At 40.4% G+C, this 72089-nt stretch overlaps 1 long non-coding RNA gene across 1 annotated transcript; it reads left to right on the forward strand.

Annotated features, from left to right (window-relative positions):
• Positions 1 to 3209: 3209 nt before the first annotated feature.
• Positions 3210 to 20254, forward strand: LOC137659566 (uncharacterized). Its single transcript, XR_011047579.1, has 3 exons — positions 3210 to 3296; positions 6134 to 6369; positions 19808 to 20254. It is a non-coding gene; the product is annotated as an uncharacterized lncRNA (long non-coding RNA).
• The last annotated feature ends 51835 nt before the right edge of the window (positions 20255 to 72089 follow it).

Raw genomic sequence — 72089 nt, forward strand, 5'->3', positions numbered from 1 at the left:
TATATATATATATATATATATATATATATATATATATATATATATGCATATATATGTATGTATGTATATACACACACACACACACACACACACATATATATATATATATATATATATATATATATATACATATATATATATATATATATATATATATATATATATATATATATATATATATATATATATATATATATATATATATATATATAGTGATACCACTTCCATTTAAGAAGCAAAATTCACATGTGGCTTAAAATTGGGAATTTCAGAATAGTGCAAGTTTTGGACAGGAAAGCATCCATACTTCATGTCTAAAATATTTGTTTAATGGTAACGCTATTTTTTAATACTAAAATTCATTTTTTACATATTCCTGAAAGCACTTCCTGTCCCGTACTCAGTCATTCTCTATCCTGGGTAACTATTTCGTTACTTTCCTTCAAGAAAACCAGAGAAAGCTATTTATTGCAGTCTCCCATATAAAGTAATCACACCATTTTCTGATATTTTCTGAGGAGTAAATTGTCAGTTTACTTATATTCCTGAAAAACTATTGTTGCGCGTAATTTCTTTTTACATACTAGTTTATATAATTACAATTCATATGTTACGATTATGGTGAAAAGTGCATGATGTGTCATAGGACATAACTAAATATGGGAAAGTCGTAAACTTTGGCCATAAAAATCCACAGACGAGAATATATTATCTAGCCACGTATTCCTCATGTGTATCCCTTGGTGCATGTAGCGTATGTCATGTGTGTCTGTGTGTGTGTGTGTGTGGTGGGGGGGGGGGGTGATATTTTTCGATTATAAGGAAAGGGCTCAGGGGCTCACCACTGATTAGTAAATAACCCTATAGTATTATGATTAAGTCCTTATGATCCTTAACGATGAGTAAAATTACTGATAAAAGCCCATACTTATACATAGTAAACTCTATTCAATCAATCTCTACCAAAAGAATGAAAAAAAAGAATATTCTGAAGCCCTTTTTCTCATTATTTTAAATTTTCGGAGAAAAAATGCATCTAATTTGTTATTATTATTATTATTATTATTATTATTATTATTATTATTATTATCATTATTATTATTATTATTATTATTATTATCGTCATCATCCTCATCATCATTATTATTATTATTATTATTATTATTATTATTATTATTATTATTATTATTGACCTCTCTCATTAAAACATGAAAATATGGGTTTTTTAGCCTAGAATCTGGAAATTAACGTAAAAAAAAAACTAAAAACGTCTAAAAGAATAATGTTAACCCTTAAAGTGATTTCTATATATTGATAAAATAGTACATATAAAAATAAATTAAAATGATATGTGAATGTCTTCTTTTCCAATTTTCATAAATTAAATTATCTTTCAAATATATTTTTTTTAATGAAAGAAATCAGTCGAGAAACAACAGTTTTACTGGCAAGTCTCAAGGTAATACTGATGTAACTTTCCGCTTATGGAAAAAAAAAAATCACTGAGAATCAGAATTACGTAACCAAGCTGAATTACCTTATGAAACTCACTAATTCCATTAAATGAACCAGTTTCTGGTAACTCTTTTTTATACAAATATTACACACTATTTCTAATAAAAGAATAAACTGGAAAGGTATATATTATATAAGTCTTGACTCAAATCTTTTACTAATTGATATATCATAAAAAAAAAAACAGATCAATATGACATTGAAAGGCGGAAAAATATCATGACCAGTTTTCATATATGATCAACCCATAAGTATCTAAAAAAAAAATAATTGCTATCTTTCAGAATTCTATAATTAGGAGATAAATCATCAATCAGCCCAGAATGAATAAAGGCATAAACTATATCTATCTATCTATCTATCTATCTATCTATCTATCTATCTATCTATCTATATATATATATATATATATATATATATATATATATATATATATATATATATATATATATTTATATTGTCCAAATATATATAGATTTGTGTGTATCAAACCAATCACACTCTACCGTCGAAAGACTGAAAACACCTTTATGTGTCTTCTACATGATTCCACAGATGGATATTATCATCAAGACAGCCATATGAAAATATTTTGAGTAATTATATTTTCTTTCTTTTTGTAACATAAAATAGGAAACACCAAATCATATATTTCCAGGAATTATGGTCGAACCTCTTTGAATGCTTCATTCACCTACAAACTTTGGTGGGAAATCTTGCATATAACGTGTGATCCCAGAGGAAATAGTATATATATATATATATATATATATATATATATATATATATATATATATATATATACACACACACACATATGTATATATATATATATATATATATATATATATGTATATATATATATATATATATATATATATATATATATATATATATATACATATATATACATATATATACACACACACACATATATATATATATATATATATATATATATATATATATATATATATATATATATATATATATATATACACATATACAATATGTATATACCTGTCCCTTGAAGGTAGAAATACTACAAATATCCGTCACTGTCTATGTAAAACGCTAACAATCTATTTCCAAAACCCTTCTGTAATATTACCTGGCAAAGAACACATAGTTGCCAGTCTACTTTGTTGCAGGAAAATTGCATAACCCTTCCCCCTTCTCTCTCTCTCTCTCTCTCTGTCTGTCAACATATATATAGACACACACACACACACATATATATATATATATATATATATATATATATATATATATATATATATATATATATATATATTTATATATATATATATATATATATATATATATATATATATATATATATATATATATATATATATACACCGTGTGTGTGTATGTGTGTGTGATTTGTTTATATATGAACGCATATGAATTTGTGCATTCGTTTTTGGCGCGTCAATGCATTTGTTTGTTTGCATAAAATTCCTAAAAAGTCAGGGAAAATGTCAGAAAAGTAGTTCTTGCTATTTTCTCCCTTTTATCGCAAAACAACCGTAGTTAAGTTGGCATTTAATATAAAATCTTTTGTTATATCTTTATATCATACTATTGAAAAGAAAAACACAATTAAATAATGCATATATAAAAAAAAAAGATCCACATTCCAATATTCCTGCCAAATGTATTGTTCCGCACGCAGGTGTGTTATTACACTACCGGTTGTTGTTGGCGAAGGACACTTCCTTGAATACTTCTCCTTATTTCCAAGACTTTCGGTTATCGTTACAAATATTTTTTCCAAGGTTTGTACCATTTATTTAGACACGATGTCTGATATATTAAAGTGTCTTTTGGGTTATTTTCATATAAAATTTCGATTGATGATAGGTAGTTTGCAGTTTTGGTATGCCTACTCCATTGCCAGTCCTAGGCCAAGACATTTTACAAATGGTAGTAGTACTTGGGTCTAGATCTTATGTAATGCCGAACCCTTCTAGTATGTATTGTGAATACTAGTTTTAATGTTATTTTACTTGGAAACAATTTATAAGCCTATAATTTACCAGATTCTTCAATTCTGTGTGTTTGTCTTAAATGAGATATTATATTTTTATTTAGAATAATAAAACGAGATTGTGACTTAAGGATATTGGGTAAGAGTATAGAACAGTGTAACAAATGTTTTGTAAAAAGCAAGGCAATTATTTAATGTAATTTGTAGTTTTTTCAACTTTTTTATTAGAATTTCAGGTGGAAATCCGTAGTTCTTAAGTTATGATTGCTTGACTCCCATAACTGGAAACATATGGGTTTGTGCTAGGTAGCGTCATCAATTACGTTTGAAACACTATAAAATAACATAGTAGTGTAGTTGTATGGTATTTAAATTATTTTTTTTTTTTCAAAGATTATATTCGCCAGTGATTGTAGTAAGTCCTCATAATAAATGAAAAAGTGACCATAATCTAAACCAAGTAATAGTAATGAAACACTTTCAAAACACCGAAGCTTTTGTTTGCTAGCACTTCTGGTTTCACAGAAAACGTGTATCTTATCACAATCTATGTAGTTGTTTCTAGTTGTGGTCATCGTACTACAAATACCTCCTTAGGGTAAATGTAGCTTGTTAGGTCAGGGAAATATAGGAATATGGTAGCCTAGGGAGGTCGCAGGGTTAGGTACGGATATGGCTCCTAAGTTAGGTTAGGTGGGGAACCTTGGGTTAGGTAGTGTTCTTGTGTCAAAGGCTACACCTTATTTTACTTAGCTTATTTACCTGTATGTTCGGTAATAGTTTACAACACCATGCTCTCCATTTACTCCAAAATAATGCAATCCTGCAGTTTCCATCTTCTTGCGCAGTAATTAGGTGGTTATTTAAATTCTGGGAAAGCAATAATTAGCAAGATATGTTGAGGAAGGGGGAAGGGGTTATAAAAAGAAAATAACTTGGTTTCCTCACTAAACGACTCGGAACTGACACGTCAACCCAGTCAACCAAACAGAATTCTTGAAGCCAGCGTACATAAACAGAAGTCCGTGATGCCAGCGTACATTTGATATACTGTATATTCAAAATATGCTTAGTTAAAAAAGGATTAATTACTCAAAAGTGTCTAAAATATGCAATTTACAAATAGTGACACTTTTGAGTAATCACTCAATTTTTTTATTAAGTATATTTTGAATATACAGTATATCAAATGTACGCTGGCATCACGAACTAATGTTTATATACGCTGGCATCACGAATCCTGTTAAGTTGACTTTGTTGACATGTCAGTTCTAAGTCGTTTGGTGAGGAAACCGAGCTACTTTCTTTTTATAGCCCCTTCCCCCTTCCTCAACATATTTTGCTAATTATTGCTTAACCAGAATTTAAATAACCACCTAATTACTGTGCAAGAAGATGAAAACTGCAGGATTGCATTATTTTGGAGTAAATGGAGAGCATGGTGTTGTAAACTATTACCGTATTTTCCTACACCAAATTAACAGTAATTATTTATTGGTCTTTGTTCTGACGTAGCTCATTTTGCTCAGATAAAACATGATCCCCCTTTTCTTATGTTCTGGCAATCAGAACATGCTTCGCTACTTATGTTAGGCCCGTGGGCAAGTATTTTGTACCTATTTTATCTGTCTTATTCATCACTTAGTTCAATTAAGTGTGCTTTGTCATATTCACTTCTTGCAATTTAACAATATTCAATGTTCCTGTGTTCTGGTAAGGGGAACACATTTTGCTATGTGCGTTAGTCCCGTGAACTCAAGTCAATTTTTTTACCTAGCCAGATTTGCACATACTTGCAGGAGTGCCCTTTTAGATCAGATGAGTTTCCTAATAGCAGGTTGGTCGGAAGTAATTTTGCCCGAATACCATCATTGTTTCAAATAATTACCAAGTAATGTTAATCAAAACTTATTTACTAACCTCAATTCCTCCCACAAATATAGGTTTTGTAAATATATAATGTTAATGAATAAACATAATGTATCATGATGGTAAGTCTCAGTTTAATGCTACTACCCACTGAAGTCAACGACAGGAACTTGTTTTCGGATGCACGCTGCATAAATTTGGAAATTTTCACATATTTTAACAAAAATTGAATACAAGAATCTACTAAAAACGTGGAATTAATAAAACTCGCTATTGGCGAAAATTGTGAGGTTAAAGGAGCATGCTAGTGTCAAGCGGGTGATGGAAGGGAGGAGGAGGGGTATTGTGGGTGTAACTTGACAGTGAAATTGTAAATTCGTTTAATATCTGGTCAAAACTGGATGGAGTGCTTTTTCAATCGGTAACCCTTTGATATGAAAGGCTATGATCAGTGCTTACGCTGGTTTTTGGCTAATTGTAAAGGTATATTTTGTTATAAATTCAAAGAGACAAAAGAATAATAACGATGTGAAGTGAAACAAATGTGAAAAGTTCTGGGTATTATTGCAGTTCTGGCTGAGTTCTGATTTCTATTTTTTTACTTTATAAATTTTTCAGATTATTTTTTGTTGCCATGCTAGTTTCTCTCTTGTTGTTTTGTTTTATGTCTATGCATTTTCGGCAAAAATGCCTGATTATTCTCTTTTTTTTTCTGGTTATGAATACTGAAACATTGATTGGATGGTTTGTTTTCAGATTATCCAATAAACTACGATTCTGGAAATCATCCTTCATTGAACTTCTAAAAGAGTGTGTGGAAGTTGACTGTCATGGATTCTCTTGTTCAGACGTGCATTAGTTGTTGCTTCTCATAATTTGAGGCTATTGGATGTTTTCGTGGTCATGACAATGGCACACTAGAAGTAGTGAATGTTATTCAGAAGAAATTGATTCCTAGCCTCCCCCGTTTGCAACATCTGATTCTATTTAAGGTAAGTGAAGTGGCTAACCAAAAGATTTTTTTTGCATTACAGAGGAGTTTTCCACCCTCCCAAGTGAGATAAGGCTACAGGGGGGCTAAGGAAGTAGGCCCAACTTCTGGGTTAGGTTAAGTGTGTGTGTTTAGGTTACAGTTTGTCTTATGTTATACATTTTCTAAGTTAGGTTATGTGGGTGTGCTTAGGTTAGACAGCTTCTTCTATTTTACACCTTAACTTCTAGGATATGTTATTTGTGTGCTTTGGTTTGACGGCTTCTCTTTTGTTATACATTTTCTCCAGGGTTAGTTGTGTGTGTTTAGGTTAGGCAGCAGCTTTTATTTTACGTTTTCTCCTAGGTTAGGTTAGGTGGGTGTGTTTGGATTAGGTGTCTTAAATTGTTATACATTATATCCTCGGTTAGATTAGGTGGTTGTGTTTAGGTTAGATAGCTTCTTTTATTTTGCACGTTGTCTCTTAGTTTAGATTTGATGGGTGTGTTTAGGTTAGACAACTTCTCTTATTTTTTAAATTTTTTCTGCGGCGAGGTTAGGTGCGTCTGTTTGGGTTAGACAGCTTCTCTTAATTTACCTGTTTTCTAATAGGTTAGGTTAGAAGTGTATGTTTTGGTTAGACAGCTTATTTTATACTTTTTATCTTATGTTAAGTGGGTGTGTTTACATTAGAATTTTTTTCTTATTTTACACATTTTCTCCGGGGCTAGGTTAGGTGGTTTTTTAAAGGTTAGACAACTTCTTTTATTCTATACATTTTTCTCCCTGGTTAGGTTAGGTGGGTGTGTTTAGGTTAGACACCTCTTATTTTACCTGTTTTCTGTATTTTACCACAAAAAAACCCTTATTTCCTACTGAAACCACATTATTGTAGTTATCAATGGGGCCCCAGAATCTCTTAAATTTTATTATTTGTGGCAGAAAAAAGATAAAATTCGTTGAAAACACATCAAGCTAGAAATTTTTTTTTTTTTTACTTATAAGTATTCTGCTGAAACTGTAGTTTTACCAAGAAGTCTTGCTATAAAATTCATAAATCAATTGGGAAGAATTGTGCCAATGCTATTGTCTTATGAATTTAGGACCTTCTAATCTTTGACATATTGACATTTTGAACCAAATAAAACTAACAGAAGCTTTATTCTATGAATCTCATAATTTTTTATGTAACAGCCACATTATAGATTCTATGGACTTACTTATGGCTGATGTATTTGTAGTGTTCTCTTGTGGGGAATATATATAATTATAAGGACCTTTTCTCCACTTACTGGCTACCTCGTGTCTAATAAGTGCTTTAGGAGGAATAAAGTATTTATAATATTTAAGATATGTGTTATGTACATAAGCTTTATTCAAGGTTTACTAAGATTATAGCACCATTGATTATAAAATGAAGTTACGCCATGGGAGAACTCCAGTTGTTAAGGACAAACCACCTGACAGTCACCTTAAGCTTGGTTTGGTAGGCGTGGTTTAGGTGGGATGCATGACAGTATTTTTACTGTTTTCCTCACACAAAGCCCAGGTTTCCCATGACACATCTTAGTTATGTATTTTTCCATCTGGTTTTGATGTGATTTATGCTTGTATGTTATTTGTACATTGTACAATACAGTTTTTATTGTATCTCACTCTTTCTCACGGAGATTCCTCAATAATTGTTCCATCTAAGGGCTTGAGAAAAAAAAGAGAATGATCTACAAAAGAAAGTGATTAGGGCTTTCAACTTAATGATAATGTACGCAGTGTGGCTATGTTGCAAGGAAGAACAACATCCTTATGTTCGGGACTTGGGTGAACAGAAGGGGCTCGTCTCGCTGATCCTCAACAGCAGAAAGGATTCCTACTTCAGGTTTTCACCAGCTTGCCATTCAAGGATGCCTTTCAACATCCTTAAGTATTCCATAATGGTTCTTTTCCATTCTCCTTCCTATTTTCCTGTTCAATCGACATCAAGATTCAGCATGACCTTTTTATATCTAATGTGGCCACACGCAGCATGGTAGTCTATACAGATCAGCTGTTTTCTATCTTCCCACATCAGGAAGTCTCAACTACCTTTGATATGAACAATACTGCTTTGCCAATAATTCAAGTTTTCTACTAGTTTTTAGGTTTGGACTGCAAAAATTAAGACAAAACTTGACAAGACCTATGAGAAGCTCTTAAGGAACTCGAGCCACCTGGAACATCTAACCAGTTTGCTGGCCTCTCAAGCTCTCTTGCTTGAAGCCACGGGAGGGTGAACAGAGAAAGTTTCGACTGTCAAGACTGTCCTCTGCTAGCCTATTTCTGATGAAGGAAGAATGAAACGACATAACTTGGTCCTTGCTCAGGAGTTCGTGTTCAGGATCTAGAACCCAGCCATTTGTAACTCCAAAACCTATGTTACATCTTTACTACATAAAATAACTTACCTCCATGTTCTGGGAAAACCCTATGATTCCTCCTAAAGAAAAGGAAGGATTAAGTGAAAAGATCCTAGAACTAAGTATCTATCTGACTTTGTTGGACAATCAGATGAGGTTTTCCTGCAGATGAGACTAAAGGACAATACTAGATTCGTCCACATGGCTAAACATATTGGATATATCCATCGATAAAGTGTGATGGGTGCAATTCTTGAAGACAGGAGAGTCAGAAAATGCCTAAATCTTCTCTGTCCATTACCTATGGCAGAACACACAAGTCCCTAGACCATGATATCCACTGTATGGTGGTAACTGCTTAACAGATCTCGAAGAAAACCTAGCTCCTACTCAGGGCAAGAAAGGTAGTGGGATATGTCTAGAATGGCAGTTAAGATCGACTGGCCTTTTTTACTATTTCTCATCCCCTTAAGGGTGCAGCAGTCTCTTTATCATTTGCTGGATCAGACAATGAATGCAGATGAGCCATTAGATCGAGCAACTTTAATTAGTAATAAGTTCATTAAAAAGGTATCTCCCCAATATCCCATACAATGGAGAGGATGGACAAAAGTACGCACCCAAGCTCTCATTATGAATATATCCTCCTATGATATAGGCTCTTCCTTGACCGTTTACCATTCCCTGGTAGTGACCTAGCCTAAAATCTGCTTCATATTCATATGCAGGTCATTAGGAGGTTGACAAGAGTGCCACGTTTTCCTCCCATATAGAACGGAAATGCCTTGACATTTCCAGGGGAAATGAACCAGCCAGCTGGTTATAGGAACCTCCTACTAAGAAAAAATGATGATGTTTAATATTTGTCTGTAAACACATTACAAGTATTTAAGTAATTTGTATTTGTTCCTACACAGATACAAACCTTCGCTATTTATTAGGGTGTTACTTTCAGCAATGCTGAAAACCAGCCAAGACAATTTTAGTGAGGGATAATTACCCCATCCGCTAGTTAGCGGGAGGGGGTTGGGGTAGACTAGCTACCCTGCTCACTCACACCTGTCGGTTAAGTAACCACTTTTACTTTTGGCTCGGTAAAGTATAGACGTGCCGTCTCTCTCCCGTTAACAAACTGCCTTGACTTTATTACTTTTTCTTTTTCTTTTGTGTGTATGGTTATGTCGTCCTTGGAGACAGACTCACATCCTTTATGCCCGGCTTGCCGGGGAACTTAGTGTTTGCGGGACAACACCTGTTCCGAGTGTAGGGAGTGGCCTGCCTCCCAGTGGGAGAGGTTTGCGCCTAAGAAGAAGTAGAAGTCTTGACGCGAATCTTCGCTTTCGGGTCTTCCTCGAAATCGAAGAAATCGCGGGCGGGCTTCTGCTCCTCTATGCCAAATCTCTGCCCGAAGCTAATCCTCGACCAGGCCCTTCCGGGGTATGGTTGAGCAGTAGCACAGGGCTTGGGACTCCAGGTCAACCCTGGGGGATAGACGAGGATGACGGCTCCCCTAGTGAGTCGGCTCCTTCTCTTCCCCCAGGGAGCGCCTGTTTCTTGCCAGACCTTAGGTCTGGTTTCAACACCGAGGAGTTAGCTAACCCACCAAGGGCGGTGGCAGGTCTCTCTCCAAGGCGGGCTTCCCCCTCGGGAGAACATATCTCTCGTTCGCGAGAGAAGGTTGCCTCTGTGCATCGGCAATCTCCTTACGCTTTAGGTTCTCCTCCAGGGGCGGAAAGAGAACCTTGTTATAAGCGTAGTTCTCCTTCGGGCGAATTTTCCTCCCCTGCGGGGGATTTATCTGTCGATTTTATTCAGTCTCTCCCTCGGGCGGAGTCTTTTGTATGTTCCTCTCCAGAGGTTCATAGAGTGGAGGAGTGGGTAACCCCTCTCCACACCGGGCGTTTTCCTCCTCGGGCTGTGAGGAGACGTCTTTTTGAACCTGCTGGTTCGCCTCATGTTGACCCTTCGGGGTCTCGTGACGATCACCCTTCGGGCTGGCGTGATCGAGAGTCTTCGGGCTCTGTTCATGTTGATCCCGCGGGTTCTCATGACAGCAGGAGTCCTTCAGGTCTCTGTCGCGCTGAACCTTCGGGTTCTCGCGACTTGAAACCTTTGGGTTTCTGTTACACTGAACTCTCTGGCTCTCGTAACGACAGAAACGTTGAACCTCCGGGTTCTCGTACCGTCAGTCACGCTGATCCTTCGGGATCTCGTGACAGAGGAATCTCGATTCCTCGTTACGCTGATCCTTCGGGGTCTCGTAACCTGAGTTACGCTGAACCCTTGGGCTTTCGTAACTCTAGTCGCGCTAACACTTCGGTGTTTCGTGACAGAAACTCCGGTTTCTCGTTGCGTTGCTGCTTCGTGTTTGCGCAACACAGTTCACGCTGAACTTTTGGGTTCTCGTGTCCAGAGTCATTCTTATTATGACAGTGTTTTTTTAAACTCTCGTTGTGTTGATCATTCGCGCTCACACAACACAAGCTATCATGAACCTTCGGGTGAGCGTAGCAGTGAGTTCTCTCAACAATCTGAGATGTCTCGCGCGCACAACCAAGTGGACGCGCACGGCCGAATTGGGGCCCACGGCCGAATTGGGGCGCACGACCGCCTTGGCGCGCGCAAACAAAATGGCACTCAGGTTCATCCTATGGCGCGCCATATGCACAAACAGCCTGTTGCTCGCCATGCGCGCAAACATCCTGTTGCGCGCCATGCGCGCGAACATCCTGTTGCGCGCCATGCGCGCGAACATCCTGTTGCGCGCCATGCGCGCGAACATCCTGTTGCGCGCCATGCGCGCGAACATCCTGTTGCGCGCCATGCGCGCGAACATCCTGTTGCTCTCCATGCGCGCGAACATCCTGTTGCGCGCCATGCGCGCGAACATCCTGTTGCGCGCCATGCGTGCGAACAACACACTGCCTGCCATGCGCGCGAGCAACCTCATGCGCGCCAGGTGCGCGAGCAACCTCATGCGCGCCAGGTGCGCGAGCAACCTCATGCGCGCCAGGTGCGCGAGCAACCTCATGCGCGCCAGGTGCGCGAGCAACCTCATGCGCGCCAGGTGCGCGAACAACCTCATGCGCTCCAGGAGCGCGAAAGATGCGCACAGTCGGGAGAGGCGCGCGCGAGCCCCCTTCCGCCTACCAACAGTTCGGCGCAAGAACGCACGACCATCTTGGTGCTCACAATCGGTCTCTCGAGCCCCTTGGGCCTCAACAGAGACAACAGTCGCCTGTGCGACCGAGCCCAGATCCTATCCCTAAGGGTAGGCCTGTGCCTATCTTGCCTGTAGGGAAGCCTCCCTCCATCAGACTAGAGGGTTAGGGAACCTGCCCAGGTTCCTAAACCCAGGGAGCAGTCCTTTCCTAAGGACCTTCCCCCTAGTTCCACAGGAGCCCGTAACCCCCCGTGGCTTAGCAACTTATTCAATGTAATGCGCCAAGCTATGAAGGGAGTCTTTCCTCGCTCCCAGTCCTTAGATGATATAACTAGGATTCCCTTATCTCCTCTCTTCCTGGGATCCTCTCTTCCCTCCGATCCTAGGAGGAGGCCGGAAGTTCTCGTAAAGGCGGGCCCCTCTGGCAAGGGGAGACGATCGTCCCCTCACAAAAGACCTCTGGAGGAGATTAGGCATGAACCTCAGGGTAACCCCCTGCAGTTCAAGACGCCACAGGGCAGGCCAAATGGGGAAAGGTAAAGGATTCGTCCTTCAGCCCCCAAAGAGGATAGGGTTACTTACCATGGAGACTCCCTCCCTTCTCAACCGGTCGAGATAGTGTCTAATGAGGCACGACCTGCGACTGGACGGGATTCACCCCGTACGGCAATGGACTTACATTCCACCCGTAAGGCGACGCAGGTCCTCTAGGCCCTTGGGTACAGAGGATCTCCGGTCTCGTAGGAGGAAACCGAAGGATTTGTTCACCATCCCCAAATCCTCAGCCAGGCTTCCTTCCTCACTGCTTCCCAGGCAGCCGGAAGGAAGCACCTCCCCGGTAGTCTCCCTATCTCCAGTCTATAGAGTTGACGACTTCGACCCACGCCGGGCTTCTATGGAAGGGCAGAGCGATCTCGAGGACGACGCTTTGCCAGCAGCGCACTAGCCCTAAGGTTACGGAGGATGAGAGGAAGGAGTCGGAACACACCTTCTGGCAGGTCCTAGTCTGCATCCGTTCCATCAATGGACTTCTAGATCCATTGGCAGCCCCTCTAGATGGAAAAGAAACGGACCTTGACTAGTTCTATGGCACTCAGAAACCTCATAGGACCAGTGCAGCTTTGCCCTGGTCAAAGGGGTTGAAGAGTACCAAACAGAAGGCTGTGTCCCTGGCAACTGGTTCCACCACTTCTCTCCGGTTCAACTCTTCCTCCAAGCTCTTACCTCCTCCGTATGTGTTTCAGAGGAGGTACCACGAGATCCTCGGAGAATATCTTCCAACGCTGCCCCTCGACCACTCTATAGACACACTCTCGAAGGCCACCCCCTTTGAGAAACTTATGGGACTTCCTGTCTCCTTTTCGGCCTCTGAAATCCTAAACCAGGAAAAGGTGGCGAAGTACGCCATGCAGAATACTTCGTGGCTGGATTTCTGGTTAGGATCCTTAGGACAACTGATGTGGTCTAAAGACCTGTCTCGGGAGTCCTCCAGGAAGTCTTCGGAGACTTTCCTTTTGTCCAGCACTCGGGCCATCGAGTTCCTCTCTCATCAGGTAATGAACCTTTGGGCCAACACTATCCTGAAGAGGAGAGATGCCGTCATAGGTAAGCTCTATAGACATCTCCCTCAGGCTAAAGTAGCGAGTCTGAGAAATGCTCCTTTCGAGGGCAATTCTTCGTTCCATCCCGAGGATGTCGAGCAGGTGGCAGAGAGGTGGAGGAAGTCCAGTCAGGACTCCCTCATCCAAAATGTCCTAAAAGCTAGACCTTACCCCTCTCAACCACAGCGGAAAGCACAGCAGAACCCGCAGCCGAAAAGGGCTAGAGACCCAAAACAGCAGAGTAAAAAGGGTGCAAAGCAGGCCTTTCACAGCAAAAAGTCCTTCCGTGGAGGAAAGGGTAAGAAGGGATCTGGCCGAGGCCGGTCCCAATAAGACAGGCAATCCTCCCATTTGTCCACCTGTGGGGGGATGTCTGCAAAGCCACTGGCAGAGGTGGCTTTACCACGGGGCCGAACCCTGGACGGTCGAGGTGATTCGTTCATGGTATTGTATCCCGTTCACGCTCTCTCTCCCTCCACTGACTCAAGTGCCGATTCCATTGAACTCCTGCGTGAAAGGATCCACACAGGAGTTTGCCCTCAGAGAAGGATGCTCTCCAGGAGGTCCTTGAGGGGTCCCCAGGCTTATACAGTCGACTCTTTCTTGTGAAAAAGGCATCTGGAGGCTGGAGATCAGTCAACGACCTCTCGGCCCTGAACAGGTTTGTCGAACAGACCCCTTTCAGGATGGAGACAGCCGACACAGTCAGACAAGCGATAAGACCCCAGTACTTCATGTGCACTCTAGATCTGAAGGATGCATACTTCCATATCCCAATTCACCCGTCTTCCAGGAAGTATCTGAGATTCATGTTCAATCCGAAGCATTACAAGTTCAGGGTACTGTGTTTCAGTGTTTCCACAGCACCCCAGGTATTCACGAGAGTATTCACCCTAGTATCATCTTGGGCTCACAGAGTCGGCATCCGTCTCCTGTGACACTTGGACGACTGACTGATTCTGGCAGACTCGGAGGCGGCCATTCTCCGCCACCGAGACGAGCTTCTAAGGTTTTGCCAGGATCTGGGGATTGTGGTAAACCTCGAAGTCTCAACTGCTCCCCTCTCAAGAACTGGTATAGCTAGGCATATGATTAGACACCCTAAGGCACAAAGCGTTTCCATCAGACGAAAGGATCCAGAGATTGAGGGAGATAGCACAGGTCTTCCTCAGTCGGGAAGAGCTCCCGGTGCAGTATTGACTTCGCCTTCTCAGTCACCTCTCTTTCCTGACCCGACTGGTCCCCAACAGTTGCCTCAGGATGAGATCCCTCCAGTGGCAACTAAAATCCCAGTGGAAACAGCACTCCGATTCCCGGGATCACCTAGTCTGCATAGGGCTAGAGGAACAGTCGGACCTCAGGTGGAGGCTGGCGGAGCCGAACCTCTGCAAAGGGGTCGATCTTCTCATATCTCCCCCGGAATTGATGTTGTTTTCAGATGCATCAAAAGAAGGGTGGGGGGCTCACGTGCTGCACCATTACCGGTACATCTCCGGCCAATGGTCCGAATCAGAAAGGTACCAGCACATAAATCTCTTAGAGATGAGGACAGCCTTTCTGGCCCTCAAAGAGTTCCACCAGGTCCTGGCGGGGCACTCCGTGGTGCTGATGAGCGACAACACCATGGTAGTAGCTTATCTAAGCAATCAGGGAGGTACCTTTTTGCAGCAGCTGTGCCATCTTGCAGTAGAGATACTCAAATGGGCAGAAGACAACTCGGAGACACTTATCAGCTCGCTTCATTCCGGGCAAGCGGAATGTGCTAGCAGACAAGCTGAGCAGAGCGACTCAGATAGTTGGCATCAAGTGGTCTTTGAATCCTCTGTTAGCCAACAAAGTCCTGACTTTGTGGGGTTCCCGACTGTGGATCTGTTTGCAACGGCCCTGAATTTCAGGCTCTCGTTGTACTGCTCCCCAGTCCCGGATCCCCAAGCTCTTTGGCAAGATACTTTTCAACAACGGTGGATAAACCTGGACGCTTACGCGTTTCCCCCGTTCTGTCTGATGAGAAAAGAACTCAACCAGGTACGAGCAAGCAACAATTTACAAATGACCCTCATAGCTCCGCTATGGCATTACGCAGAATGGTTCCCGGACCTTCTGCATCTCCTCATGGAGATCCCGAGTGAGCTTCCTCCACAACACGACCTCCTCAAACAACCACATGCCAACATCTTTCACAGAGCCGTAGCCTCGCTTCGACTTCACGCCTGGAAACTATCCAGCACCTCCTCACACAGAGAGGCTTTTCGCAACCGGTTGCGAAAAGAATGGCTGGATACCTCAGGAGATTCGCAGAGGCAGTCTACCAGGCGAAGTGGTCAGTTTTCTGTGGTTGGTGTCGTGGAAGGGGCATCTCTCCCTTCGATGCCTCTGTTCCAACTATAGCAGAGTTTCTTGTGTACCTTCGGGAAAAAAAGCTTCTCTCGGTCTCGGCACTCAAAGGCTACCGCTTAGCCTTGAGTCTGGCCTTTAGACTGACAGGAGTCGATATTTCCTCCTCGTTGGAACTTACTTTGCTCATACGCAGTTATGAGCTTATTTGCCTCCAGGCAGAGCTAAGACCTCCCCCTTAAAATGTGGTTCAGGTCCTCAGGTCTCTGAAGGGCTTCCCCTATGAACCACTACGCCAGGCCTCAGATCGCCACCTCACGTGGAAGACGGTGTTCCTGCTCACTTTGGCTTTGGCCAAGATAGTCGGCGAACTTCATGGTCTATCTGCCGATGTCTCCCACTCTAGGAGATGGGGGGAAGTAATCCTCAACTTCGTCCCTGAGTTTGTAGCCAAGACTCAAAATCAGGGTGAGCCGGACTCAGGTTCGGCCCATTTTTTATAGAGAGAGTTCGTTCTGTAAGCGAAGGTCCAGACCAACTGTTACTATGTCCAGTGAGGAGTCTGAGGTGTTACTTAAAAAGAACAGCAAAAGCTCGCCCCCGTGTACGAGCACTTTTTGTCAGCACGGGGAAGGTCAAGAGGACGGTCACGAGGAATACTATTTCCTCCTGGATAAGGAAAGTAATCGAATACCCTCTATATCCAGATCCTCCTCTGTCCAACCTACCCAGAGCTCATGACGTCAGAGGCATTGCAACGTCTCTGACGTTCAAGAAAAAATTTTCTGTGGCACAGGTATTGCAAGCAGGCGTGTGGAAGCATCAGACGACCTTCACAGCCCACTACCTGAAAGACGTAACCCACAGGAGCATGGAAACCTCCTCCATTGGTCCTGTGGTGGCCACACAACAAGTGATCTAATGCCTCAGGCTCCTTGATGGACAAGTAGCAGATGGTTGAGGGCTGAGGTTACCTGGGTTAGTCTAGGGTGAATGAAAAGAATGTCTGGTTCACTTTCTTTCTCCTTCTTCCCCCCGGGGGAAATAGCTCCGCAAGACCGAAGCATAGCTGACCTCACCCCTCTGCAGGTAAGAATAATTTCCCTTGTACATCCTGGGTATGAATGCATACTTTGTTACGTCACTAATATCTCTTAAGGGAGGGTATTGGATATGTCTTAGAATCCTCGAGTTCCTACGTGAAGACAAGCCACGAGTCTCTCACACAAGCTTCTGCAGGCCGCTATCAGCGAGTTACCTTGTAACTACTTTGATTTTAGCGAGGGTAGGGTTCCCTTTACTATCAATCACAGATCAAAATAGAGAGGACCCCGGGTCATGACCAAGGCCAGTTGGTAAGGACTTCCTCCCTCCTAAGAGTAAGTCACCCTGATAAATAGCGAAGGTTTGTATCTGTGTCGGAATAAATAACAAATTTGGAAATAATTTGTATTTTTCCTAACATACAAACCTGAAGCTATTTATACAAATTGGCCCGCCACCCTGTCCCCCTAGAAGTCCTGCCAGAAAGCAAAAGTGGTTACTCAACCGACAGGTGTGAGTGAGCGGGGTAGCTAGTCTACCCCAACCCCCTCCCGCTAACTAGCGGATTGGGTAATTATCCCTCACTAAAATTATCTTGGCTGGTTTTCAGCGTTGCCGAAAGTAATACCCTAATAAATAGCTTCAGGTTTGTGTTAGGGAAAATGCAAATTATTTCCAAATTTGTTATATTGACTAATTATATAAACCTAGATCATTCAAGTTACGCTTCCCACTTCAATCACTCCGTAAGTTGTAGGTTTAGGTCGAAGGTCAAAGTGTGAGCTCGGTGGCCTGTTAGGCGGGCGAGGTTTCCCTGACATCCGGTATTGGGTGCCGTCACCTCGGTAAAGTTTTAACAGCTATATACAGCTCTACTGAAAGCATACTCCTATTGAAGGATGAAAGTTTGTATCATTAGGAAAAATACAAATTGCTATAGAATTTTGTTACTGACTTACATTTTGGAATAGGAGAACAAACTTGAGACTTTAGTCTGTTGATGTACCTGAGTTTTAAGGTGGATTGACTTGTTTTAGTAAGGGGTATGACTTGACTCAAGTCACTAGATTTACTTGATATTTAAGTAACTATATTAATCTGTATACAAATTCATTTAAGTCAGTGGATTGACTTGTGATTTTAACCAAATATCTGACCTTACTTTTTCTTAGTCTTTAGATTAAGAATGTTTTAATCTGTGGATTGGCGTAGGATTTATCAGTCAGTGGATTGAATTGGAATTTTAACCCTGTGAATTGATTTGAGATTGTAGTAAGAGGTTTGAGTATTGAGAGAGTAATCAGGCACTTGACTCAAGGTTTAACTCATGGTTTTATTTTGAGAGATTGTGACTGGCTGGACTTAAGAGATTCAAGTCATTGGTTTGACTACAAATTTAGTTTACAGATTTATCTTGGATTTTGGTTGATGGACATGGTTAATTTTCCTATCAATGGATTAGGCTCAGTTTTCAGATAATTATTTTTTGAATGACCTGTTATTGTTATAGTAATATTAGCTTATCAAAAGATTTACCGGTACGTAGAATTTATATTTTTAATGATTGGCTTGTCAAGGGGTGAATTAGGATGGAATATTAAATTCAGATTTGTCATTTAACTACAATTCTAGCTTCCGAATTACGGTATATTTTGCTTGTGAGTAGGTTTGGTTTTAAAAGGCTTGGTAAGACTTGGAAATCAGTAAACCACATCAGGATTGGAAATTCAGTATATTTAGTTAATACTATGGTCAATAGAGAGAACTTACGAGTCAAGCCGACTTGCTAAAGATTCGGCTATGTAAACACTATAATTGTCAAAACGATTGATTTATCAGTTGATGTAAAATAAGATTAATAATTCGATTAGACAATGATAGGTTGATCAAGGGACAAAGGCAGGATAGAGCTGCCAATGGTGGATAAAGGCAGGATAAATTTTTCATTGGTTTAAGTTGACATTGGATTATCATTGGTAAAAGGCGTAATTGTTCTGTGTTTAGTAATGTTACAAGACGTGACTCCGGTAAGACCAGGTTGTTAATTTTATAGTGTTGGATAGGATAGTCCATGGATGAGGTATATCAATTTAGTCAAAAACAAAAATGTTGAATATACTCTGGGAAATAAGCTGGTTCAGTGATTGAAGGTTAACCAGAAAGTTCACTTAGATTAACAGATGTGATAGGATAGCTGGCGTTAGTTTATGTAGGGCCCATATAATATATAATGAAAATTTAGTATGTCATTTAAATTACAAGTGTGATACTTGATAAATATAGAAAGTTGGCAGGTCGTTTTTTTTTCCTGTTTTTAGGAGTATAAGCACTACATACATTCATTTATACGCACAGTACAATACTGTTGCATACTAAGCAATATTCTACACCTGAAACTGCTCCCGTGTCAACAAATTCTATTTTTGTCCAGCATTTATACAAAACTTTTTCATTTTAGATATTTTGTTTGTGTGCGTGCGTGACCAGGTGTCTCCCCTTTGGTGTGAGGTAGATAGTTTCATTTAGGTAACTACGGTTTATATAGTATTTAAAAAAATAAATAGAAAACAGCAGGCTTAATTGAAGGATTAGGGGAGCCCCTGTTAGTCAATGGATTACCCAAGGCTAGTGATTAAATTAGACCTATTGTAGTGAAGAATTTCTTCGTTAGGATTTAGGAAGTAATACTTTTTTTCACACCATAAGATAGACTATCGGTTTTATTATTTGTTATTATAGACATGAATATGTCTAGTTTATTATTTCCCTTATTATATATCTGATACATTCGAATATTATGTATTTATAGTTCATCCTGCAGAATATTTTACTAAAAGTAAATTCTTGATATTGGAATGCACAGCGAAATATTTCAATAAGATTGATATATATTTGTACAATTAACCAATTTTATTTATTTTTCAGACTACAATCAAAAGAGGTAACCAACCTGAAGAAAACTACGCCAGTATTATGAGACTTCTTAATTATACCAAGATGAAGATAATCAGCGAATAATCTGAGATTTACCACAGGAAAAATCCAGAAATTTTCAGAAGACAAAACAAGTTTTGAGTAATTTCTTATTTCAAGAGGAGCACCAGTCTATCATCAAACGTTTCTGTGTGGTATTAGAATGCCCTTATGAGAAGTACTATTACAGAACTATTAGTATCTTGAAATGTTCAATTGACCAGAGTTATTGAGAGATTAGGCATTGTGTGTTATGATGGTCACTCCATTTATATCCCATAGGTTTAAAGCAAACATTAACTTGAAGATATAAAAATTAGTAAAGTTACCGTAAATTATCTAATATAAATTCTTACAACAATATTTCATCAACTGAAGATGTAAAAAGTAAAGTTACAGTAGACAAAAACGATATTTCCAGATTTTTTCAAGTTTATCTAAGTATCTTTATTTAATGAAGCTAAGAATTTAATCATCAAATCTATATACTTTTAATCACTCTAGTAAAAAGTATTTTATTCTCTTCAGTCTTTAAAAAGTCAGTGCACTTCAAACTAATTCAAGTTAGTATTTAATTTTATGTGAAAAATGCATTAAGGAAATTTTTCTGTTATATTCTAAACACCCCCGAACTTTACTTGAAAATTGGGTCCAGAACAACTACTGTTATGAGTTGCTTAATCATTTAAGTTCATATTAGAATTTCCCAATTATTATTTGATGATAAGCTTCAATCATTCGTTTAATCGCCTTAGAACTAGTTAGCAGTGAATACAAATATACCAAATGATAATGAATTCCTAATACCTCTGGAAATGATTAACCGGCATTATTGTAGACATTGATAAATGGAGTGATATATTATGTATTATTGTTAATGTTTTCCAAAAAGGAGGAAATTGAATATTAACAACCAATTGAGACTTATGGAGTGCGACTCGGTCAAATTGAAACATAATTTTTTTTTTTTGATGGGTACAATTTGGCTTTAAACCCTAAATAATTTTTTTTGTTTCTCGATCGAATGAATAAATCTGGAAAGAGATTTATTTCTTTTCTATAAAATTTAAATTGTTCCGTAACCGAAATACAAACCACGCTATTTACAAAGGGTATTACTTTTAGCGTAGCTGAAATGGCGAGCCATTAGAATTTTAACGAGGGTGTATTACCCCCGCGCTAGTTAGCGGGGGGGTAGGGGAGTGGTAGCTAGCTACCCCTCCTCCCCCTCACACACAGGTGAATACTCACTTTCACTTTTGGCTCGGACTGTGACAGACGTCTCTGTCTTGGTCCTCGCTTGGCAGCCATTGTCTGTTTTGTCTTTACTTAATCGCTTACTTTTCTTTTACTCAATATATATGTAAACATGTTTTCATGTTTGTATATATATTTGAGTATAGAAATAAGTAAGTTTCCTTTTCAGATGTGTGTGTGTAGTGTACGATATCTACGTGGAGGCCTCGGCAGTTAGGCCACCACGGCCTAATTTTATGGGTTGCGATCGAGTTTGACTTCGGTCTTTCTCTCTCTCTCTCTCTCTCTTGAGGTCGTTCACCCTTTTACTATGTTTTACTACGCCCTTGTAGCTTCCTTCCCGTGTGGGTGGGGTTGCTACGCCGTACATTCTGTCTCAATTAGTTTATGAATCTAATTGTAGTTGTTAATTTTTCAGCTTGTAGAACGATTCCTTTCGGGGTTTTCGTTTTTTCTTTAGTGTTCATTCATTTTTAAATTACATAATTACATAGTTACATAATTATAATTGTTATAATTCTGTTTTGGTTACAGCTCTCCTTCCGCGAGTGTAAGTGGTTGTGAGGGCACGTGCCTGTTGTGTAATTCTTGTTCCTTTTCCTCGGGATTCCTCTTCGGAGCCTTCCCGGGGGAATGAATGTGTACTAATATTATTTGTTTTATTTTTTTACAGTTACCGATCTAGTTCGTTTCTGTAATATAGCAACGGTGTGAGCTGTCTGGTTGAGTCCTGGGGATTCGGCTGTTGCTGCCTCCCCCCTTGTATTGTCGTCAGGGGCGTGTCTCCTTCTTCTGGTAGTACTCCCGTGTCGACGGACAGCTCTCCAGTTCATTTTAGAACAGTCAGGAGGCTTGCCTCCTTGGGCGGATAACTTTCCTTCCGAGGGAAGTTTTTTCCTGTCCAGGCTTGAGCTTTTCCTCTTTTGGGGGGTTCTTCTCTTGCCTTTTTTTCGTGCGACTATGCTCTTGGTGCTGAGCGGTCGCACCTGCAGTTTCGCTCAAGGGGCTGGGCAACTGCAGGAGCTCCTCTTCGGAGGATTGCCCCTCTTAGGTCACTGGCTGACCAGTCTCTTCCACGAAGTGTTTCTCTTTCGTTCGCGAGAGAGTACACTCATAGAGACTCCTCTTCGGAGGTTTCTTCTGTTGCTGTTGCTGTTGGCCTCCCTCGCCGTAAGGCCCTCCGTCCGCCTCGTCGTAAGGGCCTCTCATCTCCCTATAAGGGTGCTTGAGGCGCCTTTTTGAATCTCCGTTTGCAGCCTACAACTTCTTTTTCTCGATCTTCCGTCTTGGTGCAGATGGACAGCAGTCTAATCTCGTCTTCCGACGGGCAACGGTCTTCCCGACGGACAACGGTCTTCCCGACGGACAGCGGTCTTCCGACGGACATCAGTCTCCCGGCGGACAACGATCCCTTCGGGGCAAAGGGTTGCCCCCACGGGGGTTCTTCCCTTGCGTGTCAGGGTTTCCCTGCGCGCCCTTCTGTTCGTCAGCGCTCTCCTGTTCGTCAGCGCTTTCAAGATGATCTTCCCTGTGGTTCCTGTTACGTGCCCTGTGCGCCCACGTTCGCCCTCGCGATCTAGAACTTCGGTTCAGGTCGGGGTCAAGGACTCTTCTTCTTTGCGCAGGCTTCCACGCGTAGCCTTCTGCTCGTCAGCGATCATCAGCTCGTCAGCGATCATCAGCTCGTCAGCGATCATCAGCTCGCCAGCGATCGTCAGCTCGCCAGCGATCGTCAGCTCGTCAGCGATCATCAGCTCGCCAGCGATCTCCAGATCGCCCACGTGTGTTACAGCTGGCACGCCAACGTTCTCCAACACTTCTGAAGGAACATGGTTCGCCAGCTACTAGCTCAACTGCGGATGCTGATCGCCATCGCGCGACCCTCAACTGCAGATGCTGACCGCCATCGCGCGACCCTCAACTGCAGATGCTGACCGCCATCGCGCGACCCTCAACTGCAGATGCTGACCGCCATCGCGCGACCCTCAACTGCAGATGCTGACCGCCATCGCGCGACCCTCAACTGCAGACGCTGACCGCCATCGCGCGACCCTCAACTGCAGATGCTGCTCGCCATCGCACAACCCTGAACGATTGCCCGCTTACGCATGCTGCTCCTCATCGCACCACCCTGAACGATCGCCCTCCTGCAGATGCTGATCACCATCGCACCCTTTCACGCGATCATTCACCTGCGCATGCTGCTCGCCATCGCACAACCCTGAACGATTGGCCGCTTACGCATGCTGCTCCTCATCGCACCACCCTGAACGATCGCCCTCCTGCAGATGCTGATCACCATCGCACCCTTTCACGCGATCATTCACCTGCGCATGCTGCTCGCCATCGCACAACCCTGCACGATAGCCCGCTTACGCATGCTGCTCCTCATCGCACAACCCTGAACGCTCGCCCTCTTGCGGATGCTGATCACCATCGCACCCTATCACGCGATCATTCACCTACACATGCTGCTCGCCATCGCTTACCGCCAGCGATCTTCTTCACCTACGCGGCAGCACGATCCCTCGCCGTCACGCCCATTCCCCTGCGCGCCCGCGCGATCGCTCGCCTGCGCGCCCGCGCGATCGCTCGCCTGCGCGCCCGCGCGATCGCTCGCCTGCGCGCCCGCGCGATCGCTCGCCGGCGCGCCCGCGCGATCGCTCGCCTGCGCGCCCTCGCGACCGCTCGCCTGCGCGCCCTCGCGACCGCTCGCCTGCGCGCCCGCGCGACCACTCGCCTGTGCGCCCGCGCGACCATTCGCCTTTGCGCGACCGTTCGCCCTCGCGCGACCATAGTTCGCGGCGAATTCCACAGCCGGTGGTAGCAGCAGGGACGCGTGCTCCTAGGCGGCACTCGGGATCACCTTCATCCAAGCACAGGTTGGTAGTGCAGGACGAAGACAGGTCAGTACAGCATTCTTCCCACCTTCTTTTCAGGCAGGAACCGTCGTGTCCTCTCCAAAGGATCGCCCGATCCCTTTCACCTTAGCGAGGATTTCGGACTCTGTGTCCTTGGAGCAGCAGACATGGTTTGATCCGCTGGCACGGGCGTTAATGAGGGTTATGAAACCAGCACTCACCGGCCAGGGTAACAAACCAGCGGCTGTCTCTCCTACGCTGAAGAGAAAGAGAGGAGTGGACTTCGTGGTGACTTCCCCCAGGGCGAAGTTGGTTCCCAAGAGGTCGGTCTCGAGGGTCCCCTCTCCTGCACGAGTACTCTCTCCTTCTCCCGCCCTGGAAGGATTTTTGGCGGGGGGGCTTTCCGTTGAAGATTTCTCCATCGGACAAGGGGTGACTGCTTACCTCTTCCTCTGGGAGCTTACCAGGTTCTTTCCCTCCTCGGTTACGGCCCGAGGTTTGGTTCAAGGAAGCTACAGGAAGATCAAGGGTACTTTCCTCCTCTCGAGCTCAGGCACCTTGGCCTTTCGTCGTTAAGTATCTACTTGCGGACAAGCTCGATGTTTTACCATCTGGACGCACTGACTGAAGGCTTCCTTCGGGTGTCTCATCTGTGGAGGTCAACGACCTCAGACACCCTTCCATCCTTGAGAAGAGTTTTGTCTTTGCCCAAGGACAGAGACTTAAACATCTGCTGTGCGGAGTAAATCGACTTCCGGTTTCACTCCTCCAAGGCGCTTTCTTCCAGACTCTGCAGGGCTCCAGCTCCCTTTTCTTTCAACCACGTCGGCCTAAGTTATCGGCTACGACAACTGGGACAAGGTGTCCAATTGCAGTTTCCTCCTGTCAGGAACAGATGGCACGGGAGACTCCCCCGGGGGGGCATAGTCCTAAAAGGAGTTCACGAACTCTAGGATTGCAGGTTTTTTCGCTGGGAGGATGCTTAAGGTTACTCATCCGAATGACAGCTTCCCGATGCCCATTCCCGCACAATCTCTGTGAGTAGCCAAGGATATCGCGCCTGCCGTCTCTGTCAGCGAATTCAGTGTCTCTGAACCTCTATGCCATAGCATCAGCAGAGTTGCCCGGTTGGGCAGAATGATCCATACCTTAGGCGAAGGTCTTCCTTAGGATCACCGACGGCTTCACTCCCGGCCCCCTCAGTCGATCCTTTCTTGTAAGGAAGGATCTGAGAGGGGATGTCCATAGTCGACCTCTCAGCCCTGATCAAGTTTGTCGAACAAACTTCGGCCAGCGTAGACCAGCAGAATCGATCAGACTGGTAACGAGGCGACAGGACTCCTTTAACCCTGGATCGGAAGGACGGGTACTTTCAGTTTCCATTCCATCCATCTTCCAGGGTGCTCGTCGAATTCAGCCTAAACTGCAAGTATTCCTGCTTATGATGCAGTGTGGCTATCCCGCCGTGGCATAGCAGGTTTGTTTCCCCAGAGAACTCTCCCTGCCTTCCTCTTGGCCGCTCAGGTGCAGACTTCCGCCTCCTCTGCTGTTTGGAGGGCTGGTCAACTCCGGTAGGCTCGGGTTTCGACCTTCTTCAGCGCCGGGAAAAGCTTCCGAATGCTGACCATGAGTGTGGGCTCATGGTATTTTGCTTGGAGCCTTCTCTTCCTCTGCCTCAACATCTGGAGTATCTGGCCATGATATTGAGTCAACCGCCTTACCACGTTGGAAACCCCGCTTCTCGTCCGTCCAGCGAGGTTAAGCAACGTCGGCACTTGGATGGGTGACCACCTGGGGACGCCAGATTCTGTTACCACATCCTCCGAGCCTTCCTTTCGGTTGACTGTGGCAAGACTGAGGAGAGTCGCAGTACCTGTTCTCAGTCAAGCAGAGTTTTCAGCCCTACCTTGGAACGTTTCCTAGTTCTTCTTTCCTCATTGACCCGTGTATAGTCCGAACGGTCGCCTCAGGATAAGTTCCATGTGGGGCGATCCAAGTTCCGGTGGCTTCAGGCAATGTTTAACCGGACTCCCTGGCCCTATGGGACCAGCGGAACTATTAAACCTGCAATGGGTGTTGACCTATGGAGCCTCTTGATGGTAGTGGATATTCTCGTCCTTTCCCCACATTCTTGATGCGGTTCTCGGACTCGTCAAAGGAAAGGGGGGGGGGGGCATGTTCCGGTCCAGGCCTATGGTCAAGACCTGAAGGATACCTCTCCATCATTCAGGCAGGCTTAAGGGCCTTAGTCTGGCCCCTCTTCAGTCCTACCGCTCCTGCCAAGTCGCCCCGTTGCGTGTCGACTTCATGCTAACCAGCAGGGGACGCATTTTCACACCTTCACATCTTGCAGTAGAGATACCGGGATGATTGAGATTCTCTCAATTCCACCATCGGCTCTCTCATTCCAGGCAGGGGAATGTTTCTCTCAGACTATCCAAGCAGAGCCTCATAGAGAGAGTGTACCTAGGGGTCTTTGACCTTGGGTAACCAGCAAGTGCTGATCTGGGGGACCTGATCGCGACAGCTTGGAACCTCAAGCTTCCGCTAGTTTTCCCCCCAGTCTCAGACCCCGAGACTCTGGCAAGATGCATTCCGGTGATGGTGGGACAACTTCGACGCCTGCGTCTTCCCTCCTTTTTGTCTGCGGACAATGGGTCTCAACAAAACCAGGTTGTCTGTCAACCTTTCAATGGGAGAGCTCCACTGGGACTATGCGCAGAACGGTTTCTGGACCCTCTGCTTCCCCTGACGGAACTCCCGGGAGAGCTTCTCCCACGGCGCAGGCTACTCAAGCAACCACACTGCGACATCTCTCCCGAACCGGGGCGTCGCTTCGGCTTCATGCCTGGAGACACTACGCTTCCTCCTCTAGAAGAGACAACCCGCTACAGTCGCGGTACGGAGGTCGCGTCATCTGCGATAGTCATCCACAGGGGTCTCCCAGGCAAAGTGAAGAGTCTAAGGTGGTTGGTGCCGTGGGAGATATACCTCTTCCCGTGAGGCCTCTTCTCCAGCAATAACGGTCTTATTGCCTTTCGGCGGGAGGAAACTCCTTTCCGCTCTTGGCAATGAAGCCTGTCGCTCAGCCTTTCCCTGACCTTCAGGCTTAAAGGAATAACTTTTTCCTGCCCGCTGGATCTATTCTCGCTCATGCGAAGCTACGATCGTCCCTGCCCTAGTCGGAGGAAGACCTCCAACTTGGAGCATGGCTCGGACTTTTAGTCCTTTAAGAGATCTTCTCAAGACCCTTTTACGACAGGCCTCGGATTGTATTCCGCCTTGGGTCTTCTGCTCACTCTGGCCACGGCCAGTGTGTAAGCAATCTTCTTGGTCTCTTACTACTCCCCCCCTTTCTAAGGAAGAGGGGAAGGCAACATTCAGGCTCGCTCCTGAGTTGTTGGCTAGACTCAGAATCTGAGGGTCCCGACCCTTCGGTCCGATTCATTCAAGATTTTGAGTCTCCATTCTGTGTCTGATGTCCCAAGACCTTCTCTTTCTTGCCAGTACAGGAATCGAGAGGTTAGCGCTGGGAACAGCTGCAGTTTGGCCTCAGTTGCAGCCGATTTGGGAACACAAGGAGGACATGGGGGGAGAGTCACCAGTATACCTCTTCAGCCCGGACTCAAGGACATTCATCTCGACCTGTCTTCAGACCCTCCCCCGTCACGTCGCCCTACAGCACGATGTTGGATACATCGCAACGTCCCTCGCCTTCGAGTAATACTACTCTGTGACGCAGGTGCTACAAGCTGGAGTCTGGAAGCGTCTGATGACCTTCGCAGCCCGCTTCCTGCAGGGCGTGACCCACAGGAGTCTCGATACGTTTTCTATCGCTCTGTGGTGGCTACACAACAGCTGGTCTAACCTCAGGCTCCTTTTTGGACAGGTAGCAGAAGGTTGAGGGCATTGTTATCAGGTTTTAGTCTGCATGAACGAAAGAAGTATGTCTGGCCCTTACTTCTTTCTTCATCATCCCCTCTACGGGGAAGCAGCATCCTGGTCTCTGCATAGCTGACCTCGAACCTCTGCAGGTAAACCATGCTTCCTTGTGTTCCGAGTATTGAGTCAATACTGTCGCGTCCCCCATACCCTGACGAGGTGGTATTGGGAACGTCCTAACCCAGAGTTCCTTCTGGAACTCCAGGTCAACTGCCTAAGACGGGTCACACTTCTTCCTTCACACACAAGCTTACGTAGGCCACATGGTTCCTTGCGGTGCAAGGAACTTGTGAGGTGCAGGGACTCCTTTTCTCGAGTGCGACTCACTCGGATTCTGAGTCCCCGGGTAAAGCCAAAGCCAGTATGGCTGGGGACTTTCCACCCTTCCTAAGGGATAAGTCACCCTTTGTAAATAGCGTGGTTTGTATTTCGGTTACGGAACAAATGACAAATTCGAAGATAATTTGTATTTTTCCTAACCATACAAACCTTAGCTATTTACACATATTTGCCCGCCAGCCCTGTCCCCCAAGACAAGTCCTACCTCTAAGTGAAAGTGAGTATTCACCTGTGTGTGAGGGGGAGGAGGGGTAGCTAGCTACCACTCCCCTACCCCCCCGCTAACTAGCGCGGGGGTAATACACCCTCGTTAAAATTCTAATGGCTCGCCATTTCAGCTACGCTAAAAGTAATACCCTTTGTAAATAGCTAAGGTTTGTATGGTTAGGAAAAATACAAATTATCTTCGAATTTGTCATTTTTATGTATTTTAACCATGTATAGGAGGCAAATTAAGTCGAGACATTTTCCATGGGAAAGTTTTTCGATTTTCATAAAAGTGGTTATCCAGACTGTAGTCAATAAAATTTCCCATCGTTCTATGCTTAAATTACAAAAAAAAAAAAAAAAAAAAATCTATCAATACGGAAAATATATATGCAATACTTATTCGAAAATTTCAAGTTTTGAGAAAACGATCTACAAAGTTTTGTGAGGATAGATTGACTAGACTTTAGTATATATAAATATAAAATTTTAGCTTAATTTTATTCAACACGATATAGTTATGTTTCACCGTTACTTACTGTCCACGAGATATGCTACATGTATCAAATGTGTATCATATTTTTTTATGGAGAAATTTTACGCAGTTAGCCTATTTATTTATCGTCTCCGGCAAATAATGCATCTTTCAACTGAACTAAGGTATAAATGTCAATGAACAGAAATCAGAACGTACATTATTATTTTATTTAAGAATTCCCTAATCATAAAAGAAAACGGATGATGCGTACCGCATCATTATAAAAAATGAGAATCTCGCTTTTTATGGTAAACAAAAACAAAATTTTCCTGCTATTTGTAATAAAAATGAAGTAAATAACTGCAGAGGTCAGGAATTAGTTGCGTGGGGGGCCTGATATGCTTGCTCAAATATGCGAAAAGGACTTTCCAGGAATAAAACTAGTAGTTTTCAATAATAAAACTTTGAAACATGAAATATAGACGTTCTCCTAGTCAAAAGTGATATAATCTAAATTTCCAAGAGTCCAACCAGTCGTGAGTCGCACTCCTTATCTAGTCGATTTCCTCTGGACCTGTTAACATATAGATCGTATCATTGTTTAAAATTTTGTAAAGTACTGTAAACAAGTTAACTAAATGTGACAAGGGAAATTGATATTAATCTTTTTATCAAGATAATCAAATTTATTCGACAATATGGAGTTGAAGTACATTAATTGCATGTGAATATAACCAACATCGAGTTATCTTAGCTAGCATTTTATCTTTGTCTATGTATATACTTTGATGTGTCTCTTTCAAGACTGTTCTCTAATTATTAGCAACTATATTTTAATTTTCTCTTACACAACGCCAAAGCTAGGCATATGTTTTCTTGAAAGGTATAAGCAGATTTCCTTGATGTGCTACATGACAAAAAAGTCGACTATCACATTAGCCACATCTTGCCATTGCTGTTCAGTCACATCTTTGTGGGTAGGTCGAAGTAGCTGATATTTTAGCAATCAAAACATGTAAAATTATTGGTATTATAACTTTATAAGAGAAGTAAACAAAAGTGATCTATGAATTTGGCTTAATGTTTCGAAATAACCGTCCTATTTCCTTCCTCCTTGCTTTAATGACTAGCATCCTGCTTAACAGAAAATGTTATCAAAAGTCCTGGACTAAAATAGTTTTTTTTATATATATTTCAGTTAAACAAAAGTATGCTTTATATATATTTCAGTTAAAATAAAGGAACGTAAAATATAGTTTATATATATTTAAGTTAACATATAACGAAGAATAGTTTTTTATATACATTTCAGTTAAACGAATGAGAACACAGTAAAATGTTTTTTTTTTATATATATTTCAGTTAAACAAAAGAGAAGAGTAGAATGTATTTTTTTTTTATTTCAGTTAAACGAATGAAAACAAAGTAGAATAGTTATTCATATATTGTAGTTAAACAAGAGAGAACAATAACCTAATTTCTTCATATATTTCATTTAAACAAAGAAGAACAAAGTAGGATAGTTTTCATATATTTCAGTTAAAAAAAAGAACAAAAGTAGAATAGATTATATATTTCAGTTAAACCAAAGGAAATAAAGTATGCTCTGTAAAGATTTCATTATTTATTAAATAGTTTTACATATTGTGCAAGCAACTAATCATATATTCATGTGTAAAGGGAAGCATGGGCAGTCTCAAACAGAATAATAATTATGAATATTCCTGAAGGGAATCAGTGTATTTAATCTCTTGAATAATATTACTAAGCATTAGAAGGCTAACAATCTCTCTCTCTCTCTCTCTCTCTCTCTCTCTCTCTCTCTCTCTCTCTCTCTCTCTCTCTCTCTCTCTCTCTCTCTCTCTCTCTCTCTCTCAAGGTTAAATTCACAATAAATAAATGCTTTAAAATAAGTTTAGACTGTTTAGAAATATTTTCCACAAGGTCTTTTTAAGTTTAATCTAACAGTTTCATATCAAATACTTTAGTAATGTTCGTTAAATTATGTAGTTAAAAAAATGTATATAAATATCTTAATTATTCTGGTCATATATAACATTATAAATGCTTATTTGCAGTAGGAAATCCCATTTATTCTATTTTCATCAATCCAATGTACGAACATGTGTTTTAAAACATTAGAATGACGAAATTGTTACTAAAAGGATAACATCTATTGTCTACTGGTTTTAAGCATTTCATATTCTTTATACAAAAGATGAAATTAATTGCCACCTGCTCTAGTCTAGTATAGTTGGTAAGTTATAGGTTGGATCATTTAAACAAATTAGATTTATATTTAAAGTTTTTATGAGAGGAATAGTGATTAAATTTGAGTTCCAAGGAAGCATTACTTTTTCAATGATAATCTCAAGAGAAGACCATCAGTGAGGTATTTTTAAATCAACATTCACGGAATACCTTTTAGAGTGGATGTTCTAAAAGTGGCTTTTATATAAAAGGCTTAAGAGTAGGTACATGAAGCCCACCTAATGAAAGCTTTAAGGTTAATATTCTGTAAAGATAATGTTCAGACACATTGGCTCTTGATAAGTAGGCTAACCTTCAGAGCCTTTAGGAATGGAAGAATTTCACCTAAGGCAATGGTTTTGAGGAAAGAAAAATAATCAGGTGGTGGTATATTACTTAGGGTAATGGGAGGAATGATTACCTTCAAGGAAGCTAAAAGAAGAATCTTTATGAAATTATTTAGAAAATGTTTGCGATATTCTTAACGTAGCATTTTGAAGGAGTATCTTAAAGGGTTGTAATTTTAAAATAACAACTCTTGCAGATTTACAGGGTAAAATTGTGGTTTAAGATTTCATTTGGCATAGAAATATAGATTGTATCTTTTAAACGTACCAAAATTGCTTCTATAGATAGTATTGCTTTGAAAATCTGTAAAATTAACTTCATATGAATAGGATATGAATTGAAAGTGGTAGTTTGTGGGTTTTTCACATTTGGGTACCAAAGCAGATATTAATTGCCTTAAACTAATTTTTTTTAATTTACAATAAGGTACGATGTTTCCTCACATTTAGGTAACAAAGCAGATATCAAATGCTTAAAACCAGTTGCTTTCATATACAATAAAATAGTTTCGTCATTTAGGATTTTATTGATACAAATGTTAGTAATCAAAACTCCATTGATACTTGAGATGATTGTATAATTCATAACTGTAAATTGTTTAGAATGATTATTTCAAATATTTGTTGTAAATAATAGGGAGCTATTTCATAAGATCTATTGCATAAGAAGAATTGGTATGGACGAAAATACTTAAATATACAAGAGTTTGAGTCCTGAATGATAATTTGACAAAAAAGTGATATGCCACTGCTATTACTATAACTACATATAATGAATGAATAAAGGTAGATGGCCAATATTTTGACTTTAGTAATGTGGGCTTTACTGACTACTTGAGTCATATGCTATGTTCATAATAGTAAGAGCTGGGAAAGGTTCATTCATGATATCGAAAACAAGACATTTGCACAGCTGATTAAAATCAATTTCTTTATTCATAACGGATATGAGACGTCTTGAGTTGAGCAATATTGGGTTTAGCAATGGGGTTCAATTCCTACTATTTCCATAAGAGATGGTTAAGCCTAAGATTTTGTTAATTTCTCAAAACTTTCATAGAAAGGCAAGTCTAGTCTTGTATGAGAGATTTACTCTGAACAACTTTTGTTCAGTAAACTATTTCCTAAAAAGCTTAATTTGATTTGCACAAACTCACATTATTGGTAATATTAATATCAATGGCAGTCATAGAGAGACTGCATGCCTTTGTGGGTCAAATGGCGGATTTCTATGAATAGTTTACTGAGCAGCAGGTTTTCAGAGTCAAGCTCTTATGTAGAACCAGTCTTATCTATCTATATCAATTTTGAAAATTTAAAAAAAATCGTAGGCTTCACCATTGATAATAGGGGTTAGGAGTTGATCTTCCATTGCTAAAACCCAGGATTTCTCAAGACATCTCATTTCCGTTATGGATGAAGCCGATTCGAATTATTAATTCGAGTGTCTTGTACTTCATATGATGAATGAACCCTTAACAGCTCTTTCCATAATGAACTTGAGGTATGACTAGTAATCAGTAAATCCCATATTACTAACGTCAAAATATTGGCCATCTAACTTGATTCAATATAAGTAGTTATGCTATTACTAGTGATATGTCACTCTTTCGTAATGATCATTCAATACTCAAGCTCTTGTATCTTTTGAGTATTTTCGTCCATGCCAATTTTTGGTCTGCAACAGGTCTTAAGTAGCACCCACGTTTTGCAACAAAATATTTATATTTTAACTTTTTGAAATTATTTTTGCTATCTATTGTACATTTTTACCAAAAACTTTGTAGCAACCCAGGAATTCCATAAATAAAATGCATAAGCTTTATTCTACTTTTTAATTTAGTCTCCCCAGTTTATTTAAAGAAAACTTAGAATAGTAAATAAAAGGAAAACGAGATGACAAATAAAAAAGAAAACGTAAGGACTTGGAGTATTCACTCTTTAATAAACCTCATATGACAGAGTGTTCTCCCTAAACGGCCCCCTGCCCCTTCTAGCACCAGCAAATGCCTTATTACTCAATAAAATAGGGCCAAAAGGCTCATGAAATAGTCCTCTCTCTTAACTAGTCACTTGTCCGCTTGGACAGTTATTGACACCCCACATACAGGCTCATGAAATAGTCCTCTCTCTTAACTAGTCACTTGTCCGCTTGGACAGTTATTGACCCCCCACATACAGAGTTCGTTCACCCCCACTGGGGTATGAGAGGAGCAGCACCAGTGTTCAATGAATATAAAGTACCAAGTCAAGATGGCCGACTGTCTCTCGGTACCTCATTTTGGACCAAAGTCCACTTCTTAATCCAGCTGTGAATTAAGTAGGTTTTTTTCCCTGACTAAAGTCATGATGATAATAGCCTGGTTATTTCCATTAGTTAATAATACTCAAAAGCCTCTTATTCCACTCTAAAAAGTATACCTTATTATATACTTAATTAGGAGACAATATTGGCTGTAGAAAAATATTAAAATTCGTTAAAGACTTTTATTGTAGAGGATTAAATATCAAACATAGGACAGGTTTCAATGTTATATAATTGAAATAAAAACACTGGTCAATGAAATGTATATCAAATCATGAAACCCCATTTTCTGAAAGCTTTAAACACTATAGATTCAAAGAAAACTTGAGGTTTGTCATGTATTAAGCTCACGATTCGACCAAGAAAGACTCCTAAGCGAGTCACCCTTCATCCAATATAGTGCGCACAGAATGACAAACCCGTTTTCTTTGTTTATCTTACCAGTGTCCGTTTTCTTTTATTAGAAATTGTGGTTGCGTTTAAAGCTCAGCATTTGAGGTCACATATATCATGACTGTGTAAGTAAGTAGTGCTTTCTCTAATAGAGAAGTAAAATTATTAATAAAAAAAGGAGGAAAAAGAAAGCCCACCAAGGCCATCCCCTGTCCCACCTAGTAACCAGAAACTTAATGCAACGTTTTCTTTTGATAAAGCAATGTTACTAGGCCCTTGAATGCTTTCCTTTTCCTTCTTTTCTTTTTCGTTTTTTTTTTTTATTATTAATAATTTTACAAACAATGATAACAGGATTGTAATTTAAAGACTCCAGGAATAGTTTGAAGATCTTCTGAAGTTAAAGGGTAAAACATTTGTATCATTAATTACATTGCTATAAGGCAGATTCCTGCAATTATAGTTACGTTATATACTTGGATAAAATATTTCTAGACCAAAAATAAATAAAATATCTACAATAAGCAACAATCATTTTCATGCCTTATTGTGCAATTTCAGAACAATCCATTACTACAGACACCTGAAGCTCTCTGAAAAGCAGACAAGATTCGCAAATGCCAAGTTGCCTCCCTGTCTCGCCCCTTTTAATGCACATAATTGAGTCGGGTAAAAGAGAAGAGCCGTGCAAGACTACTGCCCTGACCATCCTTGCTACTCCTCCCAGCAGACAGTCAGATCGGACCGAAGTACGCATTCATCTTACACGTGGACACCTGAATCACTTTAGCTGAGTAATAAAGTTCTCAAATGCAAACCCTTAGAAAAGCAGCTTTGGAAACCGATTTTAACCTGATACACTATATAAAGCTAACGACAAAACTCCAAACAAGATTATATAGATTTTATATAACCATTACTAAAGATATATTTTTCTTTACATTCCGGAAGCCAACGTTATGAAAATATATGATTGTAATTGAATATTTAGGCCTACCTACAGTTTGTGGTAGATTCATGTTTTATTTCAAAGTTAATATAACTCCTACTAACAAACATAGGCCTAAGGCCAATACTCCAAAATATACCATACATTTAGAAATAAGATTATTTTAAATACGCCTATAGAATTAAATAAGGTCAACACCACTAGATACTATCCTCAGCTAATAATCCTTCAATTTACTATCCTTAGCCTATAATCCTTTAATACAGTCTACTATCCTCAGCATATAAGCTCTTAATATGCTCATCATCATATAAATATTCATAATACATTCCTCACATCATAAAACTTTTAATGTCCTCTGTTCATGATCCCTTACTATCACGGGCATATACTGCCTTACTAATGTATCCTCAGCCAATAAACAAAGGAAATGATTCTTTATAACGTATTTTACGCTGGTCCTGTTTTACTTAGCAAATCACTACAATTTACGGTCAATATAGGTATGATGAAGCTATTTTCATTAATTATATTTATTCTTTACTTAATGGAAGACGACATTCTCTACTGAAAACAGACTCAAGATTAAAAGATATCAAATGTCATATAATTTTATTATTGTTAGAAATACGAACGACTCCAAAGTAATAAATAAATTTCAATGTAATGTAATTAAAATTACTTACGAAGATAAATATATCTTCAAAATATTAAATAATTAATTTGAATAACACTCAATAGTTCACCAAGATGATAATAATTAAGGAAGATGAGTTCATTACGCTATTTAATTCAGACTAAATAACAAGAAAGAGAAAAAATCGTAATAGAGAATCACAGGACCAGTAGTATAACTTCTATACAAGTAAATTACTATATATATATATATATATATATATATATATATATATATATATATATATTTACATATATATATATATATATATATATATATATATATATATATATATAAAACATATACATATACACACATATATATATATATGTATATTTATATATTCATTTATTTATTTATTTATATGATTTTCTACTTAGATAGTCTAGCAAATCACACAATTGATACTTCAAAACTTCAAAATCGAGAAGATTTTATTTCTGAAAAATATTTTTTTTCTGTAGTCATATCAAACGCTAAACTTATAAGTTAAAAACGTAGCTATGTTAAAATAAAACTCAAATTTAGAATACACTAAAACTTCAAATGTCCTTTTTTTTTTTTTTACTCGATAGTACATTTTGAGTTTCTATCACGAGCTATTTCAAAAACTTAAAATTGATATTTTTTTTCTTTATTTCGTCTGAAGCTGAGGAGTCTACACTCTTGGGGAAAAATCCTTTTTTTTTTTCCTAAGAAACTCAAGTTTGAACGCTGTGCTTACTAAATGGATAAAGGATTTTTTCACCTTCTCACATGATTAACATAAATTTCTTCAAAAGCTACTATACGTAAATTACAATGCAAAAACTACCCTATTCTATATGAAAAACCTACAATCCTAACTCGTATCCATCTTACATAAAAAGTTGTAACTAAAATCTTGGTCGGATTTATCTAAAGGAACGCTGACAAAAAAAAAAAAAAAAAAAAAAAAAAAAAAAAACCTATTTCCCTTTTCCCCCTTGGGACATGATTTATTGAAGGGAAATATGCAAAATAACGACCTAACTTCTCCATAAGATTCTCACAACATTCACTCAATACTTGCGCAACAACTGAGAGAGAGAGAGAGAGAGAGAGAGAGAGAGAGAGAGAGAGAGAGAGAGAGAGAGAGAGAGAGGTGTTACCCTATTTCACCGAGTAGTGGAACAATAAAGTAACACCAAGTTAGCATGGTTATGCAATATCCGATTTCCCATATTTCATTTACATTACTTTTGGGCATCAATTAATCATTTTTAACCTAATCTTACAATTCTATATCTAATGCTGAAAGTACTCTAGCCCGAGTGAGCTCTAATGACCTACCTCTTCCCCCTTGAGGGCAAAAACTAAACCTCGATGGGTGTGGGCACAGAAATAATTAGTTACAAGGTCACAAGTGGGTACTTTTTTGCCAAGATTAAAATTTTCAATATGACACTATAAAATTTCTCATTTCATTAGTTTCGTTAGAGATATCTATAATTTTTTGTTTTTGTTTTTTAAGATATTCATTACAAACACTAAATAAGATTACATTGAATTTGAGGTATATTGATCATAACAATTTAGTCTAAGTTCACATTAGTTTTAAATAAGATATAAAAAAATGATATTACTTATCTAACGAATAAAAAGAAAAAACTGGGCAAAAGGCCTAACAATCTCACAAACAAACAAAAGCTAAAAAAAAAAAAAAAAAAAATACAAAACATGAATCTGCTCACGAACCAGTATATAACCTAATAATATTACATAATCTATACATCGTCAATATATCTAACTATAGAGATAGTTAAGGGATTAAAAAAGATTCAAGAAATGAGTAAAGCAAATTATGAATGATCATTATTTAGGGAATTACCGAACTTTTGAGTACATTTAAACTATTGTGAACCTTGCAGGTAGAAAATACGAAATACGTCTCTTACAACGTTATGAATTTTCCTCAAGGAAGGATACAGTTTAAAGACAGGAATATTTTTGCACATCAGTATTGCATTAACCAAAAAGCTACCAGAAAATAATGCATCTTTAAAAAACAGGTTAGGATAAGTGAACAAAACACTTTTATGGAAATGGAACTTTCATAACTTGACTAGTTTACTGAACTAAAATTCTGGAAACTTCGCCCTTAAAAAAAAAAAAAAAAAAAAAAAAAAAAAAAAATGACTAGATACCTTATCAAAATTTGATAAATATATTCCCCATACCAAATTAGTTTTCCTACCCCTTCAGCAACACAAACACACACATACACACATATGGACAGCTTTTGCATCAACGACAACTTATTCAAGAACTTATTACACAATTCATGTAAAGATGATTAAAGTGTTATTTATCCCTCCTTTATGTCATGGGCACAAACGACACGAGATAAGAAACAAAATGGAATTTATGAACCGAGCTGTGCACCTTTTCAGAGAGCCCAGGTATCTCGCCATAATAGAAAGCTCTGAAATGCAAGACTTCAAAATGACCCTCTTACCAAATTTCTTGAAACACTTACGTTAAGTACACTTATCATTAACCTTTAATGTTTTTATTATACTTTAACTTTACGTTTTTCGCCAAAAAATAAATGGAAGTAATAGTTACCAGTAATTACACATTAACTTCAAAAAGAGCATAAATATGTCTGGAGCACATTGAATCACAATCCTTTTACATCAAATAGACTTTCCACTACTTACATTACACAGTTCATAACATATTTGATATTTTTGTCATTGACACAAGTGCATACAATTGCTAGAAATGAAAATATTACCAAAACCTGTACATTTGACATTATAGCCTCCTACAATGTAATTCTTGATTTGAATAAGATTTTTTATCACGAAATCTAAAATTTAAACAATCAAGGACAACTTAAAAGAATGTGAGGATTTTGAGCAAATTAACAATGGCATAACACAAGACAAGTTTCCATGACTTTAGGTGTCCGAATAAAACCTACACTGAAAAGACAGCTGGATAAATAAGCATACTAAAATCCAAAATGTTTACCAGTAATGGCTGTCGGCCTTTGACAAGTACAATATATTCAAGCAAACACATTGAGTTTGAGCTCTCAAGACACCAGTAAAAGAATGAACAAGCTCTGTATATAGGGAATAAAATAAGTCTAAAAGGACAAGTGATTACTCTAGTTAAGAGCAGATCTACCTCATGGACCTTTTAGCCCTTTTTCTGGTGAGGAATACATTGGCAAATGCTGACACTCAAAGAGGAGGGGGCCAGAGGGAGACTCATCAGCCATATGAGGTGAGAGTATTTGCTTTTTTTTATAACATTTCCAATTTTGGGATAAGGAAGGATCAAGGATGGGGAGTGGGAGATCTGAAATTTGAGGAGAGCATCAACTTAGAATAAAAGAGAACTTCTTCATAATTAAACCCTATTGGAAAATCTCCACAAAATCTTCCATTACTTTTATCAATCAGAGTGTTGATATTCAAGGTATATTTATGTAGCACAGAGAGAGAGAGAGAGAGAGAGAGAGAGAGAGAGAGAGAGAGAGAGAGAGAGAGAGAGAGAGAGAGAGAGAGAGAGAGAGAGAGAGAGAGAGAGAGAATTACTAGATTGATTGGAGTACCTGGAAATTGAAGTGAGTTTCCTTAAATTGGCGTGACCATTAAAATACATATAGTTTATATCCTATCTATTTTATAATCACAAATTCACTTTCATCTACACAAGCAAATGATTCTAAATTTTCCTCCCTCCCTTTAGCTAAACAGAAACACTTCACTCAACGGTTTTATTGGTACAAGAAATCGAAATATGTATCTATGTATTTCACTGCATACGGTTTTTTTCTTCAGTAATCAGCTGTTTACTAAGGCTATCTTATAAAACTCCTAATTAACAAAGAGATTCTTTCTATCAGTCAACGATAACCCCATTTAGATTCTTTTATATCATGCAAGAGGTCTACAGATGCTGATTCATAAACAAACTATCAAAGTTTCAAGAGTTAACTTTACTACCTTTCATAGCTTATTTCTATTTACCAAAATATTACGAACATTTTATCAAAAATAGCAGTTTCTATTAAATCTATATCAACATGAACTTGATAACCTTTGATATAATTAATCTTTACTACGAACACATTTTCATTCACAGATAAGATGAACTCTACTTCACTTTATGACATGTTCTTCATTATTCGTATACTTACATATTCTATATTTCATACTTCCAGTCACCGATATACCGTAGCCTATTCTTACACTCACCAACATTCTTTTACAATGCTAACCATCCTTAGTTCATATTACATTAGGATTGGCTTCAGTATTTTTACCTATAAAATTCATCCCTGTGGCCTGAGGGACCATGTCCGTGACTAACTGCAACTTGGAAATAACCCTGCAGTTACACTGTAGTAAGAGATGAGAGATTGAACAGAAAATGGAACAAAGAAACCGGGAATGGAGTTAAAGTAGAAGGAACGTGAAAGTGCAGGAGGGTTAGAAGGAACAAGTACAGGTAGGGTCAAAAGAAACATGTAATAGCAAGTAAGGTCAGAAGGAACGTGTACATGTAGGAGGGTCAAAAGAAACATGTAATAGCAAGTAAGGTCAGAAGGAACGTGTACATGTAGGAGGGTCAAAAGAAATGTGAAAGTGCATGTAAGGTCAGAAGGAACGTGCAAGTACAGGTAAGGTCGGAAGTTACATGTAAGTGCAGGTAAAGACAGACGGAAAGTGTAAGTTTAGATAGGGTCAGAAGGAATGTGCTATTTTAGGTAAGGTCAGAGGGAATGTGTAAGTGCAGATAGGGTCAGAAGGATTGTGCAAGTGCAGGTAATGTCAGAAGGAACAGACAAGTACAGGTAAGGTCAGATGGAACGTATAAGTACAGATAAGGTCAGAAGGAATGTATAAGAGCAGGCAAGGCTAGAAGGAATGTGTAAGCATAGGTAGGGTTAGAAGGAAAATGTAAATAGAGGTAGGGTCAGAAGGAACGTGTGTGTGCAGGTAGGGTCAGGGAGATTGTGTAAGTGCAGGTAGGGTCAGAAGGAACGTGCAAGTGCAGGTAGGGTAATAAGGAATGTGGAAGGGCAGGTGAGGTCAGAAGGAACGGGGTAGTACTCATAGGATTAGAAGGAACTTGCAAGTTCAGATAGGGTCAGAAGGACCATACAAGTGTAGGTAGGGTCAGAAGGACCGTACAAGTGTAGGTAGGGTCAGAAGGACCGTACAAGTGTAGGTAGGGTCAGAAGGGGCGTGTAAGGGCAGGTGGGGTCAAAAGGAACGTGCAAGTGTAGGTAGGGTCAGAAGGGGCGTGTAAGGGCAGGTAGGGTAATAAGGAATGTGGAAGGGCAGGTGAGGTCAGAAGGAACGGGGTAGTACTCAGAGGATTAGAAGGAACTTGCAAGTTCAGATAGGGTCAGAAGGACTATACAAGTGTAGGTAGGGTCAGAAGGACCGTACAAGTTCAGATAGGGTCAGAAGGACCGTACAAGTGTAGGTAGGGTTAGAAGGGGAGTGTAAGGGCAGGTGGGGTCAAAAGGAACGTGCAAGTGTAGGTAGGGTCAGAAGGGGCGTGTAAGAGCAGGTGGGTGTCAAAAGAAACGTGCAAGCGCATGTAGAGACAGAAGGAACGGCAAGTGCAGGTAAGGGCTAAAAGGAACATGCATGTGCAGGTAGGATAAGAAGAAAAGTGCAAATGCAGGTAGGGTCACGAGGAACGTGGGAGTGTAGGTTGGGTCATTAGTAATGTTGCAAAATTCATTAAGCAATGCCTACAATGCACCACTTGAGGTACACTGATGGCACTACGCCCCTATGAAGATAATATATTTGACTTCATATCTAATCTTCCAGTAACTTAAGTCTTACGACCTTTAGTCTCCCAACTGATATTTCATAATTTTCTAGTTCAACAGATCTTCAATTACCTATATTTCATTACATTTAATCGATTAAGTTTCAATATCCATCCTCTCTCTTACTTATTTCTCACTTCAAAGTAAAGAGAGAGAGAGAGAGAGAGAGAGAGAGAGAGAGAGAGAGAGAGAGAGAGAGAGAGAGAGAGAGAGAGAGAGCCTTATTGCCTTATTTTTTGTTTGGGTTCCCCCAGGTCCCTCAGTGTGAGGCACCTCGTATATCCACCAGAGAGTTGCTAATACATATTCCGGTGTATTTTGCATCTTCCAGTCTTGGATGGTCTGGGATGCATCTTAGGTATTTATCGAGCTTATTCTTAAACACATCTACGCTCACTCCTGATATGTTTCTTAGATGAGCTGGCAGCATATTAAATAGTCGCTGCATTATCGATGCTGGTGCGTAGTGGATTAATGTCCTGTGCGCCTTTCTTAGTTTACCTGGAATATTTTTTGGCACTATTAATCTACCTCGTCTTGCTCTTTCTGATATTTTAAGCTCCATGATGTTTTCAGTAATTCCTTCTATTTGCTTCCATGCTTGTATTATCATGTAGCGTTCTCTTCTTTCTAGACTGTATAGTTTTAAAAATTGCAGTCTTTCCCAGTAGTCAAGGTCCTTAACTTCTTCTATTCTAGCAGTATAGGACCTTTGTACACTCTCTATTTGCGCAATATCCTTTTGGTAGTGTGGGTACCATATCACATTGCAGTACTCGAGTGTACTACGTACAAATGTTTTGTAAAGCATAATCATGTGTTCAGCTTTTCTTGTTTTAAAGTGTATGAATAACATTCCCATTTTTGCTTTACATTTAGCCAACAGTGTTGCTATTTGGTCGTTGCATGACATATTCCTATTTAACATTACACCAAGGTCTTTAATTACTTCCTTGTTTGTGATTGTCTCATTATTAGGTCCCTTGTATGCATACACCATTCCTTCTCTGTTTCCATAATTTATTGATTCAAATTTATCGGAGTTAAATACCATCCTATTTATCTCCGCCCATTCATATATTTTGTTTAGATCTCTTTGTAGTGAGTTCCTATCTTCATCACAAGTAATTTCTCTACTTATTCTTGTGTCATCGGCGAAACTTCTCACTACGGAGTTTTCAACATCACAGTCTATGTCTGAGATCATAATAACAAACAGCAGTGCAGCTAATACCGTACCTTGTGGCACACCCGATATTACCTGGGCTTCATCTGATTTCTCGTCATTTGCAACCACTATCTGTTTTCTGTTTTGCAGGAATTCTTTTACCCATTTTCCTATCTTTCCCACAATATTATGCTTTCTCATTTTTTTCTCCAATATGTTATGGTCTACCTTGTCAAAGGCTTTTGAAAAATCTAGATAGATCACATCTGTGTCTCTTTCATTTATCATATTTTTGTATATGTTTTCATAGTGTGCTATCAGTTGGGTCTGTGTACTTTTTCCAGGCACGAAACCGTGTTGACCCATATTAAACAAATTATTTTTGACCAAATGGTTCATTATTTTCTTTTTTATTACCCTCTCATACACTTTCACAATATGTGATGTTAGACTAACAGGTCTATAATTGCTTGCCTCTAGTCTTGATCCACTTTTGAAGATAGGGGTTATATATGCTAATTTATGTTTAACATATATCTCGCTCATATCTACACTTTGTCTTAGCAGTATTGCAAGCGGCTTCGCGATAGTGTTTGCAGTTTTTTTTAACAAAATCGCTGGAACTCCATCTGGTCCGGCTGCTGATCCATTTTTAATTTCGTTTGTAGCCTTGACAATATCTGCTTCACTAATATCTATATCCGTTAGATATTCCACATTTTCTTCTCTCATTTCTGTTTCATTATTCTCATTCGCAATTCTTGGCGTGAACTCACTCTTATATTTTTCTGCTAATATGTTGCATATTTCCTTTTTTTCATTCGTTAGCCGTCCTTCAATTCTTAGAGGGCATATTTCTATTCTCCCTTTATTCATCTTTTTTGCATAGGAGTAAAGTACTTTGGGGTTTCTTTTTATATTTTGAAGTGTCCTTTTTTCTAAGTCCCTTTTTTCATTTTCTTTCGACTGTATAATCTTTTGTTCTGCATTTTCTATCTTACATTTTATTTCCCTCATTTTCCACACATTTTTTTCTTTTGCAAGATTTTTCTTCCACTTTCTAATTTTCTAAAATAAGATCCTTCTGTCTCTTGGTATACACGTCTTTTGTTTATTGCTTTTTTTCGGTACATATTTTTCAACAATTTTCTCCAGTATTTTGTACAGTATGTCCGTATTTACCTGTATATTATCACTTACAAATACATATTTCCATTCTTTTTTCAGTTCTTCATTTATTTCTGACCATTTTATATTCTTACTGTAAAAATTATTTTTAAATATTTAACTTAGCCGGTGAATATATAATAGCTGCAACTCTGTTGCTCGACAGACACATACATTAAAAACTCGCCAGCGATCGCTATACAGGTTGCGGGTGTGCCCACCAGCGCCAACTGTCGGCCAGATACCACTCTCGATGTAAACAAAGACTCAATTTCTTCTCTGTCGACGTGTCGACAAGACGTACTTTACTCGCTGTTGAACCTGGAGTTTTTCCCATCTTATTTGGTGAAGTACTTTAATTTGGTTTGAGCTTTCGCAGTACAGGTGTTTTTTCTTCAAATAAATCCTTGAACTCTTTTTTGGATTGGATTAATTGTTGATGACTTAGATCGTTTTTTGGAATTTTCCCTTGACTAATTCAAAATGGCTGACCCTTCACAAGTTCCCAAGTTCAGAAAATGTAATGCTAGGGATTGTCATAGGCGTCTTCCAAAGGCTTCTCTCGACCCTCACACTGTTTGTTCCAATTGTCGGGGTAAAACCTGTCAATTGGAAGATCGGTGTGAGGAATGCGTGGGCCTTTCGGAATTCGATTTTCTCGAATTTGAGAAATATACACGCAGACTAGAGAGAGATAGGGTAAGGAGAAGTTCTTCTAGGTCGGTAGATTTTTCCTCTCCACATGCCCCTGAACCTAATCCTTCCCCTGTAGTGGTTGTTCCTAACCCCCCTCCTAGCACTCAGGAACCGTCGATGGCAGACATGATGCGTGCTATTCATGCCTTGGGGGAGAGAGTTGAGTCTTTAGCAAGTGACCGAAATCAACTCATGGCGGACTTTAAGGAACTCAAGTGCCAAAGTGCCACGAAGGATAGTGTCAAAGTGCCTAGTGTTACGCAAAGTGTTGTGAACAGTGTTGCGCTCGAGGGTTCGTCTGTTCATGCCTGTCGTCCTCCTAGTCCGGGACCTCTTGCAAGCTCCCAAGCCCAGGGGAGAAGCAATGTCGTACGACTCATGGGTTCGAGAGGCCTTGATCAGCGAACAGACGTTCCCTCTATGGTATCAGGCGTATCTCTCCAAGATCGCCCCTACCAACGTAAGACGAGAGAGCCCATTTTTACCTCGTCGTCCGAAGGTGTTTCTCGTAAGAAACCTTGGACCAAGGTCTCCAGACCTTTAAAGCGTCAGTCGGCCCCTTCAGGACAAGTCCAACGTCCCGGATGTAGCCACTGGGACAGTTCGGACCTGTTGCCGTCATCTGATGACTGCTCGCCGCCTAAGAGAGGCAAAGTTGTGCCGTCTCAGTCGCTCACCCCGTCTGTTACCGCACCTGCTTCCGTAGACCCTAAATGGGTGTTACTGCAAGACATGCAGTCCAAGCTTGCGTCCTTGATGGGGGACTACAATGCGGAGAAGGTTGCCGCTGAACCTACTGGCCAGCAACCATCCAAGCGGTCTGCTGTGCGTCCTGTTGACGTTGAGGTAGCTTTCTCGCGTCAACCAGTTGGGGTTGTACCTCCACCGATGCGACCCAGTGTGGATTTCCAGCCGCACGTTGACGTTAGGCAACGCACGGATGTGGTTGGTGACGTTCAGGACGTTCATCAACCATCAGAGGTGACTTGTTTTGACGCGGTGCGTCAACCTCCGCAACCCGGTATGGTGTTGACTGCACAACCCAGACGGTCTAAACAGTCTCGGGTGGACGCTGTGCGTCCTCGCGCACCTGTGGTTGTTGACAGTTACCAGACTGTTCAGCAGTTCCATGACGCTGCGTCCGGCTCCGTCACGTATGCACCAGTGCGACCGGACTCGGCGAGTCAAACGTTGCCCACACCTTTGCCGTTTTCTCATCAGTTATCGGATGAGGAACTGTCAGATGAGGACGTCGCTGAACCACATCCTGAGGATCAACATTCAGAACTTGATGAGCCTAAAGCAGTTCAACCATCCTTGGACTTTAGAAAAGTCATGGCTGTGTTTAAGGAGTTGTTCCCTGACCACTTTATTTCTGTGGCTCCTCGTTCGCCGCCGTCAGAGTTTGTCTTAGGCGTTCCTACTACCATGCCTGCCTTTACTAAACTCGTTCTCTCTCGCTCATCCAAGAGAGCTTTACAGCTGTTAGGCGATTGGTTAGAGACCAAGAAGAGTTTAGGGAAGACAGCATTTGCCTTCCCCCCATCTAAACTCTCGTCTAGATCGAGCGTCTGGTATGCCACGGGAGAAGTTCTCGGCTTGGGAGTTCCTGCCTCTGCCCAGGGCGACTTCTCAAGTCTTGTAGACTCTCCCCGCCGCCTTGCCATGAGACGCTCGAAGATTTGTTGGTCACCATCGGACCTGGACCACCTTCTTAAAGGTATATTTAGGCGTTCGAAGTCTTTAACTTCCTAGACTGGTGTTTAGGAGCCCTGAGTAGGAAAATCTCTTCTGCTGATAAGGATGTTTCCTTACTCATTATGTCCTGCATGGACAAGGCCGTCCGTGATGGGTCCAACGAACTTGCCGCTTCATTCACGTCCGGAGTCCTGAAGAAACGAGAGTCTCTATGTTCTTTCCTGTCTGCTGGAGTGACGCCATGCCAAAGATCTGAGCTTCTCTTTGCGCCCTTGTCCAAGTGCCTGTTTCCTGAAGTCTTGGTTAAGGAAATTGCCTTGTCTTTAGTGCAGAAGGACACCCACGATCTAGTTGCGTCCTCGGCTCGCAAAGCTCCCCCTTTGCCTACATTGTCTGCTAGACCTAGGATAGACACTCCAGCGTCTCGGTTTATCCCGCCCTTTCGTGGCAGAGCCTCCAGCAGGGGAGGTGCTCGTGCCGAAGGGAAGAGAGGGAAGAGGAAAGGATCCAAGTCCCCTAAGGGCAGAGTCTGACTGCCCGCAACTTCAGACAGCAGTAGGTGCCAGACTCAAGAACTTCTGGCAAGCCTGGGAGAAGAGAGGCGCAGATCAACAATCTGTGAGGTTGCTCAGAGAGGGGTACAAAATCCCTTTTGTACGCAAACCCCCTCTAGCGACGTCCCCCATCGATCTCTCTCCCAGGTACAGAGAGGAAGAAAAGAGACAAGCCCTGAAACTGGAAGTGTCTCTTTTGCTAGAGAAGGGAGAGGTGGTCAAAGTCTCGGACCTTCAATCACCGGGGTTTTACAACCATCTCTTCCTAGTATCAAAGAAGACAGGAGGTTGGAGACCGGTGCTAGACTTCAGTGCTCTGAATGTCTTTGTCACAAAGACGAAGTTTACCATGGAGACCACAAAGTCAGTCTTAGCAGCGGTCAGAAAGGAAGACTGGATGGTCTCTCTAGACCTAAGGGACGCCTACTTCCACATCCCCATTCACTCAGACTCCCAACCCTTTCTGAGATTCGTCTTCGAAGATGTGGTTTACCAGTTTCGGGCCCTGTGCTTTGGCCTAAGCACAGCTCCTCTCGTGTTTACGAGGCTTATGAGGAATGTGGCGAAATTCCTCCACTTATCGGACATCCGAGCCTCCCTTTATTTGGACGACTGGCTTCTCAGAGCCTCTTCCAGTCGTCGCTGTCTGAAGGATCTCAATTGGACTCTAGATCTGACCAAGGAATTGGGACTCCTAGTCAATTTGGAAAAGTCGCAGCTGGTCCCATCCCAAACTATTCTGTATTTAGGGATGGAGATTCACAGTCAAGCTTTTCGGGCTTTTCCGTCGGCCCCCAGAATATATCAAGCCCTGCTCTTCATCCAGAAGATGCTGAAGAAAGAACGCTGCTCAGTCAGGCTGTGGATGAGTCTGGTAGGGACGCTGTCATCCCTGGAGCAATTTGTCTCACTAGGAAGGCTACACCTCCGTCCTCTTCAATTCCATCTGGCTTTTCACTGGAAAAAGGACAAGACGCTAGAGGCGGTCTCGATCCCGATTTCCGAAAAGATATAGTCTTGTCTGACTTGGTGGAAGGACAATATCAGCCTACGAGAGGGTCTTCCCCTGGCAGTTCAGATACCCAACCACGTTCTCTTCTCGGACGCATCGGACTTGGGCTGGGGCGCGACGCTGGACGGTCGGGAATGCTCAGGTCTGTGGAACTCGAGTCAGAGGAGCATGCATATCAACAGCAAGGAGCTTTTGGCGGTTCATCTGGCCTTGATAAGCTTCGAGTATCTCCTTCGAGGCAAAGTGGTGGAAGTAAACTCGGACAACACCACGGCATTGGCGTACATTTCCGAACAGGGAGGTACCCACTCACTGACGTTGTACGAGATCGCAAGGGACCTGCTCATCTGGTCAAAAGATCGAGGCATCTCCCTAGTAACGAGGTTCATCCAGGGCGACTTGAACGTCCTAGCAGATTGTCTCAGTCGGAAAGGTCAAGTAATTCCAACCGAATGGACCCTCCACAAGGATGTGTGCAAGAGACTTTGGGCGACTTGGGGTCAACCCACCATAGATCTCTTTGCAACCTCGCTGACCAAGAGGCTTCCAATCTATTGCTCTCCAGTCCCGGACCCAGCAGCAATACATATAGATGCCTTCCTCCTAGATTGGTCACATCTGGATCTTTACGCATTCCCACCATTCAAGATTGTCAACAAGGTACTGCAGAAGTTCGCCTCTCACGAAGGGACAAGGTTGACGTTAGTTGCTCCCCTCTGGCCCGCGAGAGAATGGTTCACCGAGGTACTTCGATGGTTAGTAGACGTTCCCAGAAGTCTTCCTCTAAGAGTAGACCTTCTACGTCAGCCACACGTAAAGAAGGTACACCAAAGCCTCCACGCTCTTCGTCTGACTGCCTTAAGACTATCGAAAGACTCTCGAGAGCTAGAGGCTTTTCGAAGGAGGCAGCCAGTGCGATTGCTAGAGCAAGGAGCGCGTCTACCATTAGAGTCTACCAATCGAAGTGGGAAGTCTTCCGAGACTGGTGCAAGTCAGTTTCGGTATCCTCGACCAGTACCTCTGTAGCCCAAATAGCTGATTTTCTCTTATACCTGAGAAAAGGACGATCCCTTTCAGCTCCCACTATCAAGGGCTACAGAAGCATGTTGGCCTCGGTCTTCCGGCATAGAGGCTTAGATCTTTCCAACAATAAAGATCTGCAAGACCTCCTTAAGTCTTTCGAGACCACTAAGGAGCGTCGTTTGGCTACTCCTGGGTGGAATTTAGACGTGGTCCTAAGATTCCTCATGTCAGACAGGTTTGAGCCTTTACAGTCAGCCTCCCTGAAAGATCTCACTCTTAAGACTCTTTTCCTGGTATGCTTGGCCTCGGCTCAAAGAGTCAGTGAGCTTCATGCCTTCAGCAAGAACATCGGATTTTCGTCAGAAAAAGCTACTTGTTCTCTGCAACTTGGTTTTCTAGCCAAAAATGAGCTACCTTCTCGTCCTTGGCTTAAATCTTTCGATATTCCCAGCTTATCGGAGATCGTAGGCAATGAACTAGAAAGAGTCTTATGCCCTGTTAGAGCTCTTAAGTTCTACTTAGCTCGTACTAAACCTTTACGAGGCCAATCTGAAGCTTTATGGTGTTCGGTTGAGAAACCATCCTTGCCTATGTCAAAGAATGCTTTGTCATACTTTATCAGATTGTTAATACGAGAAGCTCATTCACACTTGAGTGAGGAAGACCAATCTTTGCTTAAGGTTAAGACGCACGAGGTTAGAGCTGTAGCAACTTCCGTGGCCTTTAAGCAAAATAGATCTCTGCAAAGTATCATGGACGCAACCTATTGGAGAAGCAAGTCAGTGTTCGCGTCATTTTACTTGAAAGATGTCCAGTCTCTTTACGAGAACTGCTACACACTGGGACCATTCGTAGCAGCGAGTGCAGTAGTGGGTGAGGGCTCAACCACTACAATTCCCTAATTCCATATCCTTTTAATCTGTCTCTTGAAATGTTTTAATGTTGTTTTTATGGGTTGTCCGGAATGCTAAGAAGCCTTTCGCATCCTGGTTGATTTGGCGGGTGGTCAAAGTCATTTCTTGAGAGCGCCCAGATTAGGGGTTTGATGAGGTCCTGTTGTATGGGTTGCAGCCCTTGATACTTCAGCTCCTGGGGGTCTGTCAGCATCCTAAGAGGATCGCTGGGCTCCGTAAGGAAGACGTACTTACAAGGCAGAGTAATCGTCTAAGTCGACTTCCTTACCAGGTACCTATTTATTTTGGTTTTGTTATATTGATAACTATCAAAATGAAATAAAAAACTCTTAGCTTATACGATGTAAACATATTTAACTGGTCTCTACCCACCTCCTTGGGTGTGAATCAGCTATTATATATTCACCGGCTAAGTTAAATATTTAAAAATGATATTTTAATTATAAAATAAATTTTTGAATATACTTACCCGTTGAATATATAAATTAAACGACCCTCCCTTCCTCCCCAATAGAGACGCAGTGGGATGAGAAGAAATTGAGTCTTTGTTTACATCGAGAGTGGTATCTGGCCGACAGTTGGCGCTGGTGGGCACACCCGCAACCTGTATAGCGATCGCTGGCGAGTTTTTAATGTATGTGTCTGTCGAGCAACAGAGTTGCAGCTATTATATATTCACCGGGTAAGTATATGCAAAAATTTATTTTATAATTAAAATATCATATTTTCCATATCCATCCCAAAGTTTTGTGCTTTTATTAATTCTGCGATCACTTGCTTTGGAATGAACTATCAATTCTATGACATTGTGGTCTGAAATTCCCGTGTTATACACTATTATTTCTTTAACATAATTCACCTCATTCACAAATACTAGATCGAGGACATTTTCCTTTCTTGTTGGAATGTGGTTTATTTGTTGCATATTATGTTCTAATAGCATATCTTGAAGCTTTTCAAATTGCCTCTTATCTTCTGCACTATTATTACTCTCTTTTTTATATGTATACATACAACCACTTTCTTCTATCCGTTCTTTCCAATCCACGAAAGGGAAGTTAAAATCTCCGGATAGGAGTATATTCCAGTCTTTATGGTTTCTACATATATCATCTATTTTTTCTATTATTATGTCAAACTCCTTAGTATTTGGGGGTCTGTAAACTACAATATTCACTAGTTTTTCAAATTCAAATTCTACCGCAATTAATTCACATTCTGTGTTGCTGTATTTTTCACAGACTTTTCCTTGATTTATGTCTCTTCCATATATTGCGGTTCCCCCTTGATTCCTATTTTTTCTGTCTGATCTATAAGTTTGGAAACCCTTTATCTGGTCATCACTGCCAGTCTCTTGGGAATACCATGTTTCACTTATATTTAATATATCTATTTTTTCAATTTGGGTTAGTTCTTCTAGGAACTCTATTTTCCTTTTAGAGTTACTCGTGACTAAACCCTGTGCATTCATCACTATTATGGTTTGTATTTCATCCCCATTATTTAATATTGGTAATAATATGGATTCTCCCATGCTTCCTTCCTTTCTGATATGATGTTCTTTTCTTCCTTTCTCGGAATTCTGCCATTAAAAAATCCAACTTTTCTATTATATTTGTTCTTTCGCCTTCATATTTATTTTTGTGTGTAAACCTGCAATTATCCCCATATCTGCACCAACCCCTGGCATTAGATGCATTCTTTGTAGTTGGGCTCTATTTGTGCAGATTTGGGTTGAAAGGCCTTTTTTGGTGCATAGTACGGTATATACGCGGCCTGCTTTTTTGTTTCTTTTTTTGTTTCATTTTTGTTTTTCTTTTCAGTTTGCTGAGTTTTCTTACTCTCATTCATAGTTGCAGGATGCATATATCGCCTTTTTTTTTGTTGAAACTGCATCCTTTTCCTTCTTTTAGGGTTTTGCATATTTTTGGATGGAGATATCTGCATTCGTCTCCATATCCGTCTAAATACGCACATTTACCATATATTTCATAATTATGGCATATCTTTGGAAATATATGGTAAATGAGAGAGAGAGAGAGAGAGAGAGAGAGAGAGAGAGAGAGAGAGAGAGAGAGAGAGAGAGAGAGAGAGAGAGAGAGAGAGAGAGAGAGAGGCTTTCAAATCAGTACAAAAAGATCAAAGGAAAAACGGGTGCTGGGACGAAATATAACTAATAAAACTTAAAAAAATATGAAACTTAAAATACCATACTATTCTTTATCTATAATATATAAATCAAAAGACGACTTCTAGTAAGTTTTCATCCTTAGAAAAAATAGAATTGTAAAAAGTAAAAAGGGAAAACACCCTTTTTAATACAGGGAAAACAATAGTTAATAATTGAACATGGTTTCACTGTAGCAATATTCAAGAAATTTACAGGATGATATGCTTTTAATATTTCTTTATATAAGAAACAAAGGGGGGGGGGGTGAAGCAAATCTCTCACTAACTGCATGGTTGTTTGGTTAATAGCTTAGGAAGAAAAACTTAAGGTGCAACATATGAATAATATACCTTGAATTCCATTGATACAGAAGTTCTCTTTTAAATATACAGAACAAATAAAAGTAAAATTATTAGCAATATGTATAAATATTAAATCTACCAATTACAAATATTTTGCTGATTAGACCTTAATTCCCAGAGGAATGCCAGATGATTCTGGAATCTAAAGATGGATAAGAAAGCTGTAGAAGAAATGAGTAACAAAATATTCTCTTGAAAAGAAGAGTGGCTGAGACAAAATGAAACAATTAGTTACTTTAATATAAACAAGAAAACTATGAGGGATAAGAAATAATCAACCCAATAAAGGCACAAACTAGCTCCTTAGACCTTACGCAAAGGGTTGTTGTAAATTATTCCATAGGCAATATAGTTCTCCAAGTAAGTTACGACCAATGAGTGTTCCAGCTAATTTCATTATCCAAAGAGTCCCAAAGAGAACCTCTCAGAAGTGTTCTAAATAATACTCTGAGACGAAAGTGTCCAGAGTAACTCGAAGGACCAAAACAGGCACGAATAACTGAAGAGACCAAGGAATAAGGCCCAAATAACTTCAAAGTAGTGTCCTGAATAAACTAATGTGTGCTACAAAAAATTCCAAACTAGAGAATACTAATAACTGGTCATTCAAATAGATGTTCCAGATAGCTTATTGAATCAATTAACACCTCGAATAATTCCACATGTAAAGGTTTCCCAGATTACTGAATATACATATGAGTATCTGAAATAACCTTAAACACTAAGTAGAGCTTGAATTTATTCACAATTCATGTCTAAGGAGTTCCTCAAGTAACTCCATAGACCAAGGAATGATACCAAATAAGTTTTAAGGAAATCCGAACTTAGGAAATAATCATGAAAGCTTGGCAAATCCTGATATTGTCTAATAACCAATCTTTTCTCAGATAATTTATCAAACAATGGGAACTCTGCATGTGATTTTCAAAAAATAGAAAGTGTCCATAAAAGCCTAGTTACTGAAGAAAGCCCTTTATATCACAGAGTGACTGAAAAATATAACGTTAAAAAAGAATATGAGAAAACACCATCACAAACAGATTTTTAGAACAAGGAATGCCAAAATAACTGAACATACTCAAGCGAAAACACACAGGATATCAAATTTATTCTAGTAGATACTTTAAACCGGGACTTATCGACCCGTCACGAAAAAAGAATAAGTCAAAGAAAAATTTTATATCTCTTAAAACCAAAGTGACCCTGTTAGAACTGTCACCTACAATGGCCTAGAATATTTCTTACATCAGGCATAATCCTGAAACTTAGAGAAACCTAGTAAAAATATACAAACCTAAGTATAAAGTATAATTTTTGAATTGATATGAGGAGAGATCTTAACCATTTATATAATTTTCCTAATGTTTATAACTAATAGTAAGAATCCCAAAGAAGAAAGGGACAGATACACTGGTCTCCTTACAGTCAGCATCCCAAGAAACCAACAGGAGAAATTATCACCATTAAGAAATTTATTAGTAGCTATTGATTTTATCAAACTATTTCATTCTCTAGAAATCTAGAAATATTCTAATATCATGAGCTAACCAAATAATGTATACCATGCACAATTCTCCAGATTATTCAACATCATGAGCAAGCTTCACACCAATCACAGCAGAAAAAGGGGATCTAAATTACTGCTGCTGAAAATTTGGTTATTCACAAAAATGCAGCATCTATTCGAAGCAGAGAACTTCGAAAAAGAGAACCCTGAAAAAGAGTAATAATCGCCATAGGTTTTATTCATCAAGGTAAATATATGTTCTAATTAAAGGCAAAGCTTAATGAGCAACAAATATTTACAGAATAGGAAGGACTAGGGGAAGGTAAGGATAGAAATAGAGACTTAAGAATCATAAGCTAAACAACAGGGGAAAAAATCCGGAATTGTTAAGTACCTCTAGAATCAATCAACCATAGTCAAATACCCACAGATGTCACTAAGAGTATGGTATCATAAAGATACAATGAAGAATAGAAATCACTTTTTAAAGAAAGATCATCATCCAGTAGTTCCTCACCTTATTGAGAAACGGGTGATCAGTTGAACTCTTGATCACAAGAATATAAGTAGTCAAGAACAAATATCTTGACTTGTGGAAATATTTAGGACCTGACCTTATATGTTTTCTGATTTACAATAGTACAATGATCACATGTTTGTCACATCCAATGTTATATAGAAATTATAGCAGTGAATCCGGAAGTACAAATGTACTCAAGTGTTTAGAAAAATGGTCGACTTACAAGAAGTGTGGTCAAATCAAATTAGAATTAGGTAGCATGCAACTGAAAATCATATAACCTTATAAGGCATTATAACATTCTTATACCCCTAATAAATACGAAAAGAAAATAAGTAAAATGTTCAACTTACGATATTACATTAGCAATAATGAGATTTAATATTGAGGCTTCTAGTAAATTTAGTATGACACAAGATATCAAAAGCCTAAGATGGTGATCAAAGGTGTTCAAATTATGATTCAATTATATTTCATGTTTTGAAATAGGTATTACTTAAGTTTACGTTTTGTTATTTGCTGAAATTTTCCAATGACAAACTGACTGTTTCATTTACGATAGTTAAAACTTAATCAGTATTAAGTAAAAAGCAGACTCTATTGCGCAGAAACCAGATTTTAGAAATGACTGAAAAATATTACTTTTGCAGTTGAATGTTAACAGGCAACTTTAACAGCTCAGTTTGGCAATATCAAAGGTACTTAGAGCCTCATTGTAAACAGATCTACACAAGAGCTTTGAAAAAATATTAATTATCCCCACAACTAAAGCCATGGCTTGACTTTTTTTCTTGAAATCACAGATCCTAGTTTCCTTTTACACTAGAACAGCAGACGTTTCCTATGATCCATGAACATCATTATTATATCTTGTTAATCTCAAGGAAGTGACCACCTTTATCCTGGAAAAAAAAAATCTCATGAATATCTCCTCTTTTAATTTATGAAAATAAGACGCTTTGATAGATGAACCCAAAACTCATTAAATATCATAAAAACTGCTATCAGATCATATTATAACAAAAATACTTATGCTTTTCATAGCTCTTCTTTCATGAAAATCAATAAACAGAGGCACACATGCGTTTAATAGATTCAGTTCATAAAAATATTCTATTGTGTTATCTAAATAAATAATCTAGATTTTATATACATCGGCAAACAAAAGCAATTTAATTTTTGAGTTTGCTAAAATTAGCGTTCTGAGATGGAAATCATCTTTAACAAAGGCAAATTAGGGCATCAACTGATATGCACAAAACTGTCTAGAAATTATATGGAATGTTTAAAGTAATTGAAGGAGCAATATCTAGAATACTAGAAAACTCCAGACTTCTCAATATGGAAGTAATTAATTCCTTAATATCAAATAACTAATTATTATACTCACTATATTTTTATAATTGACTAGCATGAACTAGTAAAATGTTCCATTAACGAAAGACCCAAGCTATGCAGATGCTAGATTTCAATATTCAAGTGATTTGTTAATGTAACCTTCACTTGCAAGATTTTCTTCTAGGTATATCTCATTCATGACCAGTCTTATGAAGTACTTTTTTCAACGCATGCCATTGAGACTATTTAGAAAAAAATTAGCAACCTTACTCAATTGCCATTTTTATTTGATATATCCTTCTCTTATGAAATATTAAATAAGTATAAAGATGATTGACTACAGATTAAGATTTTTGGTATCTGATTCTTAGAAAATAACTTCGCCAAAAAAACTTCCCGTAATGTTTAAAAATTCGTTATATCTGCTTATATCAGAAAAAAAAAAAGCAGAGCACATTGGTAAGTAAAAAATTAACCTTTAATCATACTTATAACACTTTGCATGGTACCTCTAATGACACTCTTAATAAGGTATCATTTATATGAATACATTATGTATATTTACATTCTATACTGAAGATTTAAATCATTCTTTTCTACACGAATAAAGTCCATCTATGATGGAGGCAAAGAACACGGTAAATTTCCATCATAATTTATACATTAAGATTGGATAAATCTGCAAATTAAAACCTTAATTTGAGACTGAATTATTTTTCTTTAAACCTGTTTTTGATCACACAACTTGCTTACATTCGGAATGGTGAAATGATAACGTTTATGAAAAAAGTCACTTAGAAAATAATTGATGAATTATTGCGTTATTTTCCAAGAACATGGAAGTCTGGGTCTATAGACGAAAAAGTTATGGTTTAGTGCTGGCAAAATTATTATATCAATCAAATATACCCTGACATAGTAATTAAGCAGGTAGACAAGCGTTAAATATCAATCAGTTTATGAATAACTTAAATTTTGGGTGAATGAGAAGTGAAGTACTAGAATTACAAATAATTAATATTTAGTTGTTGTTGTTGCTAAAGATTTTATGAATTACAATTATTAATTATTCAACAAGTATACTACAAGTTTAGTAAATATGACAATCTATGACTAAGGCCGAGTGTTCAAAATCTATGATCCATGATAGCATACATCTAATCTTGAATGAGCTACTGTGTCACTGATAAGACTTTTTGAGCATTTACCTCTTGAGAAATATTTTTATATCTAGAATGACCTGATTGTATACATAGATAAAACAAAAGATGATATGTAATGACAAAATCTACAAAATCTAGGACCATTGAAAACAATATTTAATTTCGAAAGAATTTCTGCAATATGGACTTTTTCAGATAGTTTATATTAAACACTTTATTTTACATAGTACATAAGCTACCTTCCATAGATAATCATTACCTACCATGTAGCCTAAATGAGATGTGAATTGTTAAAAATAAACTAAAGGAAAATATAAACTTATCTTTGAACTGATGTCAGTTGAATCTCACAGCTTCCATCCCAGTTGTACTCTTTGATATAGATGATACCGATTCTATCTTGTGCCATCAACGTTCCTCTATCTTCCATCTCTTTTCCATATTATCAGAGGAACTGGGTTACTAACTTAAAAGTTTGTTGCTTGCTGGCTTCGTCTCTTGGATTTACAATGTGCACGTAAACGCATCTGAAAGGAAAGTAAAATATCTTTTCTTCAATTGGTCTTCAACTTTAAGTCCTAACTTGACTCTTGTTTATTAATCTAATACATTGAGCCATATTTTTACGATTATTTATTAGAGTAACTGGCATATTCAAATTCATACTTTAGAGATCAATATAACAGACATTTTTTAAACCTTAAACTTGACCATGCTGTGATTCTTAACAAAATAATCTGAAGGAAGAACAGTGATAATAACCAGAAATAATAAAGAACAAAAACTATGAAAAATACGAAGTTCAGCTTGGATAATTATCCAAAAATATAGTAGCAGCCTTATATAATATGATATTAGGGCCTTCATATCAACCTTATTCTTTCAACAATGTAATAATTTATGGTTAAGCTGATTTTAAGGCTTTCTAGATGTTGACCTAAGGCTGTCAGACTTTCGAAAGTTTCATAAAAGCAGTGATGCATTTATATGCAATGCTAATATTTTCAAACATCCCAAATTATGGCAGGTTATGAGAATTTTATAATAATACAAAACTGAGTTGGTGTTTATGCGCACCAGCAACGTGGTTATAATCAAATGAATCTAATTGTATATATTCTAAGATTCGATTTAGATTTTTCTTTACAAACTCCATGGGAATCATAATATTCATGTATGTATGTTGCTATAGTATTCCATTGTTCTTTATGTTATATTCAGACCAATGTGCTATAAGGTTTCTTTTTTATAGAGACAGCTACCTGATTAAATGGAAATGCTTTATCAAATATAACAGAGCCAATGATCCAATTTTTTTTCTGTTGAGCAATATAGTTAAAGTTGGATAAATGATGGGTTCATTTATTGAAGGTTACCATTCCATATTTTGATGAATCTTAGGATTACTTTTAAAATAATCCCTAAAAGGTACTTAGCTATACTCAATTTATTTAAAGATGTGTAGGTTTTCCGAAGAAAAATAACTCAGGAAGTAATAGTTTTTGAATATCAACAAAGGCATTTTATGATGTTTTGAGTGATTTCGGAGAGAATGACTATAGTTTTCAATACTTGTTTTTCTTATTTACCAATAGCCAACCATACCCATGTGTCTAATCTATAGGGAATTAGAGTGGGAGACCATAATGATCGTGTTAAGTTAGATTGAGAAACAATTATAATTGTTTTTAGGGGTAATAGTCAAGAGGATTACAAATAACATACTTTATGTACATAGGATGGTTCTTTTATGACTTATGGACTTTTACACAATATATGGTCAGACGAGGCATGGGATAGGGTAGGGAAAGGATTTTTAGTTGTAATGAATCCTTGTATTTCATTCGATTACTTATGAAAACCTAATCAATTTAGGACAAGAGGATTTAGGAGGGAAGATAAGACACCCACACCTAAGGTTTCATCCCTCTTTAGGTTAGATTTCCACTATTTTTAATATATTCTCTCTGCCCACTTCGATCCCTCATTGAGGTCAGATACAAGGGTGGTGGGGGGATGGGTTACAGGAAAAAAATGCGCTGAAATGTAATTTCCAGGCTAAAGGATTAACAAACTCGCAATTTTTCTTAAAAATTTTCATTATTACAAGTCAAAAGTAATTTTACCCTAAACGTATAAAAAATCAGAATATACTGCACTGGGACAAACACCATAGCTATAGCATAGTGTGTAATACCAGAGATAGGCAACACGTAGCGGCGTACTCTATCACTAGGTGGTGGCATGGTTCGTACCAAAAAAAAAAAAAAAAATAATTGTGATGTCAATAAACAGGGTTACAGCTATTTGATTTATTGTTAGATGTCACTGGAATGGAAAAGTCATTGTTATCTCGACTCCTTATTTCCAATTTAAATAAATTTCTTTACATGATCCCTCTCAAAAACTGAATGTCTCAGAAGATGCTCTGCAATATCAACTGGTACATTAAAAAATAATGCAAAATTTAATATACAACCTACCAGGTACTCATCAACTCGAAAAATATTTCTGCCACTGAAATTGAACCACATTTCCTATAAAAGTATTGGATGATCTACGATACTAAAGACCATAACAAAAGTTTTATAAGTATGACACACCAGTACCCCTACAAATTCTTTGGTAATATGAATAACTTGGTACATCAAAGGCAAATACAAATTGGATGATGCATTGAGGACAATATTATTTAGTAGACTAATTTGTAAAAATACAGCTTGTTAGTTGAACTAACGCTTTAAATATTAGTAAATGCCAATGTCGTTTAAGTAACATAAAATTCATAATGTTACACGAGTGAAAATTTGGATTTAAGAGTATCTTAAATTTACGTAGTATTGCTGCCTTAAAAGAGTATAACAAAGGCCCCTGGACTCCCAATTTGACCTTAAATCTAGGACTTTCGGGCTGGTTGAGACGAGAAACGTAACTTGAAAGACTCGGCTTGCATAGTTGTGAAAAAGCAAAATAACTTCAAAAACATCATTTGCTCCTACATGAATACAATAGATATTCTTCCTTTAATAAGAGACTTATCCTTAGAGGGAAGCCCCTGTAACTAGATCCAGATATCATTCAATGTGTGGGTGCTTAGCCGTATTCAGGGTTATGCCAAGCCTCGATGTTTTCAGTAAACTTCTGAGTAATTGGTGTAATGGGGGAAAAAATGTGGAAAGGAGGAGGTATCTAGAAATTCTATAGATATTGGAAGGCAACCTTGGATGTTGCCAATGGACTGGAACTAGGGAGAAAAACACTTGAAGTTTCTTGCCCAACTGAATAGCAAGCTAGCCGAACGAAGGTAAAAACGTGAAATAAAAAGCCTCTTGTCCGTACAGTGATGTGTGGATCACAATTGACCCTTACACTGAAACCCAGTCAACTTAGTGTGTGTACTCAAATTCCTCCTTCCTAGAAGAGTTTTATAAACAATTCTACCATGTAGTCGACTTCTCAAAAGTGCACCTGCATGTTAAGGGTCTGTGAAGTGAGCCCCTTTGTCCTTGTTAGTCACAAATGCAAGCATTGCTGTTCATCAACATTAACAAAAGCTTTAACCCCATGGAAATCTTGCAAAGTAACCAAGTAGCCATGGCATATGCATTACCATTACGTTGAAAAAAAAAAAAGGCGTTTTTTCGTGGCTCATATCCCCAAGACAGTTAGGATACTCAAGGTGGCGCCCCATTCCTCATCTGGTATGTCTGTGGACAGCATATTCCCAAAAGGAGAGGAGTTGCTGCGACGAGGATTGTCATGCAGCTATTAAGATAGATTATCCTGTAAAGGTATTCCTGCCCCAACAAAACCAGAAGATAAGGGGAATGGTGATTACTGACTTGTAACACTTCAGGAACTACTTGAGCGATCAATGGGAGCCACTCAAAGGGGAAATGGCCTCTCTGCCAATAAAAGAAGTCTTATTGATAATTCACAAATATGTGCAATGACCTAAGCAACTGTAGATTAAGTTTTGGATATCTCTACCTTCATAGGTACACACTAAAGTCTGGTACCGCTGGGTTGATAGTGAGCTTGATATTCTCCGAAGAATTCTTTTTTCCCTTTAGGACTGTTGTGGCTTATTGGTAACGTCTCTGCCTGGGGATTAACAGACTGGGGATCGAGTCCTGCTCAAACTCGATAGATCATTTAGTTTCTGCAACCTCACCAACCTTGTGAGCTAAGGATGGAGGTTTTGGGGGATCAAATAGGTCTACCTGCTGAGTCATCAGCAGCCATTGTCTGACCCTCTCTGGTCCTAGCTTGAGTGGAGAAGGGGCTTAGATGCTGATCATAGGTTTGCATGGTCAGTCTCCAAGGCACTATGCTGATTGCTCGGGCAATTTTACTGTCCCTTGCATCTGCCATTCATGAGTGGCCTTCAAACCTTAAAGACATTAGCCAGCTGGTCCACAAACAGATCAGGGCAATCCCCTGTGGAGGAAGAAGAGATAAACGAGTGTTCTCGGGAGAGCTTGGCACAATACGGCACAGTAGAGTCACGCCAGAGAATGTCCTTTGTTGGCAAGGATCCTGGCCGTCAATCATACGAGGATCATGTAACATCTCAGTGCTTGTACAAGTGTTGAAATCATATCTGAGAAGTTAAATGTTCCAATCACTAATGCAGAAATAAGTTGAAAGATTTTGGTGTCTAGTAAAATCTCTGAGCATAAGACGATATTGTATTCTAGATAGGTCTCAGAGTGGGTGAAAATCTAGGTCATAAAACAGTTTTTGCACATCAGAAGATCTCAAGTCTTAAGAGATTCTGGGGAGTTGGAAGACCTCTGAGCTAGAAGTGCTGGGAAGGATCCGGTGATTAGTGTACTAGTTCCATGGTAACTCAAAAGTAACAATCACATGAAGAATGACCGATTGTTCAAAACATGTGGTTCCTGATCACATGGCTCCCGATCCCATGGTTCCCAATCACATGGTTGCAGATTGCAGGGTTTCATTCTCAGCTTCCAATCAATCTTGTGGGAAACAACAATCATAGAAAACAAGTTCCTGGAATACTGTCTTGAGGGGAGAGAACAAAATTGGAATGTTTCCAAGAGGACAAAACATGAAGAGAAGATAAAAGAAAACCTCAGTACTCATGAAAGAAAGATTTCATAGCCCATACAAGTGCTGAAAATGATCAAAGTTCCTCTTTTATCAGTATCCTAAACTAGAAAGGCTAGAGAAAACAGATGTCAGACATTCTGTAACCCAAAAGTTACTGAAGGACAGGTTCAAGATATATAATCACTAGGTCTCTGGTTGTGTGGTGTCTGACAAGTGAGTAGAAGACTGATCCCTTAGTGACAGAGAATGCTGACGTGGTGACAGAGTGAGTGGAGATCTGTGTCATTATGGAAGACACAGATCGTAAAGATCGTGTATGTGGTAATCATATTGTCTGATTGATCAGCTGAGATGAGACGGTCTAGTACTGTAAATACATTAGCACTGCTTTTTGGTAATACACTCCACCATAATCCTTTTGCTGGGTTGTTGTTTCTGTGACTCTCCAAAGAGAGAAATGGATAATGGCCGCACCTATCATTGGGCACATGGGTTTACATGTTTGGTCTTGTACATAACCATGCAATAATAGAAGGCATGTGGACACCTGTACCACATATTGAAACATATTCTCCAGGAAGGAAAGATTATTGGCACGAGAAATTTCAGGATTGTTTTCCTATGTGGATGCATTCCTGATACTTACTCGTGAATCTCTTGACATTATATGAAGTGTTGGTATCAGAAAAGTACTCTGGGGTAGGAGAGGGACAAGGACAGGTGCCAACATCCTAACAAGTACCACATACCAAACTGTATTTCTGGTAAAGGGCACATTCTGTATACAAAACCTCTTACCTCTCATATGAGGTGAAAACATACTAGCATCGTCATCCCAAGTGGATATGTTCTCAGTATGTACCGATGGTTCTTTCTATGTTTTTTGAAGTCACGTCGTCAACTAAGCGTCCCAATTATGTTCCGGCACAAGCAATTCTTATGCTTAATATCTTATGAGACCTAACATTGGCAGCAGGAGTGTCAGCTCCTCCACCTTGTACCAAAACACCCGGGTATATTTGGCGTTGTACAGAGGTACTCCTCCCACAAATACTTGTAGAGGAATTGGTCAATATCTCATAAGACTGTGTCTGATATGATGTCCATAGCTTTGAGGAATCTTGATGATCATGGGAGTGTTTCAAGTGGTCATACAAAGTCACTTGTTTCTGCTTAAACATGAGGATGAGTAGGGAAGTCCCGGGTCATTGCCTGGTCTTGAAGCTGGAAAGGGCTATTCATGGTGTAGATTGGCGTAGGAGCATAAGAAGATCTTAATAAGTCATCGTAGAATACTGAGAAGCAAGAGACAGGTGACATGTGACTCGAACATTGTGAGCTCTAAATCATAAGCTTACAGCTGCATGAGGGTAAAAGCTCGTTCCTGGCCAGAAGGGCAAGGTAATCTACAACAGGTGAGCTGGGATGAAAAAAGCAGGACAGAATCCAAGCCCCTAGAAGAAATAGGAGAAGCAGACTTGGTCTTCGGTGTTGTTGATAACTCTGTCAAGGTCAATTTAAGAAGGGACATAGCTTATGATATAGTAAATGCCTTTGTTGGCCTCTTAAAAAGTGACTTATCTTCTTCCTATGTCATCACTTTGTTGAATGGGAAAAGCGTTGGGTTCATCAACACTGAAGAATTTCAATGCGCCTGGGCCTGCCATTGACCAATCTTTCTCACAAACTTAGCAACTACTGCATCCCTTTGTTTGAAAGCCCAGTCATACTACTAGTTAGCTGACTGGACTGGTAGGCTAAGAAAGTGATAGCCTCAGTGCCTGAGAAAAACATGTTGATGAACTTATTCTCTAGGTTTGTGAAATCGTGAGAAATAGCGAGGTGGATAAAGGCCCCTGACAAGTGGTCTGACAAAGAAGTCAGCTTGAGGCTTGCCACGGAGACTTGTGCATGGAATCTTTGGTGGGAGAACTTTGCATGTGGAGACTTTATATATCTTTGTATATGAAAAATTTGGTGTAGAGACAGCACATGAAGGTTCTGTATATGGAGACTGTTCTTAGAAACCTTGGCATGGAGACTTAGTCAGTTGAGGTTCTATACACAGAGACTTTAAGTGCGGCAACTTTATGCATGGTGACTTTGAGCAAGGAGACCTTGCGTGTGAAGTCCTAGTGTCTCGTGATGTAATTCTATGCGAAGATAATAGTGCATATGAAGGCAATTATGTACACAAAGGCAATCGTGCATGCAAAAACCTACAAATTCATGATCCTCATTTCCTTGTGTATGAAAAGACCATTCTAAATCTAACTTCTTATGTGGGAGTACTCAACCTGTCTGCTATGATGCTCATTTTAAAGGCAATGAACTCGGCTTAGAGGAATATTGCTTTACAGAATGCCCCGTGATATATTGATATAGGTAACTGACAGAGAAGGTGTGATGCTGTGTCACTTTCTTTGTTGAAATATACAATTAAAAATTGTAAGATTGCTTGAGCACTGAGCATGAGTAGTGGGAGGGCACATTATCTTTCAACAAGGAAAGACTGTGAGATTGCGGGCAGGTAGAGTGTAAGTGAAGTGAGCATTTAAAAAGAGGCAAAGGACTAGAAGCACTTTGTTTTCCAGAAGGGAAGCAAGGAGAAGAGCGCTTCTAGGACGCGTGGCTCGAGTGACACAGTGAGAAGTGTCCAGGAGAGAGGCTTATAGGATCACCTCCGACATGTGAGGACCAAGGAGAAAAAGCTTGGTAATTGGTAGGTTGATGAGGCGTTGGTTAGCATCTCAAAATGGATTTAGGAGAGGATTGTTCATGATGAGCGTGGTGGAGGGAGACTGAGATTCCTGGTGAAGATTGTCTAGCAAAACTGAAGGAGATGATCTGTGCTTGCGAGGGGGAGTATTATCCGAGGTGCTGGAGAGAGGGCTCAAAGCTCAAGAGGCAGGAACCTGAATTGCAAGAGAAGATACAGGTGAAGCTCATCTGGAACTGCAAGGTGATTATTTAAGACGAGCCTGATGATATGGTAAAGTATTGACTGAGGAAGCGTGTTATCTGGGAAAGGGTGAGGGTGAAGGTCTGGGAGCTGACGTTCTTGGAGAAGGTCATCTGGGTGATAAGTCATCCTTAGAGAAAGAGAAAGACCTTCTTTGAAGAGCAGGTCTAGGATCTTCTTCCGTGGAGGAAGGATTATGAAGCGGCCATACTCCAAAGAGCAATGCTCAGGAGGCAAACTCCAAGTAGCACAATGGGTATCCACTCGCTAAAGCAATGACAAAACCAAAGAAGGACCGGACAGATGATTTGGAGAGACAGAACCAAGCCCATCCTTGGCAGGTGTTGGGGCGACGACCTTCGAAGGCTCCTGACCTAACACCGGTGGAGCAATAATCTCTGATTGGCGTCAGGAAGCATGAAACTGCTGAAGCTTATCCTTTGAAGGGGAACTTTGGATATCTAAGGAGGACCAAAGCATCTGCTGAGCATCATACCTATGAAAAGATGAAGGCTTCCCTTGAGGAGGAAGTCCTAACATTTTGCTAGGGGAAACAAACGGACCTTCTTGCCCCAGGGTTTGACCAAATTTAAAAGACTGCCAAATATTAGCTCCAGCCAGAAAGAGGTGTCCTCTTACTGACGGCTGAGTGAGCTAGTGGGGGTTGTTTGCTTCCCCACTACCAGTTGTTTACACCTTGCTATAATTCTAACTGCCATGTTCCAGCTTCACTGGTTTTTATTCTTCTTTCATAAAGGACAATATTTTGTATTAGTATGAGAACAAAGGGATTTGAGCTAACATTATCACACCCAAATAACCTATTTTAGGATTTCACATCTTTCTCTTTATTTACCAAGGTGTTTCAGCTACCTGGAATAGCCCTTCTGATCCCATAACTCTTTCAAATACAAACCCATGATTAAAACAAATTAGAAATAATCCTTACCCAAATCTAGGAGGCCGAAGACAGAGGTTCTTTCTGTAGCTATGTGGACTATCAATTGGAGTCCACTTTCTTCTGTCAGTCGTAGATATAATGTAGCTGCTTCCAGCAATAAGTTGGGAAGCTATTCGTGCCTCTTGTGCTGTTGAGTGAATAAATTTCTATAACTATAAGAATTAAACAAGAAAAAATATTTGTTATAAAAATAGGTATTAAAGATAATTTTACATGGTGAATAACCATATGCAGTGTAGAGAGAGTATTAGTTAAATCGACTGTTTTTACTCCACAACAGAGAACGTATCCCTATTTATGACCATAGCCTCTTGATGTTCTGGGTATTTGCACCTTTATCAAGATCTACAAAGTATTCAGTGATTAACTGAGGTGCATGTACCCATCACTTGACCAATATATATCGGAATCCATTTTGAATTACCCCCTCCAGCTCTATAAAATGTTTTTTTCTAGGACACAAGATTATTGATATCACACAGATAATCCTCCAGTAGAATCAATAGGAAGTTTTTGGGCTTAGGCCATGTCGTCCTGATGGAAGTTCCTTCATTAGTAGCTTCCTAGGTATATTTGACTACAGTGATATATCCCAGAGAATTTACCAAAGGTATCCAGAATTCTAACTCCTGGAGCGAATATCCCAAAAAGGGATATCGCGTAATTTCAAAGGACGTATTCTTGACACGTCTCATAGCTATCTACAACCCTAATAGCACTTTTGCTTCGAGGGGAAAAGTGGCAAGACTAAAGGAGAATCGTTAAAAAGGCGACGCTCCTACCGTACTGTAAATAGTGTGCCAAATCGCCACAGCTCGGCGCCACCAAGCCATTCTTTCTGCCGTAGCTTTGTTGACCGGAGTTATCCCGTGTTATCTCTTGCTATTTTGGAGTTTATTTGTCGTTATGATGTCTTCACCAGCCTCATCTGCTTCTGGAAAGTTAAGTAATATCTTTGAATTGTGTAAATGTAAGCTCTTGCTAGTTTTGCTCTTCGATTGAGATCGTAATTAACGTAACAAGAGCTGTTGCCAGCCGGATGGCGTCATGGACGCGGTCGTTCTTTTTTGTACATTTAGTTAGCCAGAACGACTTTCCCGGCATTATTTGCTTTAATAACTTTAGCTATTTAGAAATTTAGCTAGGGATTTTTATATTATGTCATTGTTGTCAAGGATTTGGCTATTTATGATCAAGCCTCACTAGTGCTAGGCTTCTTAGCCTAGGCACCTACACACTTCATGCATGATATAACCTTCCTGGTAAAGTTTTATTGAAGCTCATTCAATATTTTATACAATTAAGATATTACTGCATAGAATTTTCTTCTTCCAAGATAGTATACAAGAGAGTTTTGGTGAACGATTCTCAATGCTCCTAGGCTACTATCCTAGGGGCTTTAGTATACTTTCATACATGTCCCCATTGCTCTTGTATTGTCTTTTAAGGGGATACTGACACCTATACCTTTTAAGTCGATACTAATCTCCTGGCGAGATTTAAGAGCAATCCCCCTTCCCTCTGATTAGCCTAGGCTATCCTCAGTTAGCTTTGCTGTGAACCGAGTTCTGGCAAAGTTTTACTGGGGTGTTTCGTTTCTTTCTCTTAACCACTGAGTCGGTTTCTGAGCTTAGAACGGGACATCAGAGTAATAAGTCTGTGTTAGGCATCTTACTGTCTTGGTGAAATGATTTCCCAAGTCTGGTTAAGTTGTCTTTACAGGAGGCTAGACCTCCCTAGACCATACGTGGAGGTTTTGTATGACAATTCTTCCTTCCTTGGTCTAGCAGACAGTCCTGTGCTGATAGATCTTACACCGAAGAAATGATTTCTTCCTTGCCTAAAATCTCTGGTACGAGATTCTGTTCTCTTGCGAGATTGTGTCCTGTGTGCCGCTTTCTCACTTGACTAACCCAACCTGGGGAAATGATTTCCCCTACTTGAGGTTACTTTATGAGATCAGAATCCTTCAAGTTAGGTAGTGCCTTCGGGTATTACCTTACTTATAGGACCCTTACCCCCTCCCCTCTGTCTCTTTTGTGTTGGATAAGCCATCACCCTCCCTGGCCGTTATTCTACATTTGATCCTATGGGTAATCTGAAGAATTGGCCTGAGGTTCCCTGTCTTGCCGGCCAGTACCCTCATATTCATTAGAGTGTTCTTCAGTCCTCCCTTGGACTGCCTTCCATAGCCCATATGGATGGGATATGGTTGGGTGGAAGCTCAAATATAATTTCCCCTTCCACTTGAACCCTCATTCTGGATGTAGGCTGGCAAGGCTGAGCCTTTGCCTTCCTCCATCCTCTCTTTTTCTCTGCCTTTCCTTATACTGGGCCGGCCGCCGGCAGCTAGTAGCTGCCGGCGGCTATATTGGTTGTCTGTCAGCCGGCAGTTGCTCTGCCGCCACTTGCCGTGGGTGTCGCTGATCAACAAACCCAACGACAGTAGACATACTATGACCGGCTGCCGGCAACTAAGTTGTTGGCCGGCAGCCGGCCACCCAAAGTCTAGACATTTGCCGCCGACTGCCGCCGGGTCCTATTTGATAAGAGGGATCCTTCGGCTGCCGGTCGGCAGAGCCGCTGCTGGTGACCTGCCGCCCATTACTCTGAAGACAGTAACTGCCTTCAATAGCCCAGAATAGGCCGGCAGGCCCGGCATGTGCCGGCAGGCCCGGCATGCTCCGGCAGGCCCGGCATGTGCTGGCAGGCCCGGCAGGACTGGCGGCATGCCGCCGACTGTCAGTGCTGTAGCCCAAAAGTTTTTTCCAACCTACAAGGTGCTTCATGGGCAGCCTATTGTGAGACCATCACATATAAAAGAGTGATTCTCTCTACCATTTAATGGTTATCAACCATTATTTTAATCGCCAATATTGAACCTAGAAGATTGTGTTAAGAAGACACTTTATATCAAAGGATATCATCTTCCCCTAATATTCGTTAAGAATTTAGTGTTCAATATCAGATGAGGTCATAGCAATGGGCTGGACAGGAAACATAAGTAGGTGTCTTTCCTATTTTCTAGCTTTTCTATCCAAGCTAATATTATTAAAAATATGTATGCTGAAATCTGAAAATTTCACCGAATACTTATATGCTTTTCTTTCTATACACGAGGAGCATCCCGAGTGCGGGAACAACTTTTGTAGGGTCCGTAGTAAGAACTTCTATGGCCATGACATGTGCAGGGCCCATGCTCGCTGCGCAGTCACTAAGGGGGCTCTCAAGTACTGGGACCCATAGGTATGTACCGATTGTGATAAACTGGTGAAAGAGGCTTTTGATGACCAAAAGTCTACTGAGTCAAGGGATGCAGCAAGTGAGATGCTGCGAAAATGGGTCAGGGGTTTTCAAAAGAACACCTCTGGCCCATACCTTTCTAATGAGAGGATGAGGGATTGTCTTTTCCCTAGGGCATCTTTGGATACAATCATTCCCCAGGCTCAACCTGAGATTCCCCTAGTTCAGATTCGGTAGAACCTGACGTATCGGACGCCTTGCAGGGCATCCAATTGGAGGACAACATATCTATTGTCTCGGAGGAGACTGAGAACAATCTCCTAGTGGAGGAACTGGATCAGGAGGATGACGTACCTCCTGAGACTGAAGTCGAAAAATCCGAAACGATTTTGGTATCATCAGCAAGGGTGACTGAGCCGGTGCCTTCGACTTCTTCCACTGCATCCGAGTTAGATTCCCTCACGAGTACGTTGCACTCGCGGCTGTCTACGGTGCAGGACATTCAGAAGAAATCGTCCGAGAAAGAAGCTTCTCTTCGGATGGAAATGCATCAGCTGGTTGCAACACGTTTAGCCCCGAAGAAGCTAAACGTCAAGGATCTCCCCGCTTTCTCTGACGTCAATCCCTGGAGATACGCAGAGCATATGCCAATGTCAGGGGGGAAGATCTTCCTCTCGGAGAAACTGGGCGCTGTCCCAGTAGAGGAAATTGAGTTTTGGCCCAGCAAAGGGGCCTAACCGGATTGCTATGTCCGTCTGAGGACGGAACCTGCATCCAAAGAGGAGACAGAGCCGAAGGAGACCATTGTCCTCGAACTCTCTAAGGCCCAGGCCTTATATACAACCACCTTGAAGGAGAGGGCCTTTACTAGCTCCAAGCTGCCGGCTCTCAACAAAAAGCACCCGTCCTTTATTGCTGACCCCAAACGTGCCTTCCCCTTTATGGACTAAGGGTTTAAGGCAGCCTTAAAGGCAATCGAGGCAGGGAAACCTTGCCCTACACTGGAAGAGTGTAGACCCTTTTCCCTCACCTTTCCATCAGATGATGCAGACTGGAAGGATGTCCACAACACCTTCACAGTCGGGAAGCTGGAGGCAGATATTGCCGGACGACAGTTCGGCGAAGACCTCCCGAAGTTGTCAGACTGTCTCCTGCGCAGGGAACAGGAGACAAAAGAGCGTCTTGCTGCTTCCATGTCTCTGCAGACTGGCCTAGAGACTATGGCAAGCATCCCGGACACCACAGACATGTACATGGTCTTCGCCAAATCTCATTTGGCGACAGTCACCAAGTACCTGTACACTTTTATTAAAGCCTGAAGGGCTTGTAGAGAGTTCGTCTTCGCCTCGGCTGCGGTGAGGCACGAACCAAGGAACCTGATAGCCTCCAATATCTGGGGAAAAGACCTCTTCCTAAGCAAAGTGGTCAAAGGTCGTGGACAAAGCCCCAACGGAGAACAGGAATCTCATCTCCAAGTGGGGCTTGTCTTCCAAAAGGAAATCTTCAGCTAATGAGGGTCCCCAGCCGAAGAATAAATCGAAACGACCAAGAGTGCCCTCTCGGCCAAAACCACAGCAACAGCTTCCCATGGCCACGGTGCCCCAGACGGTGGCACAACCAATCACCCCCTTCCAACTGGTGCCCCAAACGCTGGCGACCCAATCGCCGGTGTTCACCCCAGTCTTCGAAAGGCAGTCAACAACCTTTTGGCCGAAGTCTCGAGGTTCCTTTCGAGGATCCTCTAGACGCCCCTTCAGAGGTAGGGGCAACAAAGGTGGACGTGGCCAAGGAGGTAAATCCTCCAACCAGCACTCAAAGTGAGATGCTACCGGTAGGAGGGAGACTTCTCTTCCGGGATCGTTGGACCTTCAATCCCTGGGCCCACAGCCTAATCAAGAACGGACTAGGGTGGAGTTGGAGATAATCTCCACCAAACTTCCCTCAATTCTTCCAACAATCAACCCCCATACTGGAAGAATATGTTCAGGAACTCCTGAACAAAAGAGTTATAAGGAAGGCGAAGTCCATCAGATTCCAAGGAAGGCGAAGTCCATCAGATTCCAAGGAAGGCTATTTTGTGTTCCGAAGAAGGACTCGGAAAAGCTCAGAGTCATTCTGGACTTGTCACCACTCAACAAGTTCATAGTGAACTACAAGTTCAAAATGCTGACGCTTCAACACATAAGGACCCTTTTGCCCAAACGGGCATAGACAGTCTCCATAGACATGACGGATGCGTACTGGCACGTTCCAATCAGCCGTCAAGTTTCTCCCTACCTAGGGTTCAAACTACAGAAAAGAAAGTACGTTTTCAGAGCCATGCCCTTCGGTCTAAACAAAGCTCTAAGGGTATTCACCAAGCTTGCGAATGCAGTCATTCATCAACTACGCCTAAAGGGAATTCAGGTGGTAGCCTACCTGGACGACTGGCTGGTGTGGGCAGCATCCAAGGAAGAGTGCATGCAAGACTCCAAGGAAGTGATCCAGTTCCTGGAATACTTAGGATTCAAGATCAACTTGAAAAAGTCTCGACTATCTCCAGCTCAAAAGTTCCAGTGGCTGGGCGTCCAATGGGACTTGCAGTCACACTGCCTTTCCATTCCATCAAAGAAGAGGAAAGGGATAGCAGGATCTGTCAAAAGACTCCTTCAATCTGCCAGGATATCAAGAAGGCAACAGGAGAGAGTGTTGGGGTCCCTCCAGTTTGCCTCGGTGACAGATCCAGTATTGAGAGCACAATTAAAAGATGCATCAGGAGTTTGGAGAAAATACGCATCAAACGCTCGAAGAGATCTACAAAGACCGATACCAAATCGTCTGCGATCACTACTCAAGCCATGGTCGGAGGCCAAGAACCTAAAGAGCA

Source organism: Palaemon carinicauda, chromosome 20 (assembly GCF_036898095.1).
Source record: "Palaemon carinicauda isolate YSFRI2023 chromosome 20, ASM3689809v2, whole genome shotgun sequence".
In the NCBI taxonomy this organism is placed as follows: Eukaryota; Metazoa; Arthropoda; class Malacostraca; order Decapoda; family Palaemonidae; genus Palaemon; species Palaemon carinicauda.